Source organism: Miniopterus schreibersii (assembly GCF_964146895.1).
Source record: "Miniopterus schreibersii genome assembly, chromosome: 14".
Classification (NCBI taxonomy): Eukaryota; Metazoa; Chordata; class Mammalia; order Chiroptera; family Miniopteridae; genus Miniopterus; species Miniopterus schreibersii.
The window spans coordinates 25,123,504-25,195,592 of NC_138114.1; the positions used below are offsets into that span (position 1 = coordinate 25,123,504).

The following is a 72,089-nucleotide window of genomic DNA, read 5'->3' on the forward strand; positions in this document are numbered from 1 at the left end:
TTTCAAACTAATTCTAAGAAAGGTGTGGTACGATTTTAAGTTGAATAAACCTAACCAAGAGAGGTTTTCCTTTGCATTTTTCTTTCAATTTTACCAATGTGGTCCAAAAAGCATTGGGACTTGGTAGTAATATGAGTAGCCTTCCTTTGTCTCTCCAGAAAGAGGGATACTGAGGCACAGAGCCTTGGAAAGCAATAATTAATAGCCAGGGAGATTTCAGTAACTTAGTTTCACCTTGTTTTTGTAATTACCTTCCATCTATAGCCTATACATTGATTTTCCATATACACGTGGTGCAAAGTTTCCTTTTAAAAAGGCTTCAGTAAAAATTCGAGTTTGTTTAAAGGAAAATGTTATATAAATAGTGGTACAGGTGGTAGGAGACCAAACAGAGACAAGGAAATCATTAAAGTATTTCAGGAAACCCTGACTTCAGTTTCCTCCTTGCCCTGGATGCTGGGCAGACCAGAGTTTGATTTATAGGTCACTGACCTCAAGGCACAGCTCCCAGCTCCAGGGACTTCTCCTCCAGCTCTAACTCCCAGCTCTACCTTCTATCTCCTTCCTCAATTTCCCCTCTGTCTTCTTGTCTTGCTACTACTATGTGCTTTCAGAAAAAAAACGGTGGGGGTGGGGGTGGGGGTGGGGGTGGGGGTGACTATTTCGTTTCCCTTAGTAACACTGTGTCCAAAGAGCAGAAGTGGCCCGGGTTACCCATTTAGCAGCCACAAAGAGCTCTTGGAAAGCCTGGTGCATCCGGTTTCCTCTGGTCCTTGAAAGTTTCAGTTCTTCACACTGGGCAGAAACCGCGTTTCTAAAACTGCTGGGACAGCAGATTCTTCGGCTCTCTAGTCCCGGCTGAGAGTCACCGCGACAGCCTGTTCCTGTTGGGAGCCGCGAGTGAATTCAAGGCCATCGGCCAGAAAAGCAAGGAGGAGACAGACGACCCAGATGCGCCCCCCTCCCCTTTTCTGGCTCTGCAGCACCTTGACCTCCAGCCCACCTCCCTCCTCTTTCCAATCGCTCGAAGTAAGGACGCTCTTGGGGACCCCAAGGAGGCCTGAGGGGTTGGGGGGGCAGGGGAGGGGGTGGGGTAGAGGGCAGGGATGGAGACTAGCTCCCCGGGCCCGGAGGGGGATGGGCAGTTCTGGAGACGAACGCCCACGAGCCAGGGCGTCGAGCCCCGGGCTTCCCTGCAAAGCCCAGCGGTGCCGAGGAGCTGGGCTTGGAGTCGCCCCTCTTTGCAGAGTTCTCGGGAAGTTTGGGGGAGGGGCGAGCCGCTCTCCCGCGCAGAGCGCGGCGGGGTGAGCGGGGACCACAGTGGCAGCGGGTCTCGGAGCTGTCACGTTCCTGCCCACGGGCGGGGGCGGGGCGGGAGCTCGCGGCGGGGTCTGCGGGGCGCGGAGCCGGGCGAGGGCAGAGCGCGCCTCGGGCATGGAGGGGCTGGTCCTGTTCAACGCCCTGGTCACCCGGCTGCTGTTCTTCCTGCACTCGCTGGTTGGGGTCTGGCGGGTGGCCGAGGTCAAGAAGGAGCCGAGGTACTGGCTGCTCGCGCTGCTCAACCTCCTGCTCTTTCTGGAGACGGCGCTCACCCTCAAGTTCAAGCGCGGCAGAGGCTACAAATGGTGAGCGCGCCCCGGGGAAGGGAGGGAGCGGGGTCCCCGGGCGCTGTCCCCTGCGATAGCCGCAGGCAGCCCCAGAGCCCTTCCAACCGAAGCCCACCGCCTCTCGGGGTCGGACCCCCTTTGTCCTCGCTGGGAGCTCCGAAGGAGCGCGAGATGCCTGCGCATCTCTTGGGCACGTCGGGGGACCTCAGGGTCCCAGGGCAACGCTGCCAAGGCTCGAGCCTCAGCCACGCGCCTCCTAGTCCCAGGTTTGCAACTTGGACCATGAGGAAAAGGAAAGGAAGCGCTTGCTTTTGCTGCAGAAAGTGCTCCAAAGAGGAGAGTCTTGAAGCAAGGGGGTGTCGTGTGCCTGGATTCCTGAATTTGGGGCTCGCGGGGTTACTCTGCGCGCACGCTAGCATGGGAATGCCCTTCGCTGGGCGTCGGGGACTTGGGCAAGGGCTTGTGTGCATGGGGCAGCGATGACCTGGCCGCGCAGCAGCCCTGCTTTCAGCCGCTTCCTTTCCTCCCAGCCCTGGATCCGGGCATGGCACCATCTTCAGGTGTCTGGGCTTGGTTGCTTTGGAGCTTGGTTAATGGTGAGCCCATCTTGCCCAAGACAGGTTGCCTGGCTGGTAGAGGGACCAGCAGGGGGTGGCTCAGACTTAACCTCAAAGTGCAAGAATTACAGGCTCAGCACGATGCTTTATTTCCTCCCCCAAAGACTTGAATGGCAATAGAAGAAATGAGGAAAAGATTCTCTTGCCATTTACAAAGAACCTCCACCTCCATCCCTCCATTCCCAGTAGATTTCCATCCCCAAACTTCTCCAAGGTTGGCCTCTTCCTGCATTAGTTTTGAAAAATAGTGAGGCTGTGTTTTCATATATATCAATACTTTTAAAACTACCTAATTCTATGAGAAAGAAAAAAAAGAGTATTAGCCATTTCAATCACACAGAGCATGGAATTATAGTTAGCTACCGTATTAAGAGAGAAAATAAAAACTCTCCCTACAATTCTACATATCAAACTACAAAAGACTGTATTTCATGATAGTGCGGGTGTGTGTGTGTGAATGTTTTGTCTCTTAAAATGATGCAGAACTTGCTTAAATTTTTCAGTGTTGAAAATGTTTTAAAATTACCAATGGAAAAAAATATTGAAGTAGAATCTTAATTTAATACAAGGATTGGAATGTTACTGCCCCCTCACTCTATGAGCAGTTTATAAGCAGGAGATAGTTAAGGTACTTTCCAGTGTGACTTTTGGATATCTCAAAGAAAAATGGTGTTAGCTTCTCGACGGTATTAGTGTTAAAGAAACAAAAGGGGAGAAAAGTGCACCCACCAAGCAGGTCATGTGAAATTGATTTAGTTTTACTGAGTAGCTCTAATATGCTAGTGTAGAAAATATCTTCAGTTATAGGAAGATGCAGTCTGAGGCCGAAAAATGTTCTACCATCAACTATCAGAGCTCTGGGAGAAATGTCAACCTCAGAAGAGGGATTAGTTTAGCAGGCCCTGAAATATCCTCCCCTCCCAGAGTAGACCAGAGTCCTTAGTTCACATTAAATCAAAATTCCCCTCCAGTTGTATAGAAATACTATAGCCAAAGGAACTTTACCTTCATGTCTATATCATCATGGATGGCTGATTCAGACTAACATGTAACTTACAACCAAGAGAGGGAAAAAAAAGTTGAGGCAAAAATAGATGACGGTCAATATGTCAAGTTAAATAAGGAACTGAGGACATATTCAGACAGATAATGGAGTAAAATCCGGGATTTCCTACTTACTTGCTGTGAGGCATCAAGCAAGTTACTTAACCTCTCTGAGCCTCAGTTTTCTCATCTATAAATACTTATCTCATAAGTTGTTATGAATTAAATTAGTAACATGTTGGTGATCAATGACTAAAAAAAGATTCTAGGGTTTCTCTTGTTTTCTTCTTATTAAAAAGCATTTTGTGTCAATATGACACATTTTCTCTCTGTACATCTTTATTTGAGGGACTGGTCAATAAACCATTGGTTCAGAGCAAAAAAGCAGAAAAAAAATTCTCACCTTTATTTTAGAATAGGCCCATGATGTATATTGTATATTATAGCAGTAATTCAAAAAATCTTGCTGGCTCAATATCTAGACTAATATTTCAAAATAAGAAAAAATTGATAGATTTGGTTTATTATAAAATTTCAGGGACAAATGAGTGTTTGTAAATGGTCCATATAGAAACGTGACTTAGTAATGCTTTGTTCTACTGATATTACAACTAAATCTGCATATAAGGTCATTTTTGTGGTGGACAAAGTGTTCAGGCTATTCCATCATAAATCTGAGAAAAGAAATCAGGAGACGGAATGATAAAATATATCGAAAATTGTCCCTGATGTAACATGGTAATAATTAAAAGGGGTTTGTTTTTTGACATATTTAATTACTGGGCTGAAGTTTTCTAGGCATAACTTTTGGGGTTTTTTTCTGAGTGTTAAAAAAGTTTCCATCAGAAAATCATGGCTGATGGAATAAAAAAAATTAAGTAAATATTATGGCAATACCTATTCTTCTATATAGGAAAATGTTAATATAGATCTACATGGAGATCTATATTAATATATATATATATATATGATATATGTGTGTGTGTGTGTGTGTGTATATATATATATATATATATATATATATATATATATATATATATATACCCATTTGTCTTATACTTTGCAATCTACCCTTCAGAACCAAAAGTACTTATATGTGGATACATATGTACAAAAAATATTAATTTTCCATCTTGTTAGAGGAAAATTAACCTGAAAACAACCCGATTATCCATCAATGGGCTGGTTGAAAATTGTAACATACCCATGCTATAGAATATTTTGCTAACATTAAAAATAATGAGCTAAATTTTAGCTATTAACATAGAGAAATGTCCTTCATATGTTGCCAGGAAAATAAAGTTACAGAGTTATGTATATAAGGTCTCATTTCTTTTTTTAAAAAGGACTTGTCAAAGAACAACCCTGTGTATCAATTGAATACATTATCTATTTACAAGTCAAGGAGAGGAAGGAGAAACCCTCCCATCCTGAATATCAATCAGTCAATCAAATCCTGCCTGAACGGTGGGCTAAAGGTCGTACACCCATAAGGTGAACATTTCTTTTCTAGAACATTGGATCCAGAAACCTCCTTTAGCTTACCCTGGGCTAGTCTGAACATTGTTCTTTTTACTATATTTGGCACCTGGCCCCAAATAAATCAAATCTACAGAAACCATGGAACAATAAACAGAGCTATAGAGGAAAATGTGAACGAAATTTCTTGAAATGTAGCAAACATATTACACTTGTCCAAAGAATGTTTCTGTAGCTATCCTTTGGAAAGGAAAATGGAACGAGAGCTGCTGAGCTCAGCTGCCCAGGGACACGCAGCATTACATCAGCACTGATAACTTGCCAGCTGGAGAAATTTAACTTGCTGGAATTCTATAGGAGAGGGTGAGCCAGCAGCACGCCCCTTGTTCAGTGCAGTAAATGTGTGCTGGTGGAGCCTGTTCCATTTCGACCAGTGTTTATTAATTTCACCCGCCAATTTACTTACGTTCCTATAAGATAGAAATTAGTCTCACTTTGCTTTATTTTATTTTCTATTATCTGGGCAACAGTCCAGTGGACCTGTGAATTACCGTTTAGGCAAAATCAAACAGAAGACAGGCAGTATTTCACTTGTTTTCTAGCCAATAATGATAAAATGTTCTTTGGGGAACAGAAAAATCACGGAGACTGTGACACATCTGAAGCCTTTTCCCTTGAAATTAGACAGTATCTGAGAATAAGTAGAAATCTAAGCTGAATTTATTGGCAGAAGCACAGAATTTTAAGCACTGAGCTTTCTTCATTGGAATTTCAAAAATACAAGGTAAATATAATTCAGTTGATAAAATACTTCACCTATTTGGACACCTTTATCCAGGATCTTTCCCTCTTTCTTTATTAAGTGCAATCAACTACGTATTGAGCTGTCTAATTAGTAAGCATGATACTGTGCTAGACACTGCATGAGCAGGCAGAGGAAACAGAAAACAAACACACTCGAGATTTTAAAATAAAAGGTAGCATTTTGATTAAGTGCTCAAATGTGTGGGAATAAGAATGATTATGAATATTTAGCGTTTATTAATGTTCAGGCTCTTTCAAGGTTTTATACAAATTATCCCATTTGATACTGATAGAAACAGTTACTTTGTTTCTCTGTTTTCACCCATTTTTTAGATGAGAAAACAGAGGCATGGGGCTGTTAAGTTGTTACTGAGGATCACTTAGTTGGTAACTGGGAGAGGAAGGATATTAAGACTCCAACAATTTAGAAGAGAAAGGACATGATGAGGAGTGCTGTGGTGGAGAGGGAAGCAGGGGCAAGATCGGGCTTCACAGCATTTGATCTGTAGCAGGAAAAATGGACAAGAGAGAGGAATGCAAAGGCTGAGTAGGTAAAGGACATCCTGAGGTTGGTGAGTATCGGGGGACATGAGCAGATTTCTCTGGAACAAGTACTGAGCTGTATCATTCTTCATTCAACAAAAATATATGGAACATCTAATGTGTGTTGGACATTGCTTGAGTGCCAAGAACACACAGGTGAAATATACGGGTAAAATCCTGCCTTGAAGGAACTCACATCTTAGGGGGCCCAGGAAATACAGAAGTAAATAAACAAGTGGTTGAATGAGTAACAATCAGCAAGTAAACAAATGATTAGAACTGTGAAGGCCTAAGTGGTATGGCTTGTAGAGGGAAGGAGTGCCAGGGGGAAGGTTCCACTGGGTGGTCAGAGAGTCTTCCCTGGGGAGAAGACATTTGAGCCGAGTCTGTTAAAGAAGAGAAGGCGCTAGACATGGGGAGAGCCAAGGAGATGAAAACTCAAGAGAGGGAGGAGCTGTGTCCTGAGACACTTCTGACATGTTCCCAGAAGACCGATAAACACTGACCTTCTTTTCTACTGGCCCTTATCTCTTCTCCTCCCCATGTATCCTGCCTCCAAGTGCAAAATTTCTTCGAAATGTATCTTTACCATATCTCATTTGAAACATCATGTGTTAGAAAATGTCTGGGTATATCTCCCAACCAAAAACAAAAAAAAAAAGAGAGATTAGGAATCAAAAGAGATTGTCCTAAACTGATTTCAAATTCTGACAAATTCTGTAAAAAATACTCAGTGAAATCTGTTTTGATTACTCCACTGTATGTAGATGGTACAACAGCAGAAATGAAAAAACTAGACTTTACAGAAAAACATATGAAGTTTGATCTTGAACAACTTCTGAGTAGTGTAGGAGAACCCTGTGATGTAATTCTGTAGCATTTGACACATGTGTCTTCCTCCACCAACACGATTTATAAAAAAGGCAGAGAGGAAGTTGGGAAGTAAAAGCACCCTTCTCTTGATCTTTTTGGGTATCAGGGAGGGTGGGACGGAGGGATTGGGAAGAGAGATCTGTGATTTCCTTATGGCCACCTTGGGCAATGGAAATTCTCTCCTTGTTCACACTTGTTGTCCACACTTCCTGAAATCTCTCCTTAGCACTTCAGGTATTCTAGTAACACTCTCATTCTGCATTGGATTTACCCACACCACCTACACAGTGTATCCAGAGTTTTACAATACTCATGATCTTCACAGGTGTTTGTGTGTGTGCATTTTACCTCCTGAGCCTTGAGCTCAATGCAAGAGGGTGACTTAACTTCATATCCTTTTGGGAAATGGCTTTGAATGTTACCGGCAAATGGCTTTGTTTTCAGTGACCTCAGTGATGGTTTTAGGAAGAAGAGTCTTATGCTACCTTGCATGAGTACTATGCTTCACTCCCAAGAAAAAGTCATATTTGTCTTTATTTCACCATGGAGTTGGGATCAAAATAATAATTATGACTGCATAATAGGACCCCTAGGAAACTGAACCTTTGAATGGTGTCCTTGCTTTCTCCATGAGTATGTTCAACTGAGACAATTAGAAATGAAAATTAAGGTTACAATATTTTGTAACTTGTACTTGACTGGAAGAAAAACAAACTGGGTGTTAGTGTGGGCAACTCCCATGAGCCAGTGACAATCTACCCCTACTGCTAAATTTCAAGCACTTCTCTTTCTCACGGCAGAAGCACTATTATGCATACAGAATTGGGACAAATCCGAATAGTTTAACTCCTTTTCTGACGATGGAAAATTCATCTTTACATTAAGGATTATTCTCCCCCTGTGCATGTCCCTCACTACTCTGGAACTACTGGTATCAGGAATGTTAAATCTGGATGTACAAGTCATTTTTGTTAAAGAAAGCCAGTTTTTTAAAAAAATAGTTTTTTACATACAGGTATCAAAAATGTACTTTCTTTGAAACTCACACTGAAATAATATTAAGTACATATAGGTTGTTAATATAAAAGGCTGGAGTGGAGACAAATTTTGTTTCTTTTCTGTGAATATAAGCCTCCTATCCATAGTTGTTTAGGAAAGGGGGGGAATTATATTTTATCTTCATTTTGTCTTACTGACCTCAAAGAGGTAGCTGGTGCACAGTTGCTTTAATGTTGTTTGCTTATTAGAATAAATATCAGTAATCCTAAGGGGGGGGGGAGTCCCCTCTGCCCTCAGCCCTGCTGTGAGCCCTGGCTGTGCTTTGCATTCCTTTGCTTTTTTATTTCCCTGATTGAGCCACCTGTCCCACACACTATTTGATCCACCTGGAATAGCTTATTAATAAATTGGCTGTGCCATTTTCTGACAGCCTGTTAATAGTAGATATGAGAGTGATGATGAAGATGATGGTGATAATGGAGGTGGTAACAGGTATCAATTATTAAGGACTGACAGTGCTCCCAGCCTGCTTTTCATTTGTTTTCTCCCATAATCCTCACAGTGCCCCTTTGAGTTGGTTTGCACCTCTCATCATTTTGTGATGAGGACATTGTTGCACGGCAAGGCTAGATTATTTATCTAAGGTCACAACTAGTAAGAATAAATCACAAAAACAATTCCTGGCTTCCGGCGAGCACTCATATTTATTGAACCAGGCAATAAATAGTGCTTGGTGGTACTAGTCCTGCTCTTACTGACAAGTGAGAAAACCAAGGCGTAGAGAAGGATTCCCCAATACAGAATTAAATTCCATCAGCCTATTTATTATGTTCTGCTTCATAGACAAATTAGGTTTTCCCCTGGACAGAAAGCGACATACATTTTTAGGGTCAAGAATTCCTATAGTGGAAAAAGGGTCATAATATTTTTTTTCTTTTTCAAAATGAGGTAGGTAAATCCCAGGTGACCTGTTAAGGAGCACTGGGATAATTTTGCTTAGAACAAAATGTAGAAAAGTTCAGACTATATAGGGAGATGACTCAAAGATACTCTTGCATAAGCAGACATCCTTTTAAACCAAAACAGAATGTAAAAGAAAACAGAAGGGGGGGAGCAAGTCTGGATTGTCTTTATTCTTGGCCCTAAAGTGTAAAACCAATCTCTTCTACAGAACAGAAATAAATACCATTATCTTTTATAGAATGAAATAAATTAAATTCTTACATAAATTATACTCATAATGCATTTTGTGTCCTCTACAGACCATTAAAATTCCTGCAGTCATTAGTGCTTATGCTCACTTATTTATCAAACAATCATTTATTGTACTAGGTGCTATGATGGTGGTCTTGAAGGTATATAAAAGTATGCAGTTATATGAGAACAGGACAATATATGCAGTTATATGAAGACAACACTTTGAGAACCAAATAATTTTCCACAAATTTAAAATTCAGGAGTGCAGAAAGGATGCAGAATAAAGATACCATCAGTACAGTAGGGCTTGTTAGACATGGAAAATTTCTTGTGATTCATTTACTGGTGGTTTTATAAGAGTGGAGAAGAGAGAGAAGGGCTTTTCCAGTTGAGGGAACATCATGATGACAGTACTTAGGGCTTCAGTTGGAACCAATTCATTTAGGAAGATGTCATGATTTGCTTTGCCTCAGAAATTTTATGAGAAAAATAGTACAGGCATCCTAAAATTGATGCATATTTTGTTCCTATAACTAGTTTAGTCATAGTGAAGCATACTGCTGAGGTTTGAATGTGGGCAACTACAACTTTAATAAAGCTTGTTCTTGTTTCAGATATCCTCTTGGGAAATTTTAAGTGAAGTGAAGTCTATAGTACCACTGCTACCAGTTTATATCACAATTTGGGATTATTATTTTTTTTTAAATGGGCAACAACAAACAATGCAATTTATAATTAACAGCCTTAATATTCACCTTCAGAAGTAGTTTCCCCTTAACAAACCCTAAATATGGGCATTCTTTAAGGGTTTTGGCAGTATAAAGAATGATTTCATTGCAATGAGTATTTCCAACCCATTTGAAATTCCTCCCTGTCTCTTTTTTTTTTTTTTTTTTTTAAGATTTTTAAATTGATTTTTAGAGAGAGAAGAAGGGAGGGGGAGAGAGAGAAACATTGCTGTGAGAGTGAGACATCAACCAGCTGCCTCTTGTATGTCCCACCCTGGGGATCGAGCCCACAACCCAGGCATGTGCCCTGACAGAATATCGAACCGGCAACCTTTCGGTGCACAGGTTGGCACTCATCCAACTGAGTCACACCAGCCAGGGCTCTTCTGTTCTTATTAGTCTGCTCCCCCATAAGACCATGGACAAAACAACCCTATCATCTGATGTCAGCACCTGTTAAAACATACACACTCCATATTTAATTCTCCATTTGGGGGTGGTTCTCATGAGCTTGTGGGCATTTAGTTGTGGCCTCCCTCTTTTTTTAGTGGGCAGATACAGACAGAGGGCTCTGAGAGGGAGGTGGTTGTGAGGGGTGTTCTAATTAAGAAGACAAGTGGGCGGTGGCTGGAGTCAGATTTGTGACTTTGCAGGTGTTCAAGGGTTGTGTGGTCTGCAAGAGCACGGAGTGTGTTTTGGGGGGCTGCAGAGAGATAGATGATATGTTGAGGCTGTCACATTGGCCACTCTTTGCCCCTGTACTAATAGAAAGCTCTTGTTGAGCAGCCCATGGGGAGATCGTGGATGTTAAGGCCCACTTACAAAAACCACTCTATAGTATATGTAAGGAGAACCGACCATTCTCAAATTGTTAGACAGTGTTTAGGGGCCCACGAAAGGGTATCTTGACCTACTTTTTTGATTTCCATGAAAGTAGGCCTATTATCATAAAGTGCTCCAGAAATTTTATTAAGGACACTCAAGGCAGTTTAATGTGAGATTTTGAAAGATAGGTCTAGTATTCTTACAAGTCCACTCCTATTTGTGGAGGAGGAAATACTGAGAAATTAAAATCGCAATTCACATCAAAATCATTTTGGAACATTATTTTTGCTTCACTTAAATCTTATCTATTTTCAGGTTTATGCATATGATTAGAAGACTAGAATCCTCATTGTTTGCAGAGAACAAAGCTAAACAGGCTAGTCAGTGATATGGTTAATTTTTCTCCTATTTGCTTTTTTACATTGTCATATGTTTCTAAAATGAACAAATGTTACTTTTTCAATAAGAAAACAATAATTGTCATTTTTAAAAGGATGAAAATGGAATCCTAATTCCAGACTAATTGTGAGTTGAAGTAAATATAATTCATTGCAGGGCTGAATTGCTAAATGTCATGACATAATCATTTTGTGAAAAACATTATAATTTGCTGAAATGACAACTTTGTAGGATAAAGAATATTTTATTTTTGCATGAAATGAACTGAAAATAAATACAATGAATATAGCTCTTTAAGAGCTCAGAGCAGTATCTAGCATGTAGAAAAACCTATAAATATATTTTATTAGTAAATTAGTCCATAAACCAATAAAGAAAAAAACCCTTTAAGATGGTGCTCCTGCTGGGTACTTTATAGAGAATTGGTATTCTGGCTAAGGGCTGTGAAATAAAAGACAAACAAACAAAAATTTATGTGTAGAGAAAGAATATGTTAAGGAAGGTTTTAGTTTAGAAAAAATGTCTGAGCAAAGCAAAGTAATTGGTCATTAAAGTATTAATGTTGGGCACCGTCTGTATTCGGATAAGATACTGATAATTGGCATTGTAATAAATCTGAGTTTCTAAGGGCAGATAACTTATTAGTAATAGGGTACTCTCAATTTTGTAAATATTTTCCACTTGGTTGTGTCTTATTCATTCACACACACTTATCAGTTTTTGTTAGTCTATGAATAGTATGTCTTATTTTCATAAACTAGTATCCAGAAACCTAATTTATTTTCAAGTTAGCTAGATTCATCTACGGTATTAGTCTCCATACAAAATGCGTGGCATCTATTTACTTCTGATGCCATTAAGACATGGAGATTGAGTAAAATGACTTGATAGCTTCTGAGAAAGGGCTTCTGGTTTCATTAGTTACACAGAACAAGGTAGAATTGGGCCTAGTTTTTAATTTTTAGACCTCATATTTCTCTCTGGTTCCAGAAATGAATTGCACTGACAACGCACAATCAAAAATACAGCAAACCTTCAAAATAATAAGTAACGGCTAAAATGTCACTTTGAAATATTACATTTTTCAGAGCAGTGAAACAATATTAAATCCACACAAGAACAGAATAATTAGTTTCCTTCCATAACACTTCTGATAATGTCGATTTATGATGATATTTCAAGAAGAGGCTTCTCGTGAAACCAGCAGCAGAGCGGTGAGAAAGTAGGACCTGTGAATCAGCATGGCCTTGTCAACCCCCCGCATGTCTGTGGGGAGCCACCATGTGCCATGTGTGGTGCTGGGGGGGGAGCACAGACCCGGTCCTTGTGCTCAAGTTACGTGGAATTGCTGGGAGGCACATATAATTTTAAATTTTGAAAATATGTGGGGTAACAGTGAAGAGTGCGATGGGACAAGCATAACACGGAGGTCCAACTTAGGCTTCAGGGGCGAGGAAAGCTTTTCTGTAGAGTCCCATAGAGCTGACATGAACCATGAGACGGGGCTAATCAGGTTAAAGGGGAGGGAGGGAGGGAGGGAGGGAGGGAGGGAGGGAGGGAGGGAGGGAGGGAAGGAGGGAGGGAGGTATTTCAAGGGAGAGGGATTATGAGCGAAGGCCTGAGTCAGGAAGCACTTAGCTTTATCCAGAACTGAAAGCAAAGCACTGCTAGAGGAGCACCGTGAGGACGAATGGCGAGCAGCGGCCCAAGAGGCAGGCAGAGGATGGTGCGGCCTTTTTAGGTCCCGGTGGGCTAACGGCCCGTGCAGACCGCGACCATGGGACGGACGGTAATTGCTTTAACTGCGAGTGTGAATTAGGCATAACGATGTTCTCAGGAGTACACACAACTTCCCCTGATTTGAGGAGCCTTAAATAGGGTTAGTTTTGAAAATCATAGTTTAAAAATAGAATCGGTTATGTTATTGGAAGACAGTCGTCGTCTAAAGGGGTATCCTCCGGGTCCTCTTTTAGCCACCCCGATGTGTGCAGAGCTGAGCCTGCATCAGGCAGCAACTCCTGCGTCCTGAGCATGTACAATATCAGGCCCGTAACTCACAGTCTCATTTAATCCGCGCAACCGCCCCGTGAGGCGGATGTTATTACCCCTATTTTATAGGCAAGGGTATTGAGTCTCCGGGAAGTTAGTGATTTTCCAAAGATGAATGAATGGAAGAGGCACGGTTCAAATCTGGGCCTCTGCCGCAGTGTGACAATTCCTCAAGGGACAAAGTAAGGAGCACACTTGGCACTGGACCTCCTGAGATGGGAATAAAAGGTCCTGGTAGATGCCAGTAGCCTCCATTCACTTCATTCGTTCAGTCCTCCCTTATGCATAAATTCGGGCATTTAAGCAAATATGTATTTGCTTAATAAGCATTAATTAAAGACTTAGTAAGACACCTGATACCACTGAGGAGAGGAAAAGATGAAGGGAAGGGAAGACAGAAGGGAATTAAAGATATAAGATTCAGGATCTGCCTCCAAGGAACTTAGGAAAACTAAGTTTCATTTACCCATAACTATCAAACAGTGGAGCATGCGTTGGGTCCCAGGAGAGATACAAGTTAAGGCTAATTGCTGGTATGCCTTTGAAATGCAGGTAGGATGTTGATGGGTTTAGATGTGAAAGGAGGGCATTCCGAAACAGGTAATTATAATTTGGAGGGCCACTTGCTCTAAAGCCATTTCAGAACTTCTCAGATTATCCAAGCTGAAGGAGCACAGAGCACTTCGTTCTTAACCCATGGTCAAACATTTATATATGGCTGAAATCTATCTTCATAGCCAAAATAAAATACTTTAATACTTCTCTAGATAATAGAGACTTTTATTTTCTCCATAAGTTTTTTTGAGAATTTGAGTGGTACAAGTGCCACAGCCCGTTACTGGGAAATTAGAGGGAGGGGAAGGAGAGAGGGGAGCTCCTGATTCTGATTTGCTATTGATCAGTATGTGGCACTACTACGTATTTCATTAGTAACTCTACCTGGAAGCGTTTTGGAATTCCAGGAAATCCTCTAGGGTGTTGGGTTAAGAGGAAGGGAAATATGAGAAAGACTATGGACTCAGGCTCTCATGATTTGAATATGATTAATTCTCGGGCCCTCCATGTGATTCCTTCTTTCTACCCCCTTTTCACCTATGTCAGATAAGTCTAGTGAAGAGGAACTGAAGTAAGAGGAACTTTCCAAAACATTTTGTTTTGTTTTGCTTGAAATATGCAGCAGGTTGGAACTACACAGCAGGTTTCAAGTAGCTCAGCTTGATAGGATGTGGCAAGGGAAGAGGAAGGGGAAGCGGAGACAAGGCGGGATAATGGAAGCTGGGAATACCAGATTATGGAATTTAGATTTTGGGGATCTTGACTTTTTTTATTTTTTTAATACAACTAGATTCCTAGTTAGGGGAAATACATTAAAACAGGATAGTATTTTTTCCAGTTATAGAAAATCTTATGCATAGAAATGTTATTACTGTTTGTTTTATTTTTAACCTCTTTAGAGAGCTATTATATTTTCAGTCTATGGTTTCCCTAGACTATTATTGTAACACTATTGTTAGGGGAGTTAATCCTAAAATCAATCCTAAGGGAGTCAACAAAATTGCAGTCCAGCCAACATTTGAAGGATCCAAACAAACATTTACATATTCCACATCCCTCCAACTAGAATTAATTTCCTTTCTTAATCTCACATAGGAAATACTCTCTCCTGATGTTTCCCTTGATATGTAAGGTCAAAAAATTAATTGTTTCTTTTCTTTTTAAGAGTATGTTCAAATTGGGAGCTTTTGATATCTCTCTGTAGCTCAACCATCTTCCAAGTCACATTTTAATAATGTGATCCATAACCTTTTGTTTCAGAATTGGTTTTTGTAAGAAATCAAAGGTGGAGGAGTATCTATATTAACTATTGATTTTTTTTTAAAAAGAGCTCTTTCTCTTACTTTTCTCCCTTCCTCTCCCCAGAAGTTAAAAGGAGATGTTAGTGAAAGGGTTGAAAGCCTTTAAAAAGTTCATTCTAAATTATCTCTTCCATTTAGGATTGTTCACTTTTCTCTCCTTAATTATAACAGTACAGTTTTGGTAGCACTAAATCTCAAATAATTCTGCTTGTTGAGCAATTAACATTTCTATCTTTCAGATCATTTTAACCATCACATGTGCGAACTGCAAGTGTTTTAATAAAATTACATTTACTTACAATTTTGACTTTGAGATGGTCTATAAGAGTACAATCTAAAATAAAATGCAATTTGGTGGCTATCTACAAACTAGGAAGAGAGCTCTCACCAAACCTCAACCATACTGGAACCCTGATCTTGGACTACCAACGTCCAAAACTGAGAGACAGTGAATTCCTGTTGCTCAAGCAACCCAGTCTATGTGTTATAGTGGCACAAGCTGACTAATACAGTTACTATCCTCATTTGGGGGATTAGAGTGTAAACTGAGAGGTCACAGCAAAACTGGCATTTGAACCTGAGTGTGTCTGACTTCAGCCAGAAAATAATGAACATAGTCTTTGGAAAGAAAAACAACAAAAACCCAAACCCTTCCTCTGTTTTTGTTTGTGTGTATTTTCATTTTTAGTAGGTTTGGCAGACACAGATAAAGCCAGTTGATTTAGCTCATTCCTATTCATTATCATCTGATTTTTGTGTTCTAGCAGGATGTTATTATTTGAGCTCTCAGAATTACAGGTTAATGTTGAAAAATGTAGCCAATCTTCCTGAAATTGTAATGCTGAAAAATCCAAGAAGATTTACTGTTTCTGTATTTGCTTTTTTAAAAACAAAATTAAATACAAAATAACCAGTTTTGTGCCTAAAATTAATTGGCAGTGCCTCATTAAACCGTATTAAAATTAACATCTATTAATTGGATTAGAAATTCAGTGAGAATGACAGCTGCTAGTGCCTTTTACAGTTACTCTGTTTCTCTATAATCCATATGGCAGAAATCACATAGTGCTTTTTTTCCCCCCCATTGAAATAAACACTTGAGATAAAAAGATTTGACTCACTGTGGTCAGGGTATGTGCATTTATTTTTCTTTCTTTTTAATATATATATTTTTAAAAACAATCCTTTGTTCAGGAAAAGCTGAACTGTCCTTTTCCCCCGTCTTTCACAGGTTTTCACCAGCTATATTTGTATATCTGATTAACATCGTTCCATCGCTATGGATTCTTGAAGTGCAACATGGCAACCAGGTACATCCTTTTGGGAAGCAGAAAAGTAGAATATTCAGCAATAAATTACCTTCATATTGTAATCCAATTTATGTCAGAAATACACTTTTCTAAGGAACTGGAGTTATCAAGAATTGAATAAATAAGAGGTCATCAGCAAAAGGAAGCAAATTCATGATCTGTCAAAACCAATTAAAATATTACATTCATTTAAGATTTAAGGTTATATAATTCAGTAACAATTTGTGTTAGAGATTTTGTTCCTAAGACCTCCCCCCAATATGCTAGAATTTACATGGGGGTGTAAAAAGTTGTTTTTAACCCTCGCAGCATCAATGAGTTTCTGTATCGGGCTAAGAATGGGCAGGGCTCGATAATCTAGCACCGTACACAATGACATTTTTAGGAACAGCAAGAGCCAAACCGAACCCCTTCATCTGTACTGTGCTATGCAAATACAGTCAAGCTTGGAGGGACTATTTGAGATTGTCGCTCTTAAAATACAGGCTTTGCAGATTACAAGAGATTCACTTTCGAGGGTCCCATGAGCTGTTTTAGTGGAATAGGAATTCTACACTAGAGCCCCCAAATAAGGGCACAGGAGAGGAGTCATGAGATCCACCATCAGGAAATGTGGACTACTCTACACGTATTAGAGCCGCATTGGCTTGGAAAATAAACAATGGCTTTCAATAAGAGACCCCGATCTCTATATAGGGAGAGGTTTTGGTTTTTAAGTGAGTTGCTTCTTACCTGAGCAACCCGAGGTAGCAGGTTGTAGGCTGGATTCAGCCATTTCTTGTTGTTACTGCACCTGCACAGCAGCAGGGAGGTTGGTTCGTAACTTCCATCAGACACCAGCCTGGACTTCACACCTTCAGGGGTCAGGTTACAAGACTATGTCTTAAGGATAAACCATAGTTAGGATATAATATTGTATTACCTTTACTGATAAAATATTTTGGTAAGATCTGTGAGAATCTGCCCCTATGCAGACTGCTTTGCTGCAGTTGGTCATTTTATAGCTAAGTCCCCTATATATGATTCAGATATTCAAACCTATAGATAAAATATTTGCTCCAAATTTTAGGCACACACATGGGAATGTAGCTCTGTGGATTGTTTGTGAAGAATTTCACAAGCATGTCGCAATAATACAGGCATGAAGAAAACATTTATCTGCCCTAAATCTCCTATTTAAAAAATCTTGAAGTGATAGGATATCTCTATCTCTGTAGCAAAACACATTTCTGTCACAGTAGATTGGTTGATTCAAGTTATCATGGCTTTTAAAAACTGTACCATAGGGAGTTAGAGGATTGTTTCAATTTCCTTACTGCTTACTACTTTTAGGGGGATGGAAATAGGCTCTAGTGATTTGAATCACCTTTTTCCCCCCTTCACAGCCAATTCTACGACACGGCTGTCATCCACGATAACAATGTAGTTCCCCAAATGCTTTTATAACGTAAGTGTGTGGCACAGTTAATTGATATACAGGTCAAATTCCATTACAACAAATAGCCTGCAACCAAAAGCTCTCCTTTTAATAAAAAAATATTTTTGAGCCATAGGCAGTACCTCTCTAATTTTCCTACTACAGAAGAAATTGGACCTTTATTAGTAATAAATTTGACTCGTTTTGACACAAAAGAATTAAAATGAATAACCAAAGATTGAATTGGGCAGGGTGGGGACAATTATCTTTATCCATTCATTTAGGAAATTTTGGTTTTAATAATAATGTTTCCTGTTTATTTCAAAGTATTTTCAGATATGTTTTCTCACTTATAAACCCAACAACTACATGAGTTTGGCATGGTATATACATTTCTGTTTTATAGAAGAGGACCCCAGGACTCAAAAAAATTAAGTAATTTTCTCAAGGCCACACAGTTAATCAACAACTTTTGGGGGCCTAGAACCTATGACTTGACCCCCGACTCGGTTAACCACGCTGCCTTTCTCACTTATGTGTTCTACGTTTTAGAGGAGTTAGCATCAAAATCATCTAAATTTTTCATGACGGGAAAGAGTAATTTAATTTCCTTTCACTTTTTCCATTTACTCTGAATCCTAAATGTTCTAACCTATGACTTGGCCTTAGGAAAACATCCTGACCTATTTCATGCAGACATTTCTCCTAGATGATCAATTATGTACTTTCATTCCCAAATCTGGCAAGGTCTGCATTCATGGAAACAAAATAGTTATGACAACAATTACGACCTTAGCTCTTAGGTTTATTTATGAAGTGGTACAGTCAAAGCAATGGAAACCTGCTGGGCTCGATGGTGTCAGTCTGGGCTGACCCAAAGGAATATTTTTGAAGCTAATAAGAGTTTTTAAGATATAGCGCATAAAAAAGTGGCTTGTTGGCACCCAGGTCATCTACATGAACTCACCTACAGGATGTTGAATGCAAACAATATTACCATTAAACCATTGAAGTCAGATTAGGTTTAAGGAGTCAAAAACCAGTTGCTCTTTGCAGTCCTAAGGCAGCTGCCACTTAAGGGAAAGTATCATCGATGTGTTATTGATAGAATTACAAGAGTGGAGAGGGTCACAGGTAGGTTGTATCATCGTAATATGGGTGACAGAGCTATTTGCTACCAAGTTATACTGCAGTGCAGGTGAATTTTCTTTACAATAAGAGGAGGTCTATGGGTTTTTAATGATAAGGCTATAAGAAAACATATCAAAATCACAACTTTTAATACACAATCTGCTTTAGTGCCTACAAACAAAATGGTGAACATTTGTTCCCTTTTGACCATTTGCTTCTTAGCTAGAATCACAAAACTACTCTGCAATGAGAATTTGTTACTTGGTTCAGAGATTTAATTTTTTATCTTTATCTTTTCTAGGAGCCTTAGGTATATAAAAAAAAGTGTGCAAAAATCTGTATTTTGCTCTTAGAGATATGGCACATGGCCATTTTTCTTAATTATTCTTGTCATTTCACCCATAACACTAGTAGTTTTGATGGAGGGTGGAAAAAAAACAGCTACTTGACAGGGTTTCTTTTCTACTTTTTAAAATAGCTCATAGAATGATCAACGAAGTATCCAGAATAATTTAAAAAAAGACTTCTTATAGTTTTAGCATTAAAAAAAAAAAAAAGTTTCTCTCAGAATCCAAATGTATGATCATGGATGGATGGTGGTGGTGGTGGTATGTGTTTCAAAAGTATGTTAGCCCTGCAGCTGTTTAAAGAAATCTTAAACCTTATTATTATTTTTTTACCCATTTCTGAAATAATCATTGATACAATGATTATTTGCACCAAGTGCCACCCCTTTCTTCTCTCACTTTCTTTCTCTACCTTGGATTCCCAGCATTTGGCTCAATTAAAATCATACACAGCTCACTTGCAGAGATTTCCATGCAAAATGAAGTGAAAAATCATTTATTTTAGGTCTGTTATCAGATTTTCTATAAACCTAAACTGACTTCTAAACTGGCACTAATTATATATTTTTGTGGACAAACATGTTAAGTTTTTTGGTTGTTACAGTACTTAACAGGCAAGATTGAAAATAATTGAATCATCTATTTAAGCAAAATAGTATTTTAGATAAAGGGACATCTGGACAAGAAACAAGCTCTCAGGGCGAATGCTTTGACCTGGATCATAACATATTTTAATGCCACAATTGGTTGTTGGCTTGTTTGACAATTGTCCCAGAGTTCAAGTACCGAACCCCAATGATCAATCTATATAAATTCTACAGCTCTCTACAGTGAACTCACTCAGCATCCTCATAGACTTGTGGAACAACATGTATGTAGTAGACTATTCTCAAATCAGTTAAAAAGTGGTATTCTATCTCAAGCATATAATCTGAGCTTTGGAAATGTTTATGTATATTGTACATTAAACTCCATATATGTTTATTACGGAGTTAACATCACATATCTGCTCATTTCTTAGATACATTGAAGCCATTTTCAATTCTACCTTTTGTGGTATTTTTTTGATGTATTTCCTTTTTACAAAATTCTTAGTATTGTAGTAGCCAATCTGAAGGCATGTCACAGAACACCAGCAGCAGCAAAGAAGACTTCAATCAAACTCTGATGTCAAGTGAACAAACCCGTGGAGGGGATAATCTCATTGAGACGGTGAGAGCTTTTCCCACAGGATCTAGCCAAGCTTTTCCCTCCGTGAGGAAAATGTGCTCCACACCTTTCAGCTCATTCTTTTTTAAGGAAATTGGCCTGTTGTTTGTTTGACTTAGGAATTTGCAAAATAATTGTATTTTTATATTTACTAAACAGTTAACATGCATAATAAACATATATATATGGATGGATATATATATATATATACACACACACATATATAATCTCAGTAGATATATTTAACTTAGAGCATTAAGGAACCTTTAATACTTAGGTCAGACAATATATGTATAAAGAGAGATACGTATATTTGTTAAGGAATGTTGTAAGATTGGGATCTGCCTTATATAATTTAGTGTGTTCATATTAATAAAATAAGGAAGATTTACAGCCAAAATCAAATCACTTCTTTGTTCTTCATATGCCTAATATTTGGCAAACCATGGCCTATTAAAAAATAATATATGGGGGAAACTCAAGGCAAAGGCCCCTACCCTTAAAACATGTTTTCAACAATAGGATAGGCTATTGATTCTATGAGGTTTAATAGAACTAGCCTTGGGTTCTAATATAACCTCTAATCACAGTTTACCAATATCACTTTCAACAAATCACTTACTTCATGCAACTCAGTTTTTCATCTGATAATTGAAAATAATATATCCCCTGATAGTATTCTCTCTGTAAGAATTAAATAAGGTGCATGTGAATTCTCATAGAAGAAATATAAAAAAGCACGCAAATGAAAGATTGTTGATCTTCATGCTTGGCTTTGATCAGGTTAGCACATCAGCAAGTGATCTAAAGGGAGAAGTGGATTTGCACAAATATAGTTAAGTTACTTGCATAAATCAGTCGGAGTCACTACACAATCCACTTGAGACCTATGCCCTGTAGTCTCTAAAAGATCATAACCTATAGGGTCAATGATATACTTTAAAACTTATTTAGAAGTTAAGTGGGCAGGAAATGTCCTCCAGAATACATAAACGGGGTGTAAATTTTTCTTACAGCCCAACAATAAGGGCAGTATAAAATGCGGTTCCTAGCTTATGAACTTTTGAATACTATGGCAAATATTCAGAATAAAAATAATAACTTTACAGTTATTCTCTTTAGTTATATTTAGGTAACGAATAAACATTATTATATATTTTCTCATTTGATATAGTACTGTTTTAGAGCAATAAAATTAGGAGAAGATTTGTACAATGCTAAGATATTCCCAGATTTGTTAATTCAGACTTAAAATTGTTGAAAGAAAAATATAGGACTTTTTTATTTTATTTTAACATAGGATTTTAAAAACTTTGCTATGTGTTATACTTTGTTACAGAGAATAGTAAAATGAAGAATGAGCTTTAAAATGTTGTAAAATTGGCCCTTTAAATATCATACAGGAGAATCTCATTAGTGAGTGTAAGGTTTAAATTACTTCTAGTTATAAGACTGCTTGTTTTAAGGGCCTTTCTTATCTTTTCAGAGTATTCGGTTGAGAGGAGTTTACTTCCGTTAGTAAGTGAAGAATCATCCTCTGAAAATAACCATCCACAAAAGCTAACCCTTGACTGCAAACCCTGGTGAAGGTATCTCTCTCCAAGTTGGTAACCCATCATCTTTTTTCTGTCTGTGTGACATTTCTGTTAAACAGGCCAAAGTTTTTGTAAATAACTTATCTACAGTATGTGAGAAAAACTGGACTTTGGGACTCCATCAGACATTCTTGTTAATGCTGATAATTGGAAGATGGCTTCTACCTATTGGAGGCACGATCACTCGGGACCAACTCTCTGAACTTCTCCTTATGTTTGTGGGGACAGCTGCTGACATACTGGAATTCACAAGTGAGACCTTGGCAGAAAATAGTGTGAGGTAAGCAGTGAAAGGCTCTGCAATGAGAAAACCTCCTTTTCAAGGCCAGAACCCACACACCTGTCTATTTGTTCCATCATTTATATTCTGCATGAATAAGGGTTTTTAGTATATTGTATGTCCAATGGTAGAATCATAGAATTTGTTGCTGTTCAGATACATATTGGGAACCAGCCCAGTGGAGATTATAGATATAGATATAAATATAGATTGAGATAGATAGATAGATAGATGATAGATAGATAGATAGATAGATAGATAGATAGATAGATAGATAGATAGATAGAGATATAAATATAGATAGATATAGATAGATGATGATAGATAGATGATAGATAGATAGATGATAGATAGATAGATAGATAGATAGATAGATAGATAGATAGATAGATAGATAGATAGATATAGATAATAGAGAGACTTAGATACAAAAAGGAGGTTTCTGCCAGAGAAAGGGGGCAAATAATATTACCTCTGGGTGAGAACAGAAAAGCTCTGCATATCTGCAGGCCCACAGGTAAGGCTGGGCCGTGGTTACCGAAAACCCTGGCGATGGATGGCCACCTAGCTCCTCCCTCACACCCTCAAGTGTCCAGGAATGTAGCCGGTAATAAGATTCTCTTCTAGAGCATGGCAGAGCTACAATTCTAAGAAAGCATCTAGAAGAGACTTAGAAAACTCTCTCCCCTACCCAGCTGGGAAATTTATATTTCTTGGTATGAATGGAGAATGGGGAATATTAGGTTTTATTTTACTAAATTTTATTTTTAGTCAGTTTTGTTCAAAGTGCCCAAGGCTTTCTGGAGTAGATGCCTATAAATTAGAACTTATTGAGTTGGTACTTTATTTTTGCCACAAGCAAACAAACTCAGAATCCATGATCACATCTGTTTATGGAACTCCTTTCTTACCATAAGGGATTTTAATCTCAGTGCCTGAATGTACTTTCAGCTTGGGTTGTTTTGCACTATGCTATAAAAATAAATTGCAATGAGGCTGGCTTTCAATGCTACAATTTACTTTATGCTGTGTTTCTCAAACAACAAAACATAAAGCCGAGCAAAATACACTAACTGAGTAAACTTAATATCCCAATTATAGCACAAAGTACATCTGTAGCCATAGGTTACCTTGACATGATCATTTCTTGTCTCACTTATACTTATTTTTCTTATACCTCATTAAGTGGACATAGAGTTTTAAAAAGAATCCAATCTTAGTTGTTTCGATATCCTCAAAATGTTGATTTTAGTTTTGTAGCTTTAATACCTTCCATTTGGTCAGTGACTTACATCGTATGACAAATTTTCAGATACTTTAGGACACTTATAATACAATGGAGTTACAAGAAAAACATAAAGAAATCCTTGCCAAGCACATAAAAACAATAAATAACTACAGGTACAATGACAGGGACCAGCGAATGAGCATATAAAGACAATTAACTATATCTATATAGAAATAAACACATAAATGCTATATATTTAGGGATATGGGAGGAATATTAGGTAGTAAATGGGATATTCAGGAGGGATATGAATGTCACAGGACATTTATTTTCAAGAGACATTGATTATCTAGTATGTGCCAGGCAATGTACTGGTCAGAGATTGGGGAGCAAATGGTGAGCAAGCGATGAGCGAAAGGACACAGACAGTCCTATCCCAACAGAGGCTATTTCAATTCAACAATTTCTTCTGCCACCTACAAATTAATCTGAATGTTTCATAAATCTCTTTTTTAAAATTTTAAACTTGTATCATGTCCTGAGAATAAGATCAAATAAATTATGCTAGGGTTTTGGTTTTTAAATTTCTTTTCAGGTTTCATGGTCTCAGATCAAAGTCATTTTATTTTTAGTATAACTGCATTGTGTCCGTGACCTTCTATAGTCTCTACTCTTGCATGTTTCCATCACTACTCAAAGACTCCAAAATCAAGGCCCAGAAAGAACCTAGATCTTTTTCCCTCTCCTAAAACTCTTCTCTCAAATTCTGATTTTTGCCTCAGGGCCCATCCATATTACAGGAATTGACATTGCAAATATCCCTTTCTTCAAAGGAGAGATTTAACACCCACCCACTGTGGCATAGCTTTCCCCTTTGGTCTCAAAAAGACAATCACAAATAATAAATTTAATACACACAGAAATGATGTTTACACGTAATATTGAAGGAAGTGATTTCATTATAACCTACTTAGTGTTACCTAGATTAGTACAATATTTTAATTTCTATTTCACTTTATTCCATAGTTTGGACTGATTAGGAAAAAGCTTGCAATGATGTGTACATTCCAATAATATCTACTCTTTCCTGCATCCTGGTTAAAACCTCAAGTCCATCTTTTTTTTTAACCTAAATCAATTTCTTTCATTATGCCCACATGAAGTTAATCTGCCTAATTCTTATAAATTTATATACTACAAATGTTTCTTAATAATTTGACTTTATATACCATAAAATTCAACTGTTATAATTCTATGGTTCAATGATAGTTATTAAATTTGTAGATTATTATAACCATCACCAGAATCTGGATTCTTTATGGCTGTTTGCAGTCAATTCTCATTCCCACTACCAAACCCTAGGCAACCATTGATATGCTTTCTGTCTTTTTCTAAAAATTTCATGTAAAAGGAATCATGAAATATGTAGTGTTTTGTGTCTGGCTTTCTCACAGCATAACGTTTTGGGGTTCATTCACGTTGTTGCATCTATCCGTAGTTAGCTCCTTTGAAATCGCTGAATGGTACTACATGCATGTACCACATTTTACTTAGCCAGTTCATAGTTGATACACACATGTGTTGCTCTTTTCTTGCTAGGATATTTTCTTGCATTATATTGCTATGAATATTCACTTATAAGCCTTTGGATGGGTCTGTTTTCACTTCTATTGGGTAGATAACTAGAAGTGGAGTGACTGGGTTTTATGTTAAGTACATGATTAATGTTTAAGAAACTGCCAGACTTTCCCAAAGTGGCTGTACCTTTCTATATTCCCACCAACAATGAGAGTTCCTTTTTTTTCCACATCCTAACCAACACTTTTTTGAGTCTTTGATGATCACCGTTCTAGTGGGTTCATAGTAGGATCATATTGTGGTTTTGATTTGCATTTTCCTAATGACTAATACTGTTGAGCATCTTTCCATGGACGGATTAGCTATTCACGTACTTTCCATTTTTCATTGGATTGATTTTGTTATTATTGAGTTGTAAGAGTTCTTTATATATTCTGGATATAAATCCTTGTATGTAGTACTTTGAGTATCATATCTAAGAAATATTTTCCTCAGCTAAAATTAGAAATATTCTCTTCTGTAATATTTAGACTTAATTTTTTTTGCATGTAGTGTGAGGTAACGGTCTAAGTTGATTTTTGTCTTGTTTTGTTCTGAACATTGTTCTGGTACTATTTTTGTCCCAGCTGGGTCCAGTCGTCTTGGCACCATTTGTACCTATTAAATTGCTCTGGCATCTTTGTCAACTGACCACATATGTAAGAGTGTGTGTGTGTTCTGGACATTCTATTGGCTTCTATTGCTCTATATTTCTATTTTTATGCCATAGCACATTATTGTGATTACTGGAGTTTTATGGTAAATTTTGAAACTGGAAACTGTAAGTCCTCTAACGATGTTCTTTTTTAAAAAGAACTTTGGCTATTCTAGGTCCTTTGTATTTCCATAAAAGTTTTATAATAAGTTTGTCAAATTCTACAAAAATATCTGTGGGAGTTTTGATAAGAATTGTATTAAATCTAGGCATCAATTTGTGAAGAAATGACATCTTAATATTGTCTTCCAATCTGTGAACATGAGCAATCTCATATTTTATTCAAATGACCCTCACTTCTTCTCAGCAGTGCTTTGTAATTTTTTTGTATAGGTCTTACACTGCTTTTCCCTCTCTGATGTCCTTTAGAACTTTGCCACTAGCTCACCCAGTGCTTAAAAGCTCTCCTGCCTTTTGTTTCAGTAGGGGTGAGTTTGGTCTCTCTCCACTATTGCAATAGTCTTAAATATCAAGCCTTCCTTGCCTAATTAAGTCTGTCTGGTGCAAATTTTCTTTCACACAGCCAAGCTGGAGGGACATGGGAACATCCCATGGGCAAGAGTGCCTTCGACTTTCACTGCTCTTAACTGAAGTTCTACCAGATTTTCACAAATACATGTTACTCAATTTGTTATTTGCCTTTGGTTGATTTCCAGAGATGTGAAGTGGGGTGTTTTGTTTTGTGTGTATGTGTGTGTGTGTTTATGACAATTTGTCCAGTGTTAGATATGCTTGCTGGGGAGAGGATTTGCTGACTTTCTCATTCTGCTACAGCCAACTTCCAATATTTTAACAAGTCTGAATTTCAATGTCATTGCAGGGAAGAATTAAGTGGTTGTTTACATCTTTGGTGATCATTTTGCTCAGCCTCTTTTGAGCACGGATCATTTATTGAAAAGAAAAAAAAAATTTCCCATATGTTACTGTTACTTTACTGTGAGTACTTAACCATGCAAGGGAGGATTTTCTTACGTTTACACTGTGTTTTCTTTTTATTCAGCTCTTTTTCGCTTGGTGAAACGTTTCTTCCAGGCTAAATTAATATTTCATTTTCTTTTTTTAATCTTCACCTAAGGATATTTTTTCCATTGCTTTTCAGAGAGTGGAAGGGGGAGAGAGAGAAAGAGAGAGAGAGAGACAGAGAAATGTGGATGTGAGAGAGGTGGACACTCGATTGGTTGCCTCCTGCACGTGCCCTGACCAGGGCTGGGGACCGAGCCTGCAACTGAGGTGCGTGCCCTTGACAGGAATAGAACCCAAGACCCTTCAGTCCAGAGGCTGACCCTCTAACCACTGAGCCAAACCGGCCGGGCCTTTCATTCTCTATCTTTTTTCTCTCTCTCCTTCATTTCCCCCCTCTCTAAATAGGTTTGTTTGATGCTTTTGTAAAAGCAAGATGAATTCCATTCACTGGTTATCTCTTATCTATAGGGATATTTCAACTTCCAGAAAGAAATAGTTAAGCAAATGAGCAATGCATGACTTCAGTTTTCTTTTTCACTTAATCGATTTGGTGCACTGACCGACCACGTTCCAGTCTTTCATCGTCTCAGTGTTCCAAGTATGGAAGCAACACTCACGACTACAATTATACTTCTCCAAATCTTTTGTCTCTTTCTGAATAGAGTCCACTGTCTGCTTACACGCTTCCCAGTTGACATTTATGGAGACAAATTATACATGAGAAAATGAGGCAAGACCGTTGAGGGAGACAGTTACACAATGCAGACAATGTTGGACAAATTCACTCCAAAATTCCTTTACAATTTTTGAGTGTTTGCCATTTAAATTCAGTGATTTATTTACATTCCAACCTTTAACCTTCCTGAGTAACTTTTACTGTCTGACTTAATACAAATTCGTCTACTTCAAAAATTTTTCTGGCCATCGCATCCAAAGTTATTTTAATAACTTTACTAATAAGTTTCTCAACACACATTCTCCCATATTTTGTGTGTGTCAGATACTTGCACATGCAAAAGTTGTCCATTCATTATTGTAGGTTAGAATTTGGCTTACTTAGGGCTAAGGTCAGTCTACTTTTTATCCCTGTTTTGTATAATGATGAAACTAAAACACAACTCCTATGACTAGATAATATTTATTTATCACTTGCTGTGTTCTAAGCGCTGTTCTAAAGGTTTTAGTTGTGATATATTATTTAGTCTTTATAATAACACTCTGAGGGAGATACTATAATTACCATAATTTTTTACGCTGAACAGTGACAGGCAAGAGATGTTGAGAAAGTCTCAAGCTCAATTGGAAATAAAAGTAGTAACTAACTTGCAGTGATCTGCCATCGTCTGTACGGAGTGCCTTTCTAAGAGCTTCATATGTTTAATGTATTTAAACAACATACTTAATAAAATTACCATATGAAATACAATAGCTATTACTGTTATTGAAGATGGGTATACTAAAGCAGATAGATATTAAATTATCTGTTCAAATCCGTGTAGCTAGCTAATGATCAGGCTGGGATTGGAGGCCCAGATCTCTCTGGTGAGGGTTGGAGCTAACATTTGAACTTGAGCAACCTAGTGCCAAAGCTTGTGCTTTACCACCACTTTCTGCGGCCTTGAAGACAAATCGTACGCGAGTTTTGGGTAGAATTATTGAAGTTTCAGATGAGAAGAAACTTCAAAAGTGACCACCTATTGAAAAATCTATTTTACATCTATTGTAAAACCCTCTCCAAAATTTTCTCAATAAGTTTTTGTCCAGCCTTTCTTTGAAATTTTTCACTAATAGAGAAGATACTACCCCAGGGGCAGGTTATTCTATTTTAAGTTAATATTATTAGAAAGGATTTTCCTCTATTGTGATGAAATTTGGATTCTTATAGGTGCAACTAAAATCCTTTGAACCTGAATTGGCTCCCTGAAGTCACAAGAAATAAGTTTAATTCCTTTTCCACACGATAACCTTTTAAATGTATGAAATAAAGTTTTAAAGGAACCTTCTCTAGTCTTCAGTTCCTTGAACTACTCCTCATATAACACGGCTCTGAGTTCTCTTACCACACCACTGTCTCTCCTTTGAACCAAAAAACTTTTAAAATGTTCCTCCTAAAACAAAGCACAACACATAGTATTTCAGGTATATTCTGAACACTGTAGAATTGAGCAGGGCTGAAACTTTCCCTTTCTTTCAGGGAAATAGTATAGAAAAATGGTTAAAAGGGTGGGTGCTGACATCAGCTATTTAGTTTCAATTTCTGCTCCCAACACTTTATAACCACATGATGTTGAACAAGTCTCTATGTCTTTTCTTCAATTCTCTATGCCTCAGTTTCCCCACTGGTCAAGTAAGGATAATAAGAGTACGTACTATGTAGAGTTGGTATGAGGATGAAGTGTGACCATAGAGTTAAACACTTAGAAAACTGCCTGAACATGGTTCAGACACTCGAAGTAAAATTATTTAAAAATTCAGGCACTTGTTGAAGGTCTACTATATAGATAGACACTGACATTGCAAAGAGGGAAACATTATAGGCTGTGCTCCCTAGGCATTTCCACCTGAAATGCTAGACTTTATACTTCCTGCGAAGTGACTTATGATTGCATTTGATTTTGGAAAATCATAAATCATGTAGCACCGTAGACTCATAATTAGGTAATAGTAAGGAAATATCTTTGAGCCTTTTTATAACTGTTGCTGTGAAATTCTACCTCTTCTATCCTATTCTAGATCATCCAGTTACAGCCTGTCAAAATCTTTTGGGATCCTGATTGTGTCTTCTGGGGTTTGGGTTTCCCATCCAGCCTCCATGTCATATGTGCATGTGAGAAGCCTCCCATCAATGCCGGCAACCAAGTCACTGATGAAATACGAAGTGGAGCAGGATCAAAGGCAGAGCCTGCAGCAGCCCATTAGAGAGCTCCCTTTGGGGAGTCATTGCCGCAGTTAGGAATCCACCTCAGTGTACTCACACCCAGAACATTCTTAACCTTGTGAACAAAACACTATGAGAGGCTATTTCATAAGCTTTGTTAAAAATCCCAATGTCTATTATTAATTTATATATCATTACCTGCCTGGTAATCCTACTGCTATTTAAAAGAGGGAGAGAGAGAAAATAATCATAGTTGAGTGCAATTGTTTTCAGGGAACCTGGGCTGATTCCTAGTAATTACTCTTGTCCGTGAGGGCTCTCAGACATCTTTTAAGTAGTCACATATAATCTAACTAGGGATTAATAGTAAATGTGCCTTTCGTAGTTTAAGATATACTTCTGTTTCATTTTGAAAATTAGGACTTCATTCCCCCCCCCCCCCCATCACCAACCTTGTCTCCACCATTAACTGCCAAGACGGAGAATGCAGGCTTAGAAATCTCATTTACAAACTCTCTCAGAGTTTTGAGATCTAATTTTTGGGCCCCTCAATACTTGAAGCGTTTAAAGATATTCCTTACAATCACCTCATGCAGTTTGGTTTCAATTACTCTTCCCTAATGCTTTTCTATCTCTCTCCAATCTGAAAATCCCTCTTGACAGGGGAGTTGGCAGCAAAATCTGTTATTACACCCACTAACCTGAAATTGATGACTTCATTTGTATTTTTCCAAAAAAAAAAAAGTGACTTTGATATTTTTGAAATATGTTTTGTACTTTTGTAACCTCTGTACTTTATGAGTTTAGTCTTCAAGACCGTTCTTCTAGGTCTAGGATATTTGTATATTTGCCAAGTATGGGTCCTTCTTTTGTACATTCAACAATTCCTTCCACAGATACTTGGTGAGTGTCTGTTATTGGCCAGGCACTGTTCTAGGCACCAGGGATACAGAGGTGAATAAAATAGTCACGTTCCTTGACTTACATCTTAAAATCTGGCATAAATCTTCGATGACTGGATTTGTGTTCCCACTTGTTTTTCAACCGAGGATAGCTTTCTTTTACAGGTTGAGCTTTTAATTGTATTTAATTGTATTTAATTGAGCCCTTTTGAGATGTATTTTCAAGTTAGAATCTTGGGATCTTAGAAGAATTTTCCCTTTTTCTCCTTGAAATTTCTTGAAATCAGCCCTCTGAATTTCCAGGTCAATGCCTAACGTTTTTCCTAGTATTTCTCTCCTTTAATGTTGGCATGCTTTTGCAAAACTAAAGACAGCAATATGGGAGCAAGAGTCTTTGCCATAATTCACACAGACGTTGGCACATGTGGTGGTTGAACTCAGCTTCTCTGATTTTTTGTTGTTTCCCACCCACCCCCTGTTTTATCATTATTCCATTATAATTATGCATGGATTTCTCATGGATTTCTTATATCACCACTGTGGCTCAGTAATTGAATGTCGGCCCAGGAAACAGGAGGTGACGGGTTCAATTCCTGATTGGGGCACATGCCTGGGTTGCAGGTTTGATCCCCAGTAGGGGGCATGCAGGAGGCAGTTTCTTATTGATGTTTCTATCTCTCTATCCCTCTCCCTTCCTCTCTCTCTAAATTTCAATAAAAATATATTTTTTTAAAAAGATGTAAATATATATCTTTCTTATATAATAAGACATAACATGTAATAAGATATAATTGGGGTAGACTCAAATATGAGAGGAAAGAGAAGAGAGTTCTCTTTTCTTCATGGGATCATATTTTTATTGCTAATTTAAAATTTTGTCTGCTTTCTAGGAATAACCCTTCCCTAGTCTATGCCATCCTTTGTATATGGACCTGGAGCATGCTGCAGTTTCCACTTGACCTAGCAGGTAAGTGTCTTAATGTTTTTTCAAAGAAACAGAAAACAACAACTTTTGATTATAAATTATAATAAAGCTAAGGAGGTATTTGAGAGAAAGATCGTATTTGTCTTTTGATAGTTCAGTGTTAGTTCCAGTTCTGTTTAGATGAAAAGTAGATTAAAACTTAGGAAAGCCATCTGCAAATTTACTCTGGTACATGGTGAGTCTGAGAAAGTTGAGTGGATAAGGGCACAGCTTTACATTCACTTCACAGAGTGGTTCCATCATTTAAGATTTGTAAAACCTCCTGTAAATTAGTTAACACGTCTGTGTGTCAGTTCTTCCTCCATGAAATGGAAATGAAAATCATAGTAGGTAGGGTTGAGGGTTCTTGTGATGACTCAATAAAATATAATTCATAAAGTGCTTTGCGCAGTTGCTGGAATATAAATATTGCCTCTTGGTATTTTAAGCGGTTATTTTCATGCTTCTGTCAGACCTATCCACTGGAACATCACAGAGAGTAAGAGCAGTTTCAGGGCCATATGCAAAATTAAAATTTTCCTCAGTGGTGGCTCTAGAAATCCCATTGGTCTTCTTTTAATAAAGACATAAACCCCTAAGACTTTGCAAGAAGTAAATTGTTTTCAAGGTACTTCATACCAGTGATCATCAAGAGCTACATTGTCTAATATGGTATCCACTAGACGCATGTGTCTACTTAAAAATTGAAATTCATTAAAATTAAATAAAATTAAACATGCAGTTCCTCAGTCACATCAGCCACATTTCAAGTGCTCGATTGCCACACGTGCCTATCGTATTAGACGCAGACGCAGAACATTTTTGCCATCACAGAGGTTTTAGGAAAGCATTGATCTGGAGTTTTCCCATAATTCCTAGGAACCCTAAAATCTCAATTTGGGAATTCCCCTGGATGCCACTTTACTTTGAAAAAATTCTAGGATTTAATAATTACATTTTCCTTAAGTCTGACTTCTTTTTTTACGGCACCCTACCTGATGGCCTCAGATTAGAAGTAACAGTAGCCAAGATTTGGAAACACCCAACTGCCAATCAGTGGATGAGTGGATAAAAAAGCTGTGGGGCATTTACACCATGGAGTACTACTCAGCCGTAAAAAAGAAGGAAACCTTACCTTTTGTGACAGCATGGATGGACCTGGAGAGCATTCTACTAAGTGAAATAGACCAGTCAGAGAAAGACAAGTACCATACGATCTCACTTATATATGGAATCTGATGAACAAAATAAACTGACAAAATGGAAACAGACTCATAGATACAGAGAACAGACTGACAGCTGTCAGCGGGGAGGAGGGTGGGGGGCTGGGGAGAAAAGGTGAAGGGATTAAACGAAGAAAACAATTCCTAGGCACAGATAACAGTATGGTGACCGCCACAGGGAGAGCGGGTGGGGAGGGAGAAGAGGGTAAAGGGGGTAAATGGGGATGGAAGGAGGCTTGACTTGGGGTGGTGAACACAATACAATTTACAGGTGCTGTGTTATAGAATTGTATACCCGAAACCTATATAATTTTATTAGCCAATGTCACACCCCCTGCAAATTCAATTAAATAAAAATAAAAAATAAAAATAAATAAAATTTTCTGCATCTATTTTTTGACTCACTTTGATAGGCCTGGAGGTTTCAGAGGCCATTTTAGACCTTAGCATCTACTTTTCTGAAACAAAATTGTCACCAGAATAGATGCAGTGGCTGTAGCTTTTTAGAAATACCAGAAACTTATTTACTAGTTAATAATTACAAATAAATGTATACAAATACCACACACACACACACACACACACACACACAGAGGTTTTGTCATAATGTGCCCTAGAAGGTGTCCTGTACCCACTGATCGGATGGTGTCTTCTGACTGAATATTAGGCACTATCACTCTACATGTGAGACAATACCCTTAGGAGGCCCTGTGGGAGCCTGGGAGCCTTTTCCAGACCCTGACTTCTTTGGAAAGGCTATGAGTGATCTTAGGTTATTTTTTCTTTTGTCATTCATTCCACTGGTCCTCACCCTCCCATATCTTGTGGTTTATAGCCTTGCTAAGAAAATTTTTATTTAAGAAAGAAATTGTGTAAACTTTCAGGGGGTGATAATGTTATGCAGCTGTTTGAAAAACAAAGACCAAATGTTACTTCTGACTAAATTACTATTGTATTTCCAGCAAACAGTGCATTATGTTCATATCAAAGCAGCTTCATAATATTTGCAGGCTTTAGCAGACAAGGCATTCTTTGTTTGAAAACTCCAAATGGAAGCCTTCTTCATTATTAAAGGATTATTTTCTGCCCTTGACCCTGAATTAAATTCACATTTTAGAAATTAAGACAAAAAGGTTCATTTGTTGATTAGACCTCCTCTTGTTCAACTGGAAAATCAGTAATTATATCCAGTTTTCTTGTAAACTGTGAAACAAAACCGTAAGGAATTAGACAAAATGGAATAATAATGGCATTTATTTGTGTGTTTTTCCACCACCGTAAGAAAAATATGTTGACCATGAGTTAGGTTTGAATTTGAATATAAGTGCTTGAATTTTCACAACACAATGTACACGTAAGATCAAGTGAGTCAACTGGTAAATAGGTAGATCTCAAAGAGAGGGTCCAGAAGGATCTGGGTCATGTATATGCTCTGTCCCATCTCTAGACGTGGCAGTCAGGTAAGTCATTCAGTATCCCAAGGGAGAGAGAGTGAGAAAAGCGAAAGGAGCCAGGTGTATTGTTCCAATGGAAACAAGAAGCATCCGTGAATAGGGCTCCCTCTCCTCACAGATATTGTTATCCCATTTTTCAAAAAAGGAAACAGATCCAGGCATATTAAGTAACTTGCTCAGCATCTTCTTGCTAGAAAAGGAGGAAGCCAGGTGGAAGCAGCAGGCCCCTGACCTGAGGCCCAGAGCGCCTGCTGCGCTGCCTCCCACGAGGCTGACCCCAGGGACAGTTTCCCCTGTTCCTCATTCTCTCCACCCTGGCTAGTGTGCTTTTCCCGGTGAGAGGGCTAGCAGGTGATCTGAAATTTTTTACATGGGTATAAACTAGAGGCCTGCCTTTCTTTGGTGTGTTTTATTGGGACTATAACACATCATCTTTGAATATAAAATGACCAAGGATGTTTCACCTGTTCCGACAGAATAAAATTCGAGAATCCCTCCCAATCATGAGCTAGCAGAGCACGCACTGTTGAAAACTTGTTCCCATTTCCTTCTGTCTTACTTTTTGACATTTCAGAGAAATGCATTAATCGGTCTGTCTTGTATTTTCAGTACAGCATTTCGTGTGCCCCATGCCTGTGACAGCGAGGGGGTTCCCCAGACTGTTTTTCTGCCAGTACAGTGCCGACCTGTGGAACATTGGAATCAGTGTCTTCATACAAGACGGTCCCTTCCTCCTCGTGCGTCTCGTACTGATGACCTATTTCAAGGTTATCAACCAGATGCTGGTGTTCTTTGCTGTGAAGAATTTCCTTGTGGTGATATTACACCTGTACCGCCTGGTTGTCCTGGCGCTGGGCGTCCGTGCCTCCTTGCGAAGGCAGCCAGAGGTCCCGAAAGGAGAGCGCGGTGGCCCAGCTGAGCCTGCTGAGAGTGAGGTCTCCCCTGGGGACTGGGAGAGTGGCTCTAAGGAGGGCTTGGCTATACCTTTGCGAACCTCACCGGGCACCTCGGATGACTCTCACCCCACCCCGTAGTTATTTATTGACAGCCGCGTGCAACTGAAATATTTAACTTTCCAGTTCTTCTTACAAACAGAATTTCCCCCTCTCTTGCATATAATAATTTCCAAAAGAACAACAAAAAAGTGGCCTTAAACCTGTCAAAATAATATAAATGGAGCCACTTTAAATGGAGCCGGAGAAACTGCCTCGCATGTCTTATGCCTCACACTTCGGGACGTTAAAATGGCAGAACAGCCTTTGGACTGGGCCTAAAGCAACCAGGTGTCCCAAAGAAGTAGTTTGCCAGGATAACAAAGTAGGTATTGTGACGACCGACTGATGGTACCTGAGCAAAAATCAACAACATTGTTTAGAATTAGCGTCACTATATTATGTTATCTGCCCCAATAGAAATGCCTTCCTTTTATTTATGTAGCTGTTCCCCTTTCCTTTCTCGTAAATGCCCTTTGCCTTTGTCTCCTAATCAGAGCACCCTTTGGGTCTCTGCCTGAGTCAGCGCATTCTGAATACCTGTTTTTATTGATCTCAAATACATGCTTGTTGCCTTTCACTTTGAAAGGCCTTTTACTTTTAGGTTATCAAACCAAAGCTGAGACTTTTTTTTAAACTGGATGGAAAGAACTTTGATTAGTGGCTATTGTTACAACTTCTGTGTGATGGTATCAGATGTTACAGTTGTTCAACAACTAAGTGATTTGTTTGTCTTGAACTGTTTGACAAGCTATGGACAGGGTTACAATGACATTCCCGGGAGAGAGATTTAGTGCAGACAAACCATCCGGGCTGTTACCTGAAAACAGAGAAGCTTTGAACTTTGGCTCCATTGTCAGACTATCTCATCTGATCTCTTCTGCAATGTCCCTCTGACATTTAAAAAAAAAAAGTACATTCAGTGAATGCAGAATAAAGGGAAATGTGCCTTTAAAATTACCTCACTGGGGGCTAGAGACAGCGCAAATCTCTGCGGCACTTCCATCGCATTGAGAGCCCTCTTCACTGCTGCACAGGCCTTCCCGGGAAAATCATTTTTCTGGGCTGATGTGGACTTCTGTCATGGCACATATGCTTTTACAGAAGTTTTATGGCTTTTGGCTTGGGCGCTGCAAAATTCACAGCAAGCCATTTCAGCTCCACATCCACCGGTGGCGAGGCAGGAAATACCAGTAACGCTGGCGAAGTCACAGTTTCCACTCGGAACGTGATTTGCGGTATTTGTCAGCGTTTCTGTTAAGTGCACTTCGCCGTTTTCTGTCCGGCCAAGTCGCATCCTGGGGGTCGATGCGAGGAAGCGCTGAAGCAGTGAGCAAGGGGGTTTCGGGCCCTTTAAGGGTTCCCGGTGTCTGCCAGCTGTCGCCGGAGCTCTTCTGCACTGTCACCACTGGAGATGGCCTTGGTCTCAGGAAGGATATTGGTGACAGAGGCTTGCACCAGCCTGAGCACGGCCAGTGGCCCTGGATGAGTGACAGGGATCAGAAGACGCATGGCACAGCATTGTGGAAACAGGGACGCTCGCCTTTCTTCCCTGTGTTAAGAGCTCACTTTCCCAGGATCGAGAGTCACACTTTTCTTTTATTCACCCCTGTGCTTTCCAGGTGGAGGTGACTCAGGACCTTTTGAAACAAATTTTACTTTTAAAAATATAGTGTGCAATTTTACCTGGCTATCTCACAGTAATTATATGAGGCAAACAGTTCCAAAGACGTTCTTTCGGGGTTAAAAGCAGGAACACTCAGGAACGTTATTACGCTCAGGAACTCACAGACATTTAAATAAGGTAGGGTATGACCTTAAATTGGGTGTGACTGATTGACAGTTAATTGGGACAATTTGATCTATGAATTCGTGTGACATGATATCTGTTCAAAACATTTGATGAAAAGTTTCATAGGCAAATTCTGTTTTTACACAGAGAAATTAATAATTTCCAATTAATGGCTTCTCCAGTGCCCGATATCATTTTCTATTTCTTTCTTTTCTGCCATGTGTTTCTAATTTTAACAATATGATAGTAATATTACACATGGAGCTAATGGAACCCATTTATAATTTTACATAATAATTTTATGAAAGATCAGGAAATCGTATCTATCTAAAGGAAGAAACTTGACAACTTTTAAGGGTATGTTATTTAAAATGCTTCGCAATTGAAAGCAAAATAATAGCTACTATTTATAAAAGCGCCTCGGCAGAATCTGTTTTTATGTTGACTGTTTTATGGTGAATGTTTTCCTCCACGACATGTATGTGCTACTTATTACTGCAGATTTGCTCATGGCATACTTTTCATGTTTTAATTTTTTTCTTCCAGCAAAACAAACATTGGGCCTCTAAAAATAGATGAGTATAAAGTAATACGGGCTGTTGCAAGGGTATTTTTAAATGCTTTCAAATCTGAGACTTGGCTTAGCTTTGTGAATGAGTTTCTAGCATTTAAGTAAAGTATTTTGTAATTAACACTCCTCAGAAGGCCTGGGAAATAGAAAATACAGAGTCTAGCTTCATTTAGGGTTCCAAGAAGGCAAAGAGCACCCAGGGCCATCTCAGCAATTAATGGTGAAAAAATAGGAACATACCCTGGCAACATTTTCCAGGAAAATCTGCTAAGGGCATCATTTGTTCACCTACCTGCCAGTCCTCTCTCTCACTCTTTTGAACTTGCTGTTTTTGTTGCAGAAAGAAAATCTATATTCATTTAGTTTATTTATAAATAAAATGTAAGTCCAGGTTGTATCCCTAGGACCCTCATGAAAAGTTGAAAATGTATTGTTACTGTACTTTTTTATTGTAGATTGCTAAACATGGTAATGTTTGAAACATTAAACTGTTTGCTATAAAGTGGTTAAGATAACAGTTACCTCCCATATGTTGACATCCTAGGACTTGTGTCTATTTAATTTGCAATAAGATAAGTGACTCAGATCATCTGTATACTGTGATCCAGGCCAAAACTCTGTACCACCCTTATAGACACATGCCACTCCTCGACCATGGAAGAACGTGGCTTATTTGTTATTATTGTTGTATTTTGATTGCTTGATTAAAGCTCAATCAGATGTCCTCCCTGAAAACATAGTTTACTTTTGAGAAAACACAGTGTGCATGTTTGAATGATGCTGTGCAAAAACTCACCTTGTAACCACTTTGTGAGTGTCCCTTCCCCTCCCTAGATGAGTCTCAGGGGACCTGACTCGGCATTACAGGATTAGTAACCTGCCTTTGTCTTTGATGATATTGTTAATTTTTAGTTACTCTGGTACAGATAACTTATGAAAATAAAAACCTGTGTTGGCAATAACATTCTTTTAAATCTTCCAAATTGAACCTTATTATACAAGGGTATCAGTTGGCTCTGCTGCAGTTCCACTAACATGTAACTGCACTTCAGTACTTATAGACCAGAAAGACAGGCCCAAGAAATATCAGGATTCACTATTATAATGTTAATTGTTAGTGTAATAGCAACTTTTCAAAGCCCTGGGAAGGCTTGCATTGTAGTTTGCATGTTTTAGGATTTCCGCAGAGGTTTCAGAGCTCAGCTCTGACCTGTATTATCTTTGGCACTTAATCTCGATGACTCTCCTGTTAAAAAAAAGAAATGCAAGAGGCCAAGTCCCCATCCACTTTCACTCTACTCTACTGCCAGGAAAGTGAGATACTGAAATATCGCAGAGCCTCAGAGAAGTAAGTGAAAACCAAACAACCTTGAGTTACTGGAAGAGATTGTTACTCTTTTCCTAATTTCAGACTTTGCTTTTTCACTTAGAGGACATTCTGATCCACTCTCAGAAACATCTGATTTGGGGTTAAACTGGGCAGCTGGAGGATGTTTATAGCTCTGAGGCTTCGAATAACGTTCCATATGATGGGAGTAACTAAACAATGTTTGAATAATCAACCGCCATGGCCTTGTATTTTATGGGTGTCCAGCCTCTGAATATTTTATATGAATATTTTCTCTGAATTACTCATATTTATACTATTTTGCTATGAATGACATTTGTATTTTATTATGTATACATTAAATAGTTTGTTTACAACTTTATCTCAATGTCTATTTTTTGCTTGAATGTCTTGTCTTTGTTCTCTACTGTAATTCATTTCATTTAGTTTCTAAGCTCTGGCTTAAAAAAAAACAACACTGATCTATTTAGAGTATGACTAAAGTGGCATTTCAAACTAGTGAGGAAAGACTGACCAATTTTATAAATGATGTTGGGAAATTTTGCGAACCATCTGGAAAAAATAAAGTTAGATTTTTATCTCACGCAATATATAGAAATAAATTCCAGATGGATTAAAGATCTAAATGTAAAACTGAAAACTATAAAATATTAGAAGAAAACATGGAATGTGTCTTTAGCATTTGCGGAGTAGGAAAGATCTTTCAAAGCAAGACATGAAACTCAGAAGCTATGGAAGTAAGGCTTGACAGCTTTTCCTATGTAAAGGCTTAAAATTTCTGAGTAGAAAAAGGTATCATGAATACATCACTATTTTTTTTTTCTTTTCTGTGCACTCATACAAGAGAAATGAGAGGTATAGAAATTATAAAGGAGGAGCCAATTTTATCATTTCTTTGTAGAAGATTGAGTCCTGAACAACCAAGAAAAGCACATAAAAACCAAAGAAACTATCAAAAATAATCTTAAATCTTGAAGAAAGTCAATGAATTTTCTATATATAGACAAACATCACACAGAATACATATTCAAAGGAGAGATTTTCATAAAACATGACACAGAACTGAAAAATACATAGAAATAAACTGAAATGTACACAATCCATGTGAACAAAACTTTTAAATGGTTTTGAGTACCGTTCAGTGAATAATTTAGCAAATGGAAAGATATATTCTTTTGGGGAGCGGTAGGAAGGCAGTATTTAAAAATGTATCCATTTCTCCTAAATTGATGTATAAATTTAAAACAACCTCTATAATGATATCAATAAGACTTCACTTTTCAATTACTACCCAAGCTGATTCTAAACACTTTATGATAAAATAAGTGTGAAAGAATACCTTGAAAACACTAAAAAGAAAAAGAAACGTGAGAGACAGTGTTCAGTATGTTTAAATATATGACAGAGCTACAATAACCAAGGGAATTTGATTCTGTCAGGCAGAAAAATAGAACAGAATAAGGCCAAGAAATAGACTAAATTACATTAGGGTTTTGATATGTAATAAGTCATGAGGGCTGATAGAGTATTATAAGTGGTTTAAGGCTTTTAAAGTATCAAACTGGACTTTATCTCAGTCCTTATGTCCAAAACATTTTCAGATGGATCAGTAGTTAAACATTAAAATTAAAAAACATAGAAAACCTTGCTTTTACATTTGCCATGTTGGGAATGTTTCCTAAGCAACATACAAAACTAGAAACCACAAGTCATAAATCTCAAATTGTAAAATTAGACTTTTAACGTCACAAAGATACCATAAGTAAATTCAGAGGTTGAACAAACTGGGTAAGTATTTTTGCAATAAATGTAACAAAGCATTAATTTTCTTAATGAGCAAACAGTTCTTACAGATTAGAAAAACAAAAATAAAGTGCACCCACTGGAATAATGGGCAAAATATATACGATTCACTGAAAAAGGAACAGTTAAGGAAATGCAAATCAAACCACAATGAAATGCCATTTCTCAAATGCAAACTAAACCACAAGATACCATTTTTGAATCATGGGCTTGGCAAAGATTCAAGAGCCTTTGAGAATGCTGCATTAGAGGGGGTCAAGGGAAGCGGCTTTCTTACTCATCGCTGGTGAAGATGCAGATTGTTACAACTTCTTTGGAAGACATTTTGGCACTATCAGTCAGAATTAGGAATTCATTTATCATCTGAGCCAGCAACTCAACTTCTAAGAATGTATTCTGCAGATAAATGTATGGGAAAATGTGTGGATACGGCTGTTCAGAGCAGTAGAATATCCACCAATAGTAGTTTCTATAGCAGCTCCAGGAGGGTTATTATTAAATTGGGGAACATTTATACTACATATTATCATCTAGCTTTTAAAAGGAATAAAGTAGATCCATAAGTGCTGATGAGGAAAAATCACCAATTTTTTTTTTTTTTTTAGGTAAAGGTAAGAGCACAAACCATGAGGTTAGCACGTCACTTTTTATAAATGTTACCCAGACCTTTACAGATGGCTATTAAGTGCAGGAAATGACGCCCATGTTCCCAATGACCATGGACATTCCCCCCTTTTCCTTTTATTTATTTTTTAACCTTTATGCTTTTTTATAGTTTAAAACTTCTAACTATGCATTCCTTTTATAATTTTAAAAACATTAATAAAAAGAGACCTCACCAACTTACAGAGCCTACTGCCATGTACAGATACTATATCATTTTACCAATAAAGTGAAAACACATTACTTTCACCAAAGAAAAATACTTTGCCATTATAACTAAGGATGATTTTTAGACACTTTCCATAAATAAAAGGTTTAACTCATGTCGAGCACTGCTTGCCTTATGAAGCATCAAACCTAGGGAAATGAAATAATGACTAGACCTTTAAGACCACAGAAAAATCAAACTGACCAAAACACATCATTGGGTATTGATGAGTGCCATGGAGATACTTTGCAATGACCGCTCTGACACTTTCACCCTCTCTGACTTTTATGGAGCCACCAAAACAAACCATAGAAGAATTCCAGATTGAATTACACACTCGAGCTGATTTCCCCAAGAGAGAGAAGGAACTGAAGGAATCCTGAAAGAGGAAACTTCAGAAAGAATCATCTGTTCATCTGTTTCCAAGTTCATATTCGTGGCCCATCTAACTCGTGTGTATGTAAGCTTTTTAGATTTTTGTTAAATATTTACTAAATTTACAATCGATTGTGGTAAGTGATCAAATGGATCGTATGCAAATCTGATCAAATTATTGAGGAAAACAAAACTTCCTAAACCAACCATATGTCAGATATCATATAGTCTTTATATCCAAACTAAGAATTTTGGGCAAGGAAAATTGGATCTACCAGACAAAATATGTTTTCTCTGTGGATGCTGTTGTTCAACTTCTGCCAAGTGCATAGCTGGAGAATTCAGATGGCTCTGGTTCTGGGATCTTGGGGGTTGTTTCTACCTTCTGGCAAAGAATGTTCTTCTCTATTATTCAAAGGTTCCCATATGACCTGAGTGACAGCTAACAGCTGGGTCAAAAGCTATAATTATATTATCAGCTCTCTTGGTTTCAACAAACTCTTATAACTGGTGGTTTTTATTGGTATCTAACTGCAGACTTTCCTGGACTCTATGCCTGAATTTGCATCCCCCTTCCTGGATATTCTGCAAGCATCACACACTCAATATATATATAGAATGCATGTCTTAACACACCCAACTCCCAATATACTCCAGTTCCCATGCTCCACACAATGATTAGCAGCATCTCCGGCCACTCAGGCCCCCATGCTAAAACAGACCCTTGGCTTTTTTATCTTATCCCTCCTACTTCAGTAATCCCTAAGCTCGCTCAGTTATGTTGCTTGTAATTCCTTTCAGTCTTGGAGCTCCCCTCTCTACGTCAACTGCTACCCTCCCAATTCAGTGTCATCCTTTCTTGCCTCAGTGACTGCAGTCATTTCCCAACTGGTCATCCAACTTCCTAGTTTAATACCCCATAATAATATTTCCAACTGCATTCAGAGCTGCTCTAAAATGCACAGTTGATCCTATGTCTCTTTTATTTAAAACACTTTGATGCCTTGGTGCCAACAAGATCAAGCATGAAGTCCCAAGGAAATCCTTTAACACCTTTCACAAGCTGGCCCTAACCCGACTTTTCAACCTTGTTTCCCGTCACTGCGCACACACGTACCCACAGCTGCCACCATGACGCTCTACTCGTGCTCCCCTAAACTTGTCTTTATTCTGTGCGTTGCTATGTGTTTGTGTACATTGCTATTTCTTTTTTCAGTGATTTCCTCCATTGCCACCCCTCTGTTACTGATTCCTTGTCTAGTCACCCCTCACCTTTCATGGGAGGCCCAGTTCCCCATCCAGAGTTGATGGTTAGGGGAGGTGGAGGTTGTTCTGTGCCCTGTGGGGACCTCAGGAGAGTGAGCATGGACATCCTCTGAGAGCAAAGACATTCTCTAGTCCTGGGGCCCTGATTTCTAGGGTTTCTTTTGAAGAAGCAATGCTAATGAGGACAACTAGGTAAGGCAATGCGGATATACAGTATGAGATTTGTCACTTATTGTGGTCTTGGACTAGGGTCTGCAGGAAAAGCAACCACTGCAGGGTCAGAAGATTTCCCCTCTTCTTCTCAGGCCTGGCTGAATTATGCAGTTTCTCTTGCGTTTAGTGATGCCTTCCCCTGCTCCTTACAAAGATTCTTCCTTCTAGCAATATTTCCCACTCAGTGGTCACCAACATGGGCAAACCCCCCCAAAAAGCTTCAGTAGGCTTAGTTCAAAGATCACATCTGCCTGCTTCCAGAACTGACTCTTCTCCTTTACTATGTACTCATAGCACTTTGTACTTTTCTCTGTCTCAGTATTTATCATAATATATGTAACAATTTGTTTATGTGTCTGTCTCTGCCAAGCCTGTCATCTGTCTGAGGGCATGAGCCATATCTTATAATAACCACACAGCTCCAGACACACTGAAATGTTGTCTGTGCCCAGAATTCACCAAACTTCTTTCTGTCTTGGGGACTTTGTTCTTGCTGGTGCTTCTTACTGGGATAGCCCCCTGCCCCAACTCCCATTTTCTGAGAGCTGGGTTCTTTTCATATGGATTCCAGCTTAAATGCAAGGTCCCCCCCATTCCCCCCAAATCTCCATCACATCAATCTTTATTTTATTCCTAGCATATATCACTAGTCAACATTATCTTAACTTTATATGTTTATTTATTTACTGTCTATCCTATCTATAATGTAGAGGTCAAGGGTATCTGTCTTGTTCCTCTGTGTCCCCAGTGGCTAGCTGCTCCAAAACTACTGTTGATTGCATTATTTTTCTGTGCATATTTGCATCTATAACTCTTTTACAAAACTAAATTCATAATATATATATTCTGCTTAATTCATTTATTATCATTTATTAAGCTTTTCCCAATGTTAACTATTCTTGAGAACATAATGCCTACCCACTCTTCTGTGTGAACGTAGAAATAGACCTAATTACAACATACCACAGGCTTTCCCAGCCATTTTCCACTTGACATTCTGCCTCGGGTGCTGTGAAATGCCTTGTCCTTGTGGCTTCCTCCACTCCCATGGTGATGGGTTCCCTCTATGTCTATGGGTCTATTTAATTCCTTCACTCTTTAAATGTACAAGTTCTATTTTGTTCATTTGGACTAATCTCTCCCTTGGCAATGTCACTCCCCTCCATGGCCCCTAAGTCTGTATCACCAGCATGTTCCCTAATCCTCTCTTCCACATTTCCAGTGCTCTCCTCGCACTTCCAGTTCAACATGTTCACAGTTGGATTCGAAATATGTCCTCTCCCAATTCAGTTCCTCTTCTTGAGCCCTCAATTTCTGTTCTGTTAATAGAACCACCATCCTTCCAATCATTTTGGCTCAAACATTTTGATTGACTCTCTTCATTCACACATTTGCTGAATCCTATTTCTTGTTTTGCATAATGAATATAATTTGGTGCCATTCTCTGATTGTATGTCACATGTGTTCAGTGTAAGATTTCAAACATACAGAACAGTAAAAAGAAGAAGGTAAAGATCACAGGAAAGTTCACCTTCTTGCAATGCTCATCATTAATACTTTGGAGGCTATTCTTTTAAGGATCTTTTATTTTATACCAAAATATAGATAGACAATGATAGATCAGTAGATAGATAGATAATAGATAGATGATAAATAGATAACGTTTACATAAATGGGATAATGTGCTAATTAAATGTTTAAAAATAAAAAATATCAAAAGAGTTACAAAAATTGTGGCTTAATTTAAATTTGTTTAATGAACTTCAGCTCCCAATCTTGTTCGTATTACCTCTGTGAAGGCATATATAACTTCATGTGGAGAAATGGAAAAACGTCTATGTTCCAGGCCTCTTGTGAATTTGAAATCTAGACTCCATGGTGCTGTGATAAGCTCTGGAACTGGGACCTTGTTTTATTCATCTCTCTGTGTCACACAGAGACTCTCATGGTACATGTGGAATAACTTTTTGTTCTATGGATGATCAATGGCGTAAACAAATACCCTTTAATGCCTTCTATATACAAGTCACTGCTAGCTATGTGATACACAAATGGATAAGACATTGCCTTTGCTTTTGAGAAAATTTATATCCGTGGTCTTTCAAAAAAAGATGCTGCTATAACCTCCATAAATTTTGGTCCCTACCACCCATCTTCATGCCAGTGAAGGGCTCGTTTTAGTTCTCTATGGGTTTTGTATAGAACCTGAAGTCCCCAGCCTTGCACCCAACATGAACTTTGAAATATGAGAGGGATGCAAAAAAAAAAAAAAAAGGAGAACTGAGAGGGCTTATTTGAAAGAAATGAAAAGTTGTTTGTTTTTTGAAAACATGATTTGTAGGTTGATGGCTCTTGATCACTGTGGGCTGGCCACTGTAGGATCCCTCCAACACTGCAAGAGCTCATCTCGCACTTATAATGATTTTGGTTATCATCTGCTGTCTTCTTTTCAAACGATGTAGCTATTTTGGAGAGGCTTCTGTTTGAACTCAGCCATACCTCTATGCTTACCCTGGTGGGACATCATTCATGTGAAAGCACCATGAAAGACTTAAAAGCACTGTATGGACCTTCAGAATAGTCTAAAGTGCATTCCTAGTAGATGTCCCGGGTAGAAGATGCTCATTTTTCACATGTGAGGGGGCAATGAGCTTTATTTTTACAAATTCACTGGGCTGAAGGGAAGAATACTTGGGATCATCACATTCTAAAAAATCTCAATTATAGCAAAACAACCTTAGAAGAAAGACATATTTGGTCTACACTTGAAGATTAAAATCTCTTTCACTAACTCTTTGCAAATACTTTTCAAAAAGTTTAAAATTATACTTAAGTGATATGTGGTATAAAAACCTTAGAGAAAATGCTAGTTTGGGGAACATGTCAGTCATTTTTAAGAGCAGATGTCCACCATTTCTCTCTTTGGGGAAACAACCCATTAAGCTGCATGCTGCTGAATCAGACGTGACAAAAAATTCATCTAGCCCAGTTTATTCTGGCTGGAGAGTCAGAGGCATGAGTGGCAACAGTGGATATTTCTGGATCTGCTGTTGCTTCTACTTTAGAGACTGTTGAGTCAGACCTGACTGAACTCACAGACATCTCTGGTTCTCCTGCACATGTATGTCTCTTTGCAGACTGAGCACTGCATTCTGGTAATCTGTGTTTTAAAATTGCACACCTACCAGCACTGATGTAAAATCAGCACCAAGCAAAATAAACTTACCTCCAAATCTTTGTTTTCCGTGTTCTTCCTCAGAAGACTAAGCATCCAGGCACTGATCCATTTATTAGACAGAACATGGCATCTCTGAGGATGACAGCCACATTCATCAACACTCCAGTCCCTCGAAAGGGATAATGTTGAGGAAATATCTGAGCAGCTATCACAGAATTCATCCTTGCCTTATGGCTTCTCTAAAATTTAATAAAAATCCTATTTTCAATCAGAATCTTCCAAAGAATATAGACCTCATTTCTCTAACTTCCTGGAGAAGCCAGAGCAAATGATTATAATTTCTATTTTTTAGCTTCAAGTGCCTCAAAAAATGCTCTTTCACTTAGTATCATGCTGTTGACTTCCTTTCAAATGTTGCCCACACAGGATTTTACTCAAGATAGATTCTGCTCTTTATTCCTACTTTGAGTCATATACCTTTGGAGCGTTTGAGCTTGAAGGGATGTTAGATCTTGCCTCTTTGAAAGCCGAGGAATGAAAGCTGGGAGAAGAGAAGGGTCAGGTCATCCTAGTTGTACTCCAGTGGATGGCAAATTCAAGACCAAAATGACCTGTCATAAGAGCAAAACACAAACAAAATCATATAATAAAACAAAATATTAAACATGTTTAGTTTTCTATTAATAATATTTAATATCTATAATACTCTTAAAATAATTTTACCCATCCAACATTTTAGAGTTTATATACTTTCACATCAGTTGTTTCCATTTTCACCACCACTCTGAAGGCAAAGTTGTTGTTTCTTTGGTTTTTGTTGTTTTGTTTTAGTCCAGTGAGGAAATGAGACTCGGAGGAACCAAAGGATTTGCAAAGGTCATGTCTTTGGGGCTGATCAGGGGCTCAAGTCTAAAGGTTAAGATCCCCAGGCAGGAATTCATTATGAAATGATTCTGTTCCATCAGCGAGCAGCAGTGAGCACAAACCAACTTAAAAACCTGAATAGATTTGCCTTTTCCATTGGTCTGAAATTTTCCAAACTTAGCTTGGACTGGCAAAATGGTTCTGCTGTCCCTGAAAGTGGGTCCAAAGTCACTTTCAGATGACAACATCTATTGGCATAATCAAAATGGAATTAAATTGCCACTCTAGTCTGGCCCGTGTGGCTCAGTGGTTGAGCATTGACCCATGAACCAAGAGATCACCGTTCAATTCCCAGTCAGGGCACATGCCCAGGTTTTAGGCTCAATCCCTGGTAGGGGGCGTGCAGGAGGCAGCTGATCAGTGACTCTTTCATTGATGTTTCTCTCTTCTTTCCTCTCTCTGAAATCAATAAAAACATATTTTTAAAAAAAATTGCCACTCTATTTCATTGGGCCTAAACTACTTTGCTCCCAAGAGCTTCCATCTTTAAGAATGTTAGAGTAATCTTAATGCTTCTCCTCAAAGAGAGATGTCTGTTGTGCACATGTGTTCAAAGAAAACTGTTGCTGTTGTGTCTCTGGTAACAGGATTCATTATGTCAGTGTTTTCTTTTGATTCTCTTCTTTACTGTATTTAATGGAGCTGGGAAAAGTATAACTCATTTTTCATCTTTCCCACACTGAAACCCTTACCATATTTTTGAAGACAATTAAGATAATAAAAGAAAGACACTGGGACAGGAAATACGTGGGGTCCTTATCAGAAGACATTGTGAGTTTCCCTGACTCAGACTTTCCCTTCCCTTCCCTTCCCTTCCCTTCCCTTCCCTTCCCTTCCCTTCCCTTCCCTTCCCTTCCCTTCCCTTCCCTTCCCTTCCCTTCCCTTCCCTTCCCTTCCCTTCCCTTCCCTTCCCTTCCCTTCCCTTCCCTTCCCTTCCCTTCCCTTCCCTTCCCCTCCCCTCCCCTCCCCTCCCCTCCCCTCCCCTCCCCTCCCCTCCCCTCCCCTCCCCTCCCCTCCCCTCCCCTCCCCTCCCCTCCCCTCCCCTCCCCTCCCCTCCCCTCCCCAGCTCTTCCTCTTGCATACAAACACTTTAGGTCACAGGGACAAGAGTCTGCAGCAAGTAAAAGTGAAACTGAAACAGTAAGTCTTCCTTTCTCTCCTTTCTCTGACTTCTTCATTTGCATAAATTAAAACCTATTCTAAACTGGCTTCTTTCTTTGGCATGAAAATAAGTTCTTCAAGTGCTCATTAAATGCCCAGTCGCCGCATCCTGTCTTCTGCCCCCTTAAATTTTTGTCCCTCCACTTCCCATGGATAGCTCTTGTCAGACTGATAGAATTTTTTTCTGTAAAGCCTGAATTGGTAACCTTGGAAAGTCTGAATCACATCCAAAAGGAATTCATTACTGAGTGGGGTGACTTTGACTCTCATGAAAATGAATGCTCTGAAACCATCAGCTTTGGGAAATAATTCATTACACTTTTTTTTTTTTTTTTTTGGTGGTGGGGTGAATAAAGTGCCTTTCATGAAAGCACCTCTTGTATGAGTATCCTGCGTGACCTATCTCTTATGAAAGAAAACGTTAGGACAGTCAGTTATTTGGAAACATTGTACGTGCAAGCTTTCATGCTGACTTTCAGTGAGAACAAGATGAATCATGAATACTTAAAACTTTTCCCCCATGGTTCTGCTTAAATCCTAGCTTAATTGTTTCAGAGTATGCACCTGGGAGACACTGTGTGCAATATGAGTTTGGGAGCTGGAGCTTCCAAGAATTGTCCGGTTTAGTGGCCAGTGGGAATAGAGCTCCATGAATTTTCATCTCAGCTTCTCCTCGTGTTATTTGGGCAAGTACTTTCATGTCTCTCTTTCTCTCAAGGCAAAAAATGTTTACCACTAGCCTCAGTATTTTGAAGGTTAACAAAGGTTGTAAGATTTTCCTTAATTTTAAAAAATTATAGAAAAGGACAGAGTATAAGATCATTCATGCATATAACACCCAGATTTTAAATAAACTGTACTATTTTGTCCCATTTGCTTTGGATTTTTTATATTAAATATATGAATGAAACAGGAATTAAGTGAAAATCTTCTTTGTACTCCTACTCAGTTGTGTTCTTTCTCCTTTCCTAGAAGCACACACTCATAAATTTGGGACATACTCTTCCAGTTTTTATATCTTAGTACTTACCTTCCAACATTATGTCATATTTGAGGCGAAGCATCCCAATGGCCCACTTAATCATCATTTTTGCATTCTATCTGAACACTGGTCTTGCATAGAAAGCAGTGGCCCAGGAAGGCCATTCATCGCCACTCCCAGGCTCTGTTGCAGCTAAAAAGTGGAGGGGCGGGTAGGAAGGACATGACCTAGGTTTGGTCAAGGAGCGATAAAAAGAAGATTAAAAGGTGGGGCTGCTAGGAAAACCATTGTTTACTTGGTAAGGGAATATATTCAGATTCATCTTTTTAGGTCCCTCTCTTTGGATCTGAAGCATGGACACAATGTGTGATGCCAAAGCTATTGTTTGTAATTTTGAGAATGAAAGAGAAGATAAAATAACCCTTGAGCCTTGAGGAAGGGACCCTGATTTGCAGGTTTTACTCTGTCCGAAAATAATTTTTAGGGTCCCCAGCAGATGTAGTATTTAGGGCCAATGTAAATAAAGAATCCAATAAAGGCAATGGTGGACCATGCTTTTTTTTTTTTAAAAAAAATGACCATTTTAAGTCCATTTAAGAAGGCCACTGTAGTACTTGGTTTGAGTAAACCTGTATTTCCAACTCTTAAGTTGAAAAAAATTAATTTAGGATATTTATAACACCTTTGTAAAATAAAAATATAAGAAACAATAATAATTGTATTTATTCTGTGCTGGAGATCATTCCAAATATAATATGTATATCTACTTGTTTAATTCTCACAACCTATTTGTGATATAGGTACTACTTTATACCCATTTTACAGGTTAGAAACCTGAGACACAAGAAGGTTAAGACTTACTTTTCATATAAGTTCTCTTTTATTCTCACAACAAGCCTTCACGGTAATGTGATTATCATCATTTTATAGATGAATAAATTGAAACTGATATTAAGAAACCTAGCAAGAATCCCATAGTATTAAACTGCGAGGTAATAGTCAATGTGGATTGATATGCTTATATCCACAAACATGATACAAATTAGAACTGATATCTACTATCAAAGCTATTTAACATTAGAGATATGGATCCCTCAAGAGGAATTTAGTAATCTTTTTGTAAATATAAAAAAAATTAGCTTTTATTATTTATCATAGAATATTGTAATTATGTCTGAGTTAAAAATTTTCACCTTTCTTCCTTATTTTCTTTCATCTTCAGCTCCCGCAGTCTTACCGGTAGGGGTTTAAGGAAGGCAGGTAAGTAGATGTATAAAGCTAACTAAACATAATGACATGTGGTATAGGAACATGACGTGAGAAAACAGTATAAGGACTTACACATGGCTATGGGAAGGCTATAAGTGAAAATTTTTCCATCTCATAACCAGTATGAAGATAGATACCTGGTCAATTATACAGTTCCCAGGGGGGCATTGGGAAAAACAATAAAAACAAAAAACAAAACCAAATTTCATTACTCTGAAGAAGCACCACTGTTCCTGATACTAAGATCAGACAGGAATTTCTCTCGTGCCCAACAGAGTTACACTACACACATGTAGTGAACAGCATCCTCAATAGCTTTCAAACAATAAATCTAGTGATGATGAGACTGGGTGGTTGTATGTCCAGTTCAGGGAAAGCATGATTACCAAGTGTGAACTGTCCTTTTTATGGTATTTGTAATTTTATTCTCTCTTAAATACTTCTAAAGTCATCAAAATATCAAATTAAACAAGAATTTCACACATTCTCTTGACCTCATGGGAATTTTTTTATGATTCTTTGGGATCACCATCAATCTTCACTTGATACTCCCTTTATAAGACTTTATATAAATTTACTTATTTTTAATATACTCTCTTTTTTAAGGTTTTGAAAATTCCTGATTGTGCCTGTTCTCCTGAAATTACTGTATTGAGTCATTGTAGGGTCACTGTGGTTTGTGCTACTAACTTAATAGCAATTTACATAACTTTATTTCCCCAGCCTGCTCAGTTGCTTATATTCTGTAAGGCTCAGGGCACTTTATAAATTAATAATTTTTAAAAAGCCTACAATAAGAGTTGCAAAACCAGCAAAACCCACAGTGGGCAGATTTTACTTTCTGTTCCAAATTGCTATCACAGGTCTATTAGCAAGCAGAACAATGGTGAGGATTATAGTGGTTTTTCTTGCATTAAATCTTGAAAAGAAGATTCAGCAGGGTGGGCTGAGGTGCAAATAGCTGAACCTTCCAGTTCCTGTTGTAATTCAGAAAGTACTGATATTTATTATTATTATCATTAATACTATTATTATCATTACAAATAGTGAAAGTGGGGATGCATAAATAAAGTCTGCCCCAGGGGCAGCCTGAAGCTATATTCCAGCAAGTTCCTGTGCTTCAGTATTATGAGAATTTTTATCCATCATCAATAAAAAATGAGCAGAGCAGTTATTATGGCAGTTGCCACAGTTGAGACAGTTTCTGCTATTACATCTCTTAGTAAAAGGGTGATAGACTCTCCATTAAACGGTGTCAACTCATCCACCTTTCTGACATTAAAGTATAATGTGCAATCTTTACATGGATTCTTCCCTAGCGAAGTCACATTTCCATGAACTTGGGGCAAGGACACAATGGGGCTAAATTAACTGTGGGCAAAAAGTAAAGTAAATTACCTTTTTTTTTTAAATAAACCAATAGCAATATGGAACTACCTTTTTTTTTTTTCTTTTTTTTGCAGAGAAATGAAGTTGAAATAAAGTTGATAACATAAATATTTTACAGAATAGGTTGATGCTCACCAGTGGTGGAATTATGCCAGACCAATGCCCTTGATGCTCCACTGGGTGGGCACACTCTCTGGAACCACAAAAGGAGCAAATACTTCTCTCCCCCAAGTTATCCAGTACCACGGATATAAATAAGCAGCTGAACAAACTGTCTGACAGCTTCAGCCATCTTCCCAGAAGCATGGGAATTGGGAGGGGGGTTCTCAGAATATCAAATGCCCCATCCTTATACGTTGATTTTTTTCTTCCCCTAAATCCATTTTATTTTGACTTTTTTTTTTTCTGTTTTTAAGAAAAAACCTAACTACTCTTGCTTATGGTCATTAAAGAGATCTAGAAGCTTCACGGGTAACTCACTAAAGAGTATGGGTGGAGAAGTTCAAAAAGCCCAAGATTTGGAAAGGAAGACCCCAGCTCAAGTCCAGCCTCTGCCCCTACTTAGATGTGTTACTTTGGGAAAATGTCTTTCTCACCTTTTAATAGATAGTTTTAAGGGTTTTGATCAGTTCAAAATGTCTACAAACTTGTAACTCATAGCTAATTGGACCTTACCCATCATCAGGTTTTCTCCCCCCAGCAGGGTTGATAAAAGGTAAATGTGGAAAGCTTCATTCTGCCATGGGGGCAAAGAAGCATTAAAGAGTAATCTGCAGGGAGAAACTAATGTGGCAGAGAGGAAGAGAAGAGCAAATACAGGAAAGGGAGACTGAGTCTTAGTGCATTCTTGAGCCATCCTAGGCAAGGAGGGAGAGTCGTCTTGGCAGTGTTCCCATCCTACCTGAGATGTGAGATCCCACCTAGGATTTGGCTGCACGTCTACGCTCTGGTTTGTGAGACACCCTATGTGATAATGCTGGAGTTCTTTCTATTGTTTGTCTAGATTCTGTGGGCCTTTGTTAGCTGCAACCACAGGAGTACTAAGACACTCTCTGAAGTCTTGGTTTTTCTTTTTTGACCACAGATTTCCTGACCCACTATCATCATAGGCTGCTCATTGTGAGGGGAAATTAAGTTGATAGACAATGACATTCTTTGCTTTTAATCATTGACAAGCTCATTCATTTGGTCAACAAATGTTTAATGGGCATCCACTATGTGCAGCCTCAATTATGCAATAACACCTGAGACACGAAGGAAATTAAGGAGTGAGATAGGGAGACACCTGGAGAACAGCATTCCAGCAGAGAGAAAGGAAATGCAGAAGCCCCGAGGAAGGCGTGGACACGCTGTCTGAGGAACAGAAAGACCAGAGTGACAGTAGAAAACGAGATTCTGTAGTGGCTGCTATGCTATGTACGGTAAAGACTTTAATTCTCCTCTGGATGACATGGGAAGCTATGGGAGGCTTCTGAGCAGAGGCACGATGTGATTTGATTTCCATTGTAAATAAATTATTGAGATGCTGAGTTAAGATTAGCCATGAGAGGGGAAAGGTGAAGCAAGGAAACCTATTCTGAAGCCAGGTGAGAGATGTTAGTGGTTTGGATAAGAATGGTGGCTATAGAGGGATAGGAAGTGCCAGGTTCTCATTTCATTTGAAGGCAGCTTGTCAATGAGCTTGTCAATGATTAAAGAAGTGCCAGATTCTCATTTCATTTGAAAGTAGAAGTTTTAGGGCTTCCTGATGGCTTAGAGATGGATTTGAGAGAAGACAGTGGTAAAAAAAAAAAAAAAAAAAGAGTAAATATTTTGGCCAAATAAAAAGAGCTGTTGTTGATAGATGGGGGAAGATTACAGGATCAGAAGTTATTTAAGTGGAGAAAAATAAAGAGCTTCATTTTGGATATGGTAAATTTCAAACAACGATTAGACATTCGTGTAGAAAAGTCAAGTAAGAATTTGGATGTGTGGGTTTGGAGGCTGGGAGAGAGCTCTAGACTGGAGATCTGGTTTATGTTCCTGCCTTCTTCCCCACAACTCCCTTTCAGAACCAAAGGAGCATCCCACATGGGCCTGCTAGAAGATTAATACTCTCAGTCAGTGGGATTAAGAATTAAGGAGATTACAGATGGCGTGATACTTTAAGATCAAAGTGTTTAGAAGGGAAGCAAGAGAATTATTTAAAGCCCCGATTGACTTTTTTGGCTTTCTGTAATTAATTTGGTTCAGCAATCTTTTATCTTTGAACAAAATACTATCAGCAGCAAAGCATCTTATATCTATAAATATATTTATTGGAAACACTTGGGACTTCTGAGTCAAAAAACAAATAGAGAGATCATCTTTGGTAATAATTAACAAATTATTCTTGATGCATGAATTATTGGATGAGCAAAGCAGTCATTGAACATTTATCAAGCACTGATTTTTGTGCTGCTGAATACAGTCTAACAGGGCTAACACTAATAAAACTCAGTCCCTGCCTTCTTTTTCCACCACCATATTCAGAATTTAACTGATAGCATATCCACTTTCCAAACCAATCTAAACCAGAGAGATTGGGCAGCGGGGCATACCTCAAAAATACATGAAAATAAAAATAACTTATATTTGAGAACCATAAGGCAATGAAGTTTGGTGTAAAGAGCACTAGAACAGAGCCAACTTATCTTACTTAGCATTGTCATTTATCAGTTATGTCATAAATGATAAGTATTGTTATTTATATGGAAACCATTCAATGCCTCATTGACATGAGAGCAATTATTCTGCACCAAAGTCTTTAGAAATATCTATCTCCAACTTTTAAAATCTTCTCTATTGCTTTACAAAGCTTAGTTTTTTAAATCCCTATTTTAGTGCAGTTTACCTACCCAGCTCCAAAATATTTTCATGTTATCACACATGATACTATCACACATGGCCCTGGTGAACTCAGTAAATATTAATTGGACACCTACAGTGCTCCACAATGGTGACAGAAAGAATGAGAAGCAGCCCTTTTTTTTTTTTTCCCAAGAAAGGAGTAGAAACCACATAAACATAACACATTACAGAAATTGCAAAGGTGGGTATTTGCATGAGATATTATGAAAGTCCAGAAAAGGCACTTATCAACCCAAGGGGGTTGGTGAATTCTCACTTAGGGAGCCTGAGAGGACAAGTGGGAGTTCACCAGGCCAAGAGACAAGAAGCCATGGTAGGAAGAAAGATCATTCCTGTGAGAGGGAGCAATAAGTCAACTTAAATCTTCCTTTATTTGAAGGGGGGCGGATATTGGAGAAGGGTTGAGGGAGTTGACAGAGCATATTAAAGAATCAAGAACCAAATAAATGACTTTATACACCTAGAGAGGTTTCTTCTTTTATGTTTTACTGATGCCTGGAGAGAAACCATGCAAAGGGCAGGAAAATTAATCACAAGATAGTGCTTGTTGTATTTAAAAGTGATCAGAAAGAGTGATACACGCTACAAGCATCTTTTAAATGACTATTACAGGTTACAATAAAAAAGTGTAAATATTTAGTCAATGGCCTCTGGGGTCCCTTATAGCAGCTGTAAAATTCTGTAATTATGACCTTACTTTTGTCTCCTGTCTGTGGAGTTACCAGAGGGGAAGTATCTCTAAAGAAGGAATTAAGAACTCAGACTCAGCTTGGGTTGCAATATCTCTCTGTTCTTAGAGATCATTTCAGAGCAAATAGTGAGGCTATTTACCAAAGATTTCTCAGAAATGATTTCAAATTTCAAGAAAGTGCATTATAGGAACTCATGAGATTAGCCAGACAGAAGCTTATAAAAAAGGTTCACATGATATCAAAATATTAATTTAATACAACAAAGTAAGTTTACTATAGGTATGTGAGCATATATACATATATACATATGTATATATAAACATAAAATACATATAGTGTAACTATTTAAGCCATACCTCATTAGTGCTTTTTATGATCTGTGTCTGATTCTATGACTAAAAATGTATCCATTAAAACACATATTTTTGATCTGGTACATTTTCATTTTTAAAATTATTCTCCAAATCTTGTAATTACTGAGAATGCTGACCAGAGCTCTCTGAAAACTCTTTGTAGTCCAGGTTACTTATCATCATGTTGGATAAAAATAGGCAAATGACATCTGCTCCCTTTTAAGAAATAAGAGTTTCTGGCTTCATCTAGCCTAATTAACTGGTTAGAGTAGCCATCCATAAAAACAGAAGCTAGCACTTCAGGGCTTATTAGCACTGCCCCATGAAGCTATTCTCCTTAGCTGGCTGATATCTCTCTTCTAAACTTAAGGATCCTGCCCCTGAATATGTGATAGTCCCCATTCAAGTTTCCTTTTGCTTTTAATTATGTATGTGGTCATATTAGGTTGCTAATGAGGTTAAATAATGAGTTGATCTCCTAGGCAGGTTTTTTTGTTATTGCTGTTGTGTTCTTTCAGCAGTCCATCAAAATTAAGATGACAGTCACTCATAGTTACTACTTCTTTGTTGTCTTCTAGAAAGTACATCCTAACTTTTTTTTAATTAAGCACTAATTTTTTGAACAATACAGAGGTCTTTCATCTTTTTAATGCTTATCACGCCATGAACATATAGGGAATGGGTTCCAGCAGCTCAGACGCCTTTCCATGGGTTCTCACACAGTGAGCTTCCCTGGGTGGAGCAGGCTGGCGCTTCAGTTGAACCCAGGTACCCTTCTCTTTGGCTTCCTTCTTTTTCTGATCATTTTCCTTCACACATTTCAGGAAACTATCTCAGCTCTTGGGGTAGTTAATATGCTCAATATGTACATTAATTCTCTTGGCAAGAATCTTGCCCTTAAGTTGTTTGTTCAAAACAGTGCCCACCACATGCTGGGTGACATTATAGACTCTTCGAGTTTTGCCATGGGAACACTTGTGGGGCATTCCATTTTGAACAGTGCCCTTTCCCCTGATGTCTACAGTGTCACCTTTCTTGTAGGTTTGCATGCATGTGGCCAAAGGAACAACTTCATGATGTTATCGGTGGAAGTGGGGTATTCACTGGTTGAAGTGGGGGGCCCCTTTCTCCACTGGGTGCTGGGGGTCAGGTTCTTACAATATCTTGAGAAAAATAATTTTCTAAGACTCACGGGTGAGAATGAGTCATTTTTATTTGCGTGGAGTTATACCTCTTGGCTTCTAGAGTCCCATTTCCCTTAATCTAATTCTGGAAAAGGTGAAGCTGGGGATTCAGCAGAGTTAAAAGCAAAGCCAGTGTCCAGAGTTCCCATTCCACGGTGGAGTTAAGTCCAACAGAGCCTCAGGCTAGTTACAGTCCATTAGTCCATTGTGTGGAATCCACATGGCTGTGGGCCAGGTGGGCAAGTGCAGAGCATGAGAACCCTGCAAGCCAGGAGTCAGGGTGGAGCAGCAAGAGAGCAAGAGAAGAACCTCTTTGTTTAGGAGTTTAAATATGAAATCTCCCCGCACTTGCAGTGGCCATGCCTACACACCTATTCTGGCCAGTGCCCTGTCTCCAGATACGACTGACAGACAAGCACCCTCTCTACATCATTTAGACTTTACTGGGCATGCCTGTAATATTCTGTCTTCCCTCTGTTCCTTTCTAGTTAATTAATAGCTGGGTTATTACAATTGCATCAATGTTTTCCGAAAGGCCTAGAGAACATATAACAGGTACCTCTTTTGTGTGAGTCCTTTTGTGATTACTGGAAGATGGAGGTTCCAGCAGAAAAGAAATCAAACACTGAATTTTAAATATTTGTTTTATAGACTGCGAGTTCTCAAAAAATATATATTGCTGGAAAAGAAAAAGAAGGGAGATTCCAAGATTAACATTTGCATGTTGCATGAATGGCTCGCTCAGGAAGACCATTAGCACATTAAAGATTCTGAGATTTCTAACAATAAACAAATTGTTTCCCTTCATTTGACCAGAATTATCAAGCTTATCTGATCAAGGAAGGTTTGTTTTTTTTCCTATAAAATATTAAAACTCCATGGAATTCACAATTTTGAAGATGAGTGATATTAAATCAGAATTTTGGAGTCCACAATGTTCAAAATTTATTCATTTTATATATCTACAACAAATCCCATTTCACAGATAATTTGAGGGTCATAGATATTATTCCAAGGTCGGTTTGCTGCAGTTGCAAAACTGTAAGTGGTAATAAGGTTTCCTTATTTCCATTCCAAATCATCTCATTGTTATCCAAAGAATTTTTGGCTAGCTGCTCAATGATTTTTCCAATGCTTTATCTGAAGGCATAACATACTTTATACCAGATTTGGAGTGAGAGCGTATGTACAATTTTATATCTAGTAACAACTTTCCAAGCACCCGTAAAATGGAGTAGAGCACAGTTTCAAAATCATAGCAGTAAGAGGTAAAATATAGTATTAGGCATTGCTAATGTCATAATGGGGCTCACCAAAGTAAATCCCTGCAGAGATGAGAAATAGAATAGGAAAGGAAAGTGGTAAGAAAGACTGACTCCATGAGTCTATATTCAGTTGTTGTAGTTGCTGATGGAAAATTGAAAGAATTCTAGATGATATTAGGACCAAAACTAGAATCATTACCGACAATAGGAGCCAGAGTGAAGTTCTCCTGCTCATGGAAAAATAAAGCTGGGGAAATTAAAACAAAAACAAAAAACAACTGCCAACTTGCTACGTGGAACTATGGCATTATAGAAATGAGGCAAGGCAATGACACAATCTCAAATGAAAGAACAGGTCCTATTTACTACAGCAAAAATCTATAAAACAAAAGCATACATAAATTAATCAGGGCCAAGGAGAGATGAAACAAACCAAAGCACAGACCCTGGAAATGAAAAACATAGTCATTGAAATTTAAAAAAGAACAGCACCGAGTAGGTGAAACAATTCTACAGATATTTTCTAAACCATTTGAACAATTCTAAACACTGTTAAAAAAAAAGAGAGAAATGAATTAGATGATTATACTGAAGAATTCATAAAAAGAAAAATAAATTTCTAAAGGATAAATAAAAGGAGCTAAGAAATATGAGAATTTCCAGAATAAGAGAATAGAAGAAATGGTAAAGAAACAATATCTGAGCAGATATAACTGAATTATCCAAAAGTGAAGTGGGATCAAATATTATAACAAATTATTGAATTCTGAGAAATGTGTGAAAGAGACATAAAACTAGAACTAAAACTATGAAGATATCACAAGCAATTCTAAAAGCTGGAGGCAAAACATTATCTGCAGAAAAATGACACTTGAACGGTCAGGAGAGTTGTCTTTAGCAACAAAACAAAAGAGAAAAGCCAGAAGACAACGCGGTTATATATTTAAGATGCTGCGCACAATACCTGTTGCTTAAATTTTATACCCAGTTAAATTATGTGAATGAAAGCAAAATGAAGAAATTTTCCAAAATACAAACACTAAAATTGTTAACTATCACAGATACTCAGCTTTAAAAAAATTAAAGATTGTCGTCAAGCAGAGGAGTGAACTCAGAAACTGATCAGATATGTCACTCGGTTTAATTATTCGTTGACTGCGTAACAACTTACTGTTCTATATATTCTTAGAAATGTAAGATATAACTTTAATTGAAAATAGTGAAGCGTGGAACAGACTGAGGGGTCTCAGAGGGAAGGTGGGGAGGGGGAGGGGGTGGGGAGAGATGAATCAAAGAACTTACATGTTTATAAGCACAACCCATGGACACAGACATTGGTGTGGGGAAGGCCTGGGGGTGGGATGGATGCGGGGTGGAGGGGATCAATGGGGGTAAAAAGGGGACGTCTGTAATATCCTCAACAATAAAGATAAAGAAACTTAAAAAAAAAATTTGCAACATAAAAAAAGACAATAGTGAGATGGTAGGTTAAAATGATTAATGCATAGTTGCACTGTAATACGTTCTGTGGTATGTATGAGAGAAGGGAATAAAAGTTGCATAGCTATAGAATTAGTTAGAAAATAAAATTAACTATGTATGTTCCTTTTAAATTCCAGAATACCTAGTAAAATAATAATACGAATTAGAGTTTCTAAGCCTGTAGACAAAAATAAAATGGACTTTTTATTAATTCAAAAGAAAGCAGGAGGAAACCGGAGCAAAGGAACAGGATGTAAACAGAACACACAAAGTAACAGAATAGAAATAAAACTAAACAGGTCAATAAATATAGTAAATGTAATAGATTTAACATTTAACAAAGCTAACAAGCAACAAAAAACTGTGATTTATGAAATTAGGTTTGGAAAACAAAATCCATCTAAGACAGAACTGCCCTTAGAAATTAAAAATATTATAAATCATATACTATAATATAATCCATATCTGTAACAGAAGTATTGCAAATTGTAAATATTAAAATTAAGAACTTCTGTTTATCGAATTGAAAATTATATGAGTGAAAAGGCAAGTGGGGCTCACATACACAACATATAAAGATTCCTACAAGTCCATAAGCTAAAAAACAGACAACCCAGTTAAGAAGCACTTCGAAGGCAAGATACTTGAAAGACACTTCAGCAAAATGAGCCAGTAACATAAGAAAAATCCTTAGCTACATCATCAATGAACTGTAAATAAAAATCCCATAACATTTTATACTCATCAAAATGGCTAAAATTTAAAAACTGGTAATACCAACTATTGGCAAGAATGCGGAGCAAAAGCAGCTCTCAGACGTTGCTAGCAGAAGTGGAATTGGTAAAATCAGCTTGGAACCTGTTTGGCATTACCCATTAATTCCACAGTTTCCTTCTTGGATGTGTACCCAACAAAAATCTAAGGAGAACAGTGCTCACAGAAGCACTGTGGATATTCGGAAACTGGGTACAATGCCAAGGGCATCAGCCAGAGGATGACTAAGCCAATCCCAGCACATTGATACAATTGAATATCATACAGCAATGAACATGAACAATTACAGCCAAATGCCACGTGTGATGAATCTCACAAACATCGTTCTGGGTAAACGAAAGCAAACACAATTTGACTCCAAATATATCAAGTTCAAAAACAGGCAAAACTAATCTATGGTGGTAGAAGACAGAATTTTGGTCAGTTTTCAAGGAGAAGGGTAGGGGACAGTGGTTGTTAACAGGTACAAGTTTGGGTGAGAGGGGCTTCTTAGGAGCTAATAATGATCTATTTTCTAAATTGGATAGTGTTTGCATGAGCCTCTGCATTTGGTGAAAATTTATTGAGCTATACACTGAACATTTATACACTTCTTAACGTGTTTAAAATTCAACACATGAATACATTTCTTTAAAAATTTTAAATCATAACTTTAGTGGTTACTTCTAGAGAAAGAGGGTGGACACAGATTTGGGAGGGACTTAAGGTGGGTGGCGAGAGATTAACTATATAAAAAATGTCTTTTGCAATTTAAAATAATATAATGCACATATAGCAAAATATTAAGAAGTAACTAAGCTGAGAGTGTGTTACACAGATGTTTGTTATACTCTATCAATCTGTATACATTTCTGCGAATTCAAAATTCTTTCCACACACACGAAAACCACTCGGTGAGGTCATCGTAAGTTGTATGTTCACAAATGCAAGAGACTTTTCCAGGGTCATGCCATATCAAATTGCCCTCAGAGACCAGAATTGTAGCACGTGAAGGTGTTACTGAAGACTGTGTTTATTACAGTTCACAGAATGCACTTCATTAAGCCGTGGGAGAAACTTCTCCCTGGCCTGAGTACTGAGGATATTTGGGCCTTCCTTCCCCTAAGGGAAAAATTTTGAATTGTCATTGGCCTAATTTTTACTTTGCATTATTAATTAGAAACCTCAGAGTCAAATCTGTGGTCTCCCTATAGTATGTGTTTTGAGTATGAATCTAAATTTTAGCTTAATTTTATTTATTTTAATTACTTATTTTAACATGAATTATTGTTTGCTTCTATGTACTTTTAAATTTTATTTAACACTGAATCAACTTCTTAAGGCCTTCCTGGAATATAACTAGGTAAAAATGATTAAGTACATGATGAATTTGTCCCAGCAATTTCTGTTTAAAATGTTTTTTCAATCATTTATTTTTTTGTTTGTATACAAGAAGAGTGTTTCATGACAAGTGACAATATGTTCCTTTTCCAGGCATAAGTGACATACCACTCTGTGGCCTGATGTGCTATTCTGTTCTCTGTAGGGAAATGTGAAATCTTGGTGGCTCACTAAGATAAGCAACTTTATGAACCTTCATAGGACCCGAAAACCCTTCTGCATGGGAAAAACTCACACATCTAGATGGAGGTGATCTGGAAGGCAGAACAAGTTTCCTGACTCTCTTTCCTGAGCATCTTGTATTGATGTGATGATGTTTTAGTGCTTTATTGCATTTGTGTCATTATAGTTTATTTTATTAGGATTATTTTGATTCATTACCTTTTATTACACTGACTTATTGCGATTAAGTTATAATTTATACTCTTGTTTGTCCTGTTCCCCTATAGTCCTTTCACCTGTGTACACACACACACACACTCACACACACACACACCCCTTTAAAATAACCGTGGATGATTTGTAAACTACTTCTCAGCCGTTTTCCATTTCAGTCTCATTAAAATTTCCAAAGTCTGCTCTAGAGTTCAAGCTTTCTCCAAGACGGGCGCAGGCTTCGCTCCGCTTGGGTTTGTTGGTGCGGCCTTCCAGAAGCTAATTCAATTCCTCCCGCTCGGCGACATGGCAAGTCACCGCCCTCTGTCAATATTGGCTCTGACTTCATTTCCACTTGACGGGTTTGGGAAACGTGTGAAGCATTTTCCTCGTCTTCAAGAGCGGGTTAGATACGTATGTAAAAACAAAAAGGGACATGAGTGTAAGCTTTTCCAAAGGCCTTCCTGAAATGAATGATCATTTTATTTTTTTCTCAGATAAAAATTAACTCAGTCACTTGAAAGAAATACAACACTCATATTTAATGCAGAGTATTGAGATGAGAGAATGAAATATATCTGTATTTATAATTCATCAAAACATTTTATATTCAATTTTCACTTTGCCAAAATGCATCCATCACTGTATTTTAGAAAACTAGGGGAATTTCTTAATACCTCATGAATAAAAATCTGAGGGGGAGGAATTCCCTCTGGTAGCAGTTTTATTTCAATACAAGTTGTATCTTCAATTATTTGATGCAAGCAAAACTCCCAATGAAAAGGTTTAAATGTGGCAGCGTCCTCTTGCTATGTAAAGTATAAGAGCAGTAACTCCCTAGACTTGGAAACATATCTACAATAGTAACCTCCCACCTCAGAGCCCATCAACTTTAGGGCCTGCCGAATGGGTGACAGGAGTTGGCCAGGGAAAGAATAACATTTCTGAGAGTTCATTTTACTCTTGAGTCACTTTTGCATGAAATGATAGCATCCCTTTTGGGGACTGGCCTCAATGCATCTTCTATAAATTACCATATATCAGTCCTGATTCAATAGACTATGAAATATAGGTGCTTGTTATTGGCAAGAACTTAGGGCATTTTCACAAAGGAAAATAATGCTCCTCAGCAGGAAAACTTAAAAGAATTAAGAGTTATGGGGCTATGAGGAGAAACTGGCCACTTCTTCCCTTGAAAACCCCTTCCTTTATGGTCTTTTCCAGATCTCCCATGTACGGCTTTCTAATTCTGTTAAAGAATAAAGGACTGGAGCTGTAAAAATAATTTCAACTCACACTTCTTTGGTTCAACTCACATAATTAATTTAACATAGCTCAAGGTTTCTTTTTCCTTAAACCACATTTTTTCCCTAATTGCCTGACTTTCTAATAAGAATTGGAATCTGCCATAGAGTCCTCTAGGAGCCTGATTTTGTCTATATCATAATATTAGAGACTAGAAAACTGGCTTGCATATTAAACTTGTTCTATGTTAAAGTTTCTTGAACATGTTTCCTACTTGATATTACATTCCTTTAGTAGCTAAAAAAACATGGAGACAATGGCACAGAATACTTTGATATAATCAAGAAGAATTTATCTCCATCCTTAACCATAATAAGCCATCTCTCTCTGAAATGAAACTGTATATCTAAAACCCTTTTTAAAAAATTTTTATTGCTGTGTTTACCTTAATGTTGTTTAAGAGGTTCCAAATGGAAAGTGGGCTCACCCTTTAAGGGAACTGTGGCATAAATCCAGCCATAAATTCACACATACACACAGGCAAATACAAATAGAGGTTTAACAAAGAGCGATTTAGTGCAAATGAGCTCTTAATAAGGTATAAACAGGAATTTAGTTTGGAAATAAAAAATGGTAGTGTCCTTCTCAGAGGAAAATATTCCCTACTGGAAAAAGATCACCAGGAGAGCGTCATACTGCTGACCAAAGTATTTTCTATTTTCCTTTTTATTTTTTTCTCCTGCCATGAAGGGAAAAAAAGCAAGTGGAAACCAACTAAAAAATAAATAAGTCTGGAGACCTAAAATGGAGACAGAAATGAAAAAAGTTAGAATCCCCAGAACCAGATAAAATGAGACAAAAAGTTAAGGTAAATATGATAGGTACTCACATCTTCACTCCAGCAAGCTAAACTTCAGGCAATAAATTGCCCACAGCTGTGAATAAAATGTGTGGCTATAAAGAAAATAAACTTAAAACTTTTCATCATAAATGAAAAACAAGGCGGAATTAGGTGAAAAGTCGCCAATAATGGAAAGATCTCCAGCGAATCCAATCATCTCATTAGAAGAGAGAACTGAGGCTCACAGGAACTCAGGGGCATGTCCAAGTTTACCCAACTTACTAATATGGGGCTGGGACTAGAACTGGCATCTCCTGGAATTTCCATTGGGTTCAATACCTCAAAGGTGTATGTCTTTAAATTTTTCATGAATATACATTCATTCCACAGTTATGTATTCAGCACTTTTTATGTGCTGGGAATTATATTTAGTCCTAAGGATACAGGATGCACAAATATTATACAAACCATAGTCTTTGCACTCATGAAGCTTTATATTTATAGTCTTTGAGGGAATCCAACATTAAACCATTTATTTACAAAATGAATTACAACTGTCAAGAGGACTGCAGAGAAGTGGAGGGTAACACAGAAACGTTGGAAGTATCGGCTGTCTGTCTAGGACTTCTAGCTCTATCCACAATAGCCAAAAGGTAGAAACAACCCAAATTTCTATTAATAGGTGAATGAATGAACCAAAAGGGATATATTCATAAACGGAATATTATTCAGCCATTATAAAGGACTGAACTTTGAAAACGTTATGCTAAGTGAAATAAGTCATACACAAAAGGCCACACAATATGTCCATGCAATGAAGTACTATACAGCTTTATAAATGAATGTTGAATATCTATATAATGCTATGAAGTGGTACTAGTGAAAATTAAAAAACAACCATTATGGAGTTGCGAGTATAATATATTGAAGATTATATATAACTTTATTTTTTAAAAATCAAATTTAGTGTTTTAAAACAAAAATTATTTTCTCATGTTCCTGTGGGTTGATTGGGTGGTTCTTTTACTCTTTTTTCTGGGAAGTGTCATGGAAATTGACAGCTATCAGCATGGCTACCTGCCTGTGAGTCTCAACTGAGACAGATAAAATCAAGAAAACTACTTCAAAAACTTTTTAAAAAGTGTTTGTGTGTGTGTGTTTTAAGTAAAAAGCAAGGATGGTTTAAAAAGATTATTAGGGCATGTCAAAAAGATTCAGGAGTCAAATCAATGAAGCTGCCACTGGCCAAAGTTAGGACAATTTGATAATCAATAATAAAACAGATGTAGTAGATTAAAACATATGAAATATATTTAAATCTGTGAGTCAATAATACTACTAATTTTAAAAATAATGGTGTCATTGGATACCTTTGGAGAATGTGAGGGACCCACTGCATTGTTCTGAAAACTGGTGACTAAAAGGAATAGAAGTTTATCCTGCTTTTTTCTTTCTGAATTATGCCTCAAGGCAATCAGACATTGATAAGAGGAAGTTCTCTTTATGGTCGCAATTTAGCAAATGAATGAATGATCGAATTGAATATTACTATTTCTGCAACCCCTACAGAAATAATGAACCTAAGTAGTAATTGTGAATTGTTAACATCAAAAAAGAAAGACAGACATTATATGTCTCTTGATGGAAGTGTGCAAACCACTCATAAACATTATTGCCAAAAACAAAACACAAAACCACCACAACAACAAAACCTTGAATCAAGCCCTTAGATCTAACTACCAATTTACAGCTTATACTAGAGATAGAGGCATATACTAAATGGCACCAAAGAGAGGCAGTCAATAAAATTCAATTTGTAGTAAACTATATAAGATAAATGGCCCAGTTGCTTCAACAAATAGATTACAAGTAAAGGAGAAAAAAAGATGAAGGTGTAATCTGTAGATTAAAACAGATTTAAGGGACATAAAAGCAATTGCGATGCACATTTGAATCCTGATGAAAACATATCGTAAAATAACATTATGAGAAAATTGAAAAAAATAGGAATTAGTTTTAAGGGTGATAATGGTATTGTGGTTATACATTTTTAAAGAACATATTTAGGAGTTAACTATAGAAAAGCTTACAGATTAAATAAAATCATGTCTGGGATCTACTTCAAAATCCAGTAGAGATTGTGGGAGAAGGGTTGGGGGAGGGGCTATGGGCAAACAAGAGTGTCTAGGAGTTAACTACTGCTGAAGATTGTTGATGGGTAAATGGATATTTATTATATTATTCTCTCAGTTTTGTATATATTTGAATATTTTGATTTTTTTTTTAAAAAAAGTGATGATGAGGAAAAATAGTTTTCCGTGACGAAGTTGAGCTTTGAACAGAGATAAAAATAAAACTACTCCAGACCAGAAAAGGGGGGAAAAATCTGATAAATTTTTGTGGTTTCATCTCTCTGTTATCAGCTCATATTTTTGATTGCCTATTTCATTTCTTTAAACATATTAAATCCTCTTTAAAAATTATATTCTATATTTAACAATTATAATAAATTTGGCATAAAAAAGACCACATATTATAATTCCATTTATATGAAATATCCAGAATAGACAAATTCATAGAGACAGAAAATATATTGGTGGTTGATAGGGGCCGGGGGGAAGAAGGGCTGGAGAGAGACTGTTTATTGAGTGCATGGTTTGCATTTGGGATAACAACAAAAATAAACTTCTGGAACTAGAGAGTGGTTATGGTCGCAGAACATTGTAAATGTACTTAATGCTACTTAATTTACACTTTAAATGGTAATTTTTTTAATATTTCTTTATCTTTATTGCTGAGACTGTTACAGATGTCCCCTTTTTAACCTCACTGATCCCCTCCACCCCACATCCATCCCACCCCCAGGCCCTCCCCACACCAATGTCCGAGTCCATGGGCCATGCCCACAAACATACAAGTTCCCTGATTCATCTCTCCCCACCCGCAACCCCCTCCCCGCCTTCCCTCTGAGATCCCTCAGTTTGTTCCAAGCTTTTATGTTACTGGATCCACTTTGTTCATCAGTTGATTTTGTTTATTAGATTCTATATATAAGTGAGATCACTTCATACTTGTCTTTCTCCGACTGGCTCCTTTCACTTAGCATAATGCTCTCTAGTTCCCTCCATGCTGCGCCAAAGGCCAAAAGGTCGTTCCTCTTCACAGCCGCATAGCACTCCATGGTGTAAATGTGCCACAGCTTTTTATCCACTCATCTACTGATGGCGCTTGGGCTGTTTCCAGATCTTAGCTATTGTGAATTGCACTGCTATGAACATAGGGGTGCATAAGTTCTTTGCGATTGGTGTTTGGGGTTCCTTAGGATATATTCCTAGAATACTTTAAATGGTAAATTTTATGATATCTGTTTATTTGGCTTTGTACATGCCAGTGAACAGATAGAAATGTCATTAAGTCAGCTCTTCATTACTGGGCATCAGAGCTGGACACCGACAGGTGGTCAGTGGAGACCCAGAAGAGCGTGAGGACCCGGGGCCCAGCTCCCCACCATCAGAAGAGAAGAGTAACCCTTGCCACCAGAAGCCGCTTTGGGGAGTGGGAGGAAAGAGGCAGACTGGATAGGAATTGAACTTTGAATTGCCTTCATCATTTCTGAAATGAGACTATTCAAACCAAAAATAAATTATTTGAAACTGGAAGGGCCTGAGATACTGTGATTGGCAAGTTTTGAAGTATTTTTTTTCTGCCATCAGCAGGAATGGATGTCTCAGAGTGAGATGAAGATGGTTATAGAAAATAAAATCACCACTTTTTTGTGAGTATCTGAGTACAGTATGTGTGTTTCAGGTTTTAATGAGGTGGAAATCAGAAGCAACCCATGTACAACGCAGTGGTGTTTATAACCCATCTCTTTTGTTTGAGTGACTTTATGGTTTGTTTATCTTAACAGTGATGAGGAAAGTGATGGAAATGTAAGAAGAGCTATATCAGCGATGGTGCTTGTGGTGGTAGAAAATGTTGCTCTTGAGCAAAAATCCATATGAAGTCAACACTCCGTGATGTTTAGTTATTACAGTTCTAACTTATATAATGATAAAAACCACCGCTATCGGGAAATTCCTACAGGATGAAGATTTGTGTTAGAGAGCCTAAAACTCTCAAGCATTTACACTCCACTTTCCCATTAAAATACCGTTTTTTTTTAAGGAACTTTTTGATAATGTGAGACTTCCAGTAGCACAGAGCTCTCTCCCATAGTTCTTAAGATAGTTTAATTGATTATTATTTTTAAAATTGGGATATTTTACATGGACATGTACAGTGTTTATGTTTTCTTAACGTTTTTGCCGAGCTTGATAATAGGCCTGAGTTGCCACTTGGAAACAATCAGAACGGAGTCGCCAGCTTGACAAATCCTCTGACCTCACTGTCTACACAACACCAGTTTTACTTCATTCATTTTAGTATCTTGACCTGTAGACACTGCTGTTCACATTTCTTGCTATAGCCAAATGTGTGTTGTTATAACCAGTGAAGACGATTACACTGCTGAATCATATGGTTTGGCTTAAGCGGCAAAATCCCAGAAATTTTCCATTTCTGAATGACAAACACCACCAACTCCCTAGCTCAGAAGGACTAAAGTCATAGTAAGTGTCCCATCACCCTTAAAACAGAATCATTTACTAACCAAGAGAGCATTATGTGCATTAGACTGTCAAGTGCAAAGTGGTGTCCATATATAAGGCATTATTATAGCCTTGTCATTAGCAGGCATTCTGGAGTTTAGCCAAAGTGTTAGGAGACTAGTTGATGATAATAATAACTTTGGTGCAGCAAATACAGCCCCAGAGACCCTAGATTAGCTAAAACCATCCTGGGAAAACTGAAAAAGCCTGAAGACGTTTATTAGAAAAATAGCATTTGAAATTTCTACATTTGCATTAGAGTATGCAGCTTTCTAGCACATACAATAGTAAAAGCATTACTTTTGAAATATAGATTTTTAATTTTAGTGCATAGATCTGTGTATCTTAATAGCTGTAGGCACTTTTAGGAAAATGATATCTTCAGTCTTGGCATCTTTGCTGATTTTGCAGTTTAAGTGAAGTCTCATTTTCACACAAAGTCAAAATGAAACAGAGAGATTAAGCAACTTTTTGAAGGTCACACCGTGTCTCAACGAAGAGAAAAAAATGAGCTGTGCCTCTCTATTCTCATTCCAGTTTTATATTATGACCAAATCTTTCCTAGGTAGCAAGAGCCAGTTAAATAAGCTTTTCATTTTTCATTTTACAGGAATTGATTTAATAATGGCTCAAGATTATCACTGAACTTTTATTATTTTTATTGCGTGGTTATCAATAGTTATGTAGAGACTTGTAAAAGATTATTCTTGATGTGATGTAGGAATTGATTTTCAGACAATGCATCACTCAGACTTTAGAGTATTGAATTATTTTAAAACTCTGCTTTTATGTCTTAATAAGATTATGGTGAAGCTCTTGAATGGTAATGCAGCATCCTTTATTCTTGGCTTTATACTTTTTAATAGTTCATTTTGTTACACTCTCTTATTACATGTTTTCTTTGGCTCTGTCAATAAGTACAAATATTGAACAGCCTGAAGATCTCTCTTACTGGCCTGCTTGCTCTCTGAAAAGGATCAGTAGAAATAAAATGAAAAGATACAAACCGTTTCCTATTTGTTGTAAAATAAACTCACTCTAGGAGATGGAATAAAAAGACAATTTGCAAGACTTACTTGAAAAATCTACTTTCCTGGACATTTCTGGCCTGGCATAGGTTATGCAGTCATTCATCATCTCTGTGTCCTGTGGGTTATTTACAAATTTCTGGTAAGAAACAAAAATGGGGCAGTGGGAAACAGTAATGGACACAGTGATAAAAACTGAAATTTGGGTCTGTGGCTTGCCTTTGTTTCAGCTGAGACACACTGAGGCTTTTCACCAAGTGTAGAAAATAAGGGAAAAGGAATTATTGCCAAAAGAGTAAATACAATGATGTCTGAATATATATATTATATTATTTTCCAAGGAGCTTTTGTGTGAAAGCCTAATAGTGCACTTCAATACATTTACATCTTGGAATTGTAAAGGGTCTGTCTATCAGAGTGCTCTCTGAATGGGTTTTCAATTGCACAAATGGTCTCTATCACATGAAAAGCAATACTGTTTTTTGAAAGGCAATGTACTTATTGTGGTAGCCACATGGGACTATCAGTGCCTATTGGCTACCAACAATTACCTTTGAAATGAAAAATATTGTTTGTATCAAAGAACTGTTTGAGTCTAAAGGAAAAGCTTTGCAGCCTGCCAATCACCCCCATATCCTGAGGATTATATTGTTGGGATTTTTATACAATTTACATGCAGAACTTCAAAATGACTCGGGTGAGTTATATAACCCCATGGGGCGTTCTCACTCTGTTTGGGTTGCACTTCCTGACACTGCTGACATCAGATTCTTTTTGTGGAACTAGGAACCAATGTCCTTCTATTTTTAGATATCTGAAGTCTGTCCAGCAAATGTCCTCACTCGTGATTACTTGGAATGTTTCTTTCTTCCTGATTTCAGAAAAATCACCTTTATCATTTCAGCTGAAGATTAAGGAAAACAGTTATAAACATCTCCCCAGATTATTGGTTTGGAAAAGCAGCAAAAAGAATAGTGAGTGTCACCTAGTTCACCAGAATAATTTACCAGGGTTACAAAATTTCCAGTAACCAAAACAAGTACAGGAATCTTTGTAAATCAGTATCTTAGAATTATTTTTTAACCTAGGATTTTTGAAAAGGCTTTATCATTCATTTTTAGATCCTGTAGCAGAGCCAGGTTATCATTCCAAAATTCATTCCTTGCTCAAAAAAATGCATCTATGATGTTTTTATAGTGTGTGATGCCATGGCAGGAAACAGCTCTGGAGTCAGAAGACATGCCAATGTCATTAAACAATCCATATGTCTGCCTAATGCATGAGAGTGAGTTATTGTAAAGCTTGATATAAACCGATATGTTATTTGATAAATATATAATAGGATATTTAGTGAAGGTTTAAGTGTTACCAGACACTCATGGGGTCTCCTAGGCATATTTCCAAAGGAACTCTACTCTTAGCCTTGTCTGAAATTAATTCTGATTATTAACAGAAAGAGACTTTAAAAATCAGAAACATACAGACTTTATATTTCAAAAAAAGCTAGAAGATGTAAAGGGGAAAAAGATTGGAGAGATGTAGAAA

General features: G+C 37.8%; 1 protein-coding gene across 1 annotated transcript; it reads left to right on the top strand.

Annotated features, from left to right (window-relative positions):
- Positions 1 to 1,400: 1,400 nt before the first annotated feature.
- TMEM26 (transmembrane protein 26) lies at positions 1,401 to 39,317 on the top strand. Its single transcript, XM_081158555.1, has 6 exons — positions 1,401 to 1,625; positions 16,252 to 16,330; positions 20,321 to 20,437; positions 22,089 to 22,309; positions 31,503 to 31,579; positions 34,863 to 39,317. Exons 1-6 carry the CDS (start codon positions 1,435 to 1,437, stop codon positions 35,285 to 35,287), a joined length of 1,110 nt encoding a protein of 369 aa, XP_081014681.1. The 5' UTR covers positions 1,401 to 1,434; the 3' UTR covers positions 35,288 to 39,317.
- The last annotated feature ends 32,772 nt before the right edge of the window (positions 39,318 to 72,089 follow it).

Bases quoted from the DNA above. Each gene is read 5' to 3' on its own strand.
- TMEM26 (XM_081158555.1), top strand. From the start codon at position 1,435: ATGGAGGGGCTGGTCCTGTTCAACGCCCTGGTCACCCGGCTGCTGTTC. The intron at 1,626-16,251 runs GTGAGCGCGCCC...CGTCTTTCACAG, and splicing joins CGCGGCAGAGGCTACAAATG to GTTTTCACCAGCTATATTTG. The intron at 20,438-22,088 runs GTGAGAGCTTTT...TCTGTTAAACAG, and splicing joins GGGATAATCTCATTGAGACG to GCCAAAGTTTTTGTAAATAA.